This window comes from Heteronotia binoei, chromosome 5, assembly GCF_032191835.1.
Source record: "Heteronotia binoei isolate CCM8104 ecotype False Entrance Well chromosome 5, APGP_CSIRO_Hbin_v1, whole genome shotgun sequence".
Taxonomy (NCBI): Eukaryota; Metazoa; Chordata; class Lepidosauria; order Squamata; family Gekkonidae; genus Heteronotia; species Heteronotia binoei.
The window spans coordinates 11,070,386-11,141,508 of record NC_083227.1 but is presented as its reverse complement, the minus strand read 5'-3'; the positions used below and the strand labels follow the sequence as shown (position 1 = coordinate 11,141,508).

The window sequence follows — 71,123 nt, the reverse complement described above, 5'->3', positions numbered from 1 at the left end:
GAAGTAATGACGTATACAGATTCGAATGGTTACTTTATAGGATAGCTTCAAAGGATAACAATCAGATGCGATTTGAGTCACGAGTTCAAAGGCTACTACATACTATCTCTTTTATTGTTAAGGAATGCAAGCTAATAAAAACATCTCCCTTTCTCACACTTCCTCTGAGAGCAGATAAGACCTGGCTGTGTGAATCTGGGGGAGAGGCACGTTACACCATTACAAGCAAGGCTAACCTAAACATCCTTGGGCCAGATGGATTTATTATGCACCCTTCGGGTGGAAAGGAGGGGGGAGCAGGCTAAGGTGGTGTTCTGCTCTATGTCTTGTGGACTATCATGGCATACAGAAATATGCATGCTTGACACTACTGCATAAATTGGAGTGCTCTGGGGTCATCCTTCCTGAGCTAAGACAAAAATGTGTGAGCTGGAGACTAAAAATTTGTGAGCTAACTCAGCTTAGAGGGATCACTGGAGGTGAGGTGTCCTTAAATAGTAGATATTCTGGGGATAGGTGGAGGGGTGGTTAAGATTAGCCATGCTGGACAAGGTCAAAGGACTGTCAGTCTTTTCCTATAGCGGTAACATAAATGTGGACTTTATCAGCCCTCTCAGGTGCTAACAGCATCTCTTTCTTTATTCCAACAGCGGATGATTGGTGGAATGAGGAGGGTGAGGAACTTCATCAGCAAATGCCAGATAGAGTTAAAAATGAAGACCTGGAAGAAAACATCACGAATCGAGGCAGGTCTATGGAGAAAATAGGCAGCAGTATGAGTGAGAAGAGAGGTGGAAGACAGTGGAATGGAAATTTTCCAAAGCACGAGATAATGAAGGCAAGTAAATCCATTCAGCGTAGAAAGAACTTCAGAAAGAGATCACTGCTCCAGGTGCACGAAAGAATACACCAAAGTGAGAAACCTTTGGAATGCTCAGAGTGTGGAAAGAGATTCAGTCGGAGAGACACTCTTCAGAGGCACCAAAGAATTCACACAGGGGAGAAACCTTTTCAATGCTCAGTGTGTGGAAAGAGATTCAGTGAGAGAGGAAATCTTCAGACGCACCAAAGAACCCACACAGGGGAGAGACCTTTTCAGTGCTCAGGGTGTGGAAAGAGATTCATTGACAGGAGTAGTTTTAAACAGCATCAAATAACTCACACAGGGAAGAAACCTTTTGAATGCTCAGTGTGCAGAAAGAGATTCGGTTTTCGTCAAAATCTTCAGTCACACCAAAGAACCCACACAAGTGAGAAACAGTTTGAATGCTCAGAGTGTGGAAAGAGATTCAGTCAGAGTAGCCATCTTCAGGTGCACCAGAGAACCCACACAGGGGAGAAACCTTTTGAATGCTCAGTGTGTGGCAAGGAATTCAGTGAGCGTGGCAGTCTTCAGAGGCACCAAAGAACTCATACAAGGGAGAAACCCTTTGAATGTTCACTGTGTGGAAAGAGATTTAGTGACAGGGGGAATCTTCAAGCTCATCAAAGAATCCACACAGGGGAGAAACCTTTTGAATGCTCAGTGTGCGGAAAGAGATTTAGTCGGAGTGGCAATCTTCAAAGGCATCAAAGAACTCACACAGGGGAGAAGCCTTTTGAATGCTCAGAGTGTGGAAAGAGATTTGGTTGTAGCGGCTATCTTCAAGAGCATCTGAAAACCCACACAGGGGAGAAACCTTTTGCATGCTCAGAGTGTGAAAAGAGATTCCGTCGGAGTGGAGAGCTTCGATATCATCAGAGAACCCATACAGGGGAGAAACCTTTTGAATGCTCAGAGTGTGGAAAGAGATTCAGTCGGAGTGGAGAGCTTCGATATCATCAGAGAACCCACACAGGGGAGAAACCTTTTGAATGCTCAGTGTGCAGAAAGAGATTTAGTCAGAGTGGCAATCTTCAAAAGCATCAAAGAACCCACACAGGGGAGAAACCTTTTGCATGCTCAGAGTGTGAAAAGAGATTTGGTTGTAGTGGTCATCTTCAAGAGCATCTGAAAACCCACACAGGGGAAAAACCTTTTGCATGCTCAGAGTGTGGAAAGAGATTCATTCGGAGAGGAGAGCTTCGATATCATCAGAGAACCCACACAGGGGAGAAACCTTTTGAATGTTCAGAGATTGGACAGGGATTCATTGTAAATAGAAGTCTTGAACTGCATCTAAGAACCCACACAGGGAGAAACTGTTTGAATGATCAGACTGTAGAAAGAGATTCAGTACAAGGAGGAATCTTCAAGTGCATCAAAGAACCCAAACAGGGGAGAAACCTTTTGAACGCTCGGAGTATGGACATCGTGTGGAGTGTGGAAAGAGATTCAGTCGGAGTTGCCATCTCCAACAGCACCTAAAAACCCACACAAGGGAGAAACCTTTTCAATGCTTAGAATGTGGAAAGAAATTCAGTCAGTGTGGCCATCTTCAGCAGCATCTGAAAACCCCCACGGGGAGAAACTTTTTGAATGCTCAGAGTGTGGAAAGATATTCAGTCAGCGTGGTGCTCTTCAACGGCACCAGAGGATCCACACATAGAAAAACCTTTTGAATACTCAGAGTATAGAAAAAGACTCAGTTTGAGTGGTAGTCTTTGTCCAGAGGGGCTCTTGCCATGATGTATTTTGTAACCTTTTCACTCTGAACCTTTACCTTGCTCCAGGCTTTTGCTATGCATGCTATCTTTTCTGTACTGTAACCATCACGTATCCACTATCGCCCTGTGCCAGACACTTCAAGGTCGAGGAGTCTGGTTCACAGAGAATTGCTTGCACCTGCGTTTGAAGGAACTGCTAGGGTTGAACACTGCAGGGAAGGGAATGCTTTTTGGCGCTTAATGCTTGAATGAGGCCCCAGAGTCAAAGAACACACAGAGGTTAACGTCAGACGTTTATTCCAAGCATCATTAAGGCAGTACAAGAGGTTGCTGAAACTCGGGTTCCAGCCAGTGGGCTCCACCTATATACCCTCGGTGGGCCGTTACTATTTCAAGCAAAGCGTGGCAAATAAAAGCAGGTACATTCAGCGGGCTCTCTATTCCCCCTAGCAGCCCCGTGGCACAGAGTGGTAAAGCAGCAGTACCGCAGTACTGTGATCTGAACTCTCTGCTCACGACCTGAGTTCAGTCCCCGGTGGAATCTGGGTTTTCAGGTAGCCGGCTCGAGGTTGGCTCAGCCTTCCATCCTTCCGAGGTCGGTAAAATGAGTACCCGGCTTGCTGGGGGGAAAGTGTAGATGACTGGGGAAGGCAATGGCAAACCACCCCGTAAAAAGTCTGCCGTGAAAACGTTGTGAAAGCAACGTCACCCCAGAGTTGGAAATGACTGGGGCTTGCACAGGGGACCTTTCCTTTTTTCCTATTCCCCCTTCCCCCTCCTTCAGTCCAGGTGTCTATCTACGAGCTTCTCCGTCTCCTCCAGCATTACCTTGGTTACCATGTTAATAGGTCTCTAAGATAATCATTTGGGGATGCGTTCTCAAAACAAATCGAAAACAAGCACAAGCAGCAATTATACAGTTCGGATTGGAATGCAGACAGTTTGCCTCATCGGCTACATTAGCTACACCAGTATTTAGGGCTACTGATAATATTGCCTGAGCAGTTTATGTTAAGAGGATACAAAGAGGAGGCAGACTCTTGACATTCTGCCCCTCTTAAGATCCCTTTCCCCCAGGTTTGGTTGGATATTTGTTATGAAAGTCCTTAATCAGTTTCTTACAATTAGTTTCGGAAGCTGGGAACCATTCGGCTTGGCTGATGGGAAAGTGAGTCCACTTAATTAAGTAAAACAGTTCCCCCCGCTTAAATTTTGAATCCAGTATTTCTTGCACTTCATGATGAATTTGGCCACGTATCAGAGTCGGAGCTGGAGGCGACTGCTGCAGGTGCCAAGGCAAATGACCAGGGCTGCGTTTGAGGTAGCTGGAATGGAAACAGGGGTGCACATGTTTTAAGTTCTTAGGCAACTCAACCTCAACAATCACTTTATTTATAATCCTCTTAATGGGGAACGGTCCCAAATACTTAATGCCCAGTTTTTTACAGTTTTGTGTAACCGGTAGGTGTTTTGTAGAGATGTATACAGTATCTCCCACCTTCATGTCCCAAAGCTCCCCATGTTTTTTATCATACTCTTCCTTGTATGCCTCTTGGGCTCGAACCAACTGATTCTGGATCTCCCCCCACCCTTGTGATATTTTTGATCACCAATCTTTAAACTCCATTGGTGCAGAGGTGGGAATGGTTTCCCCTTGTACCCATTCACCACTTGGAAAGGGGACGTCTTGGTGGCACTGTGCACACTGTTATATGCATACTCTGCAAATGGCAATAACTCCACTCAATTGTCTTGCTGAAAGGAGGTGTAAAACCTTAAAAATTATCAAAGATTTCAGGTTTTCACGGCTGGCATCATCATTAGGGTTTGTAGAATCTTTCGGGATCAAGTGGCGTGTTCTACTGGAGAAAGTTTTCCTTCCAGACGTTTCGTTCTCAGCTGCGGAGAACATCCTCAGTGGCGTTGCAGCCGGAGCAGGCGCTCTGACCTTCTTGGCTGCTGTGCGTTGAGTGGGGCCAGGGCTGCTGGAGAGCTGCTATTTCTAGGCTGGAAGGGGTGTGATGAAAGGGCAATTGGTTTGTGGATGTGCCCATTGTTTGGTGGGGCTTCCTGGAAGGGTAGTGATAAGGAAACTGGCTGTTTCTTGGGGAGAGGGGAGGGGTCACCACAACAGACACCCTGTGAGGTGGGTGGGGCTGAGAGAGCTCTCACAGCAGCTGCCCTTTCAAGGACAGAGGCTCAGAGCGGCCTACAATCTTTTCCCTTCCTCCCCCACAACAGACACCCTGTGAGGTGGGTGGGGCTGAGAGGGCTCTCCCAGCAGCTGCCCTTTCAGGGACGGAGGCTCAGAGCGGCCTACAATCTTTTTTCCCTTCCTCCCCCACAACAGACACCCTGTGAGGTGGGTGGGGCTGAGAGGGCTCTCCCAGCAGCTGCCCTTTCAGGGACGGAGGCTCAGAGCGGCCTACAATCTTTTTTCCCTTCCTCCCCCACAACAGACACCCTGTGAGGTGGGTGGGGCTGAGAGGGCTCTCACAGCAGCTGCCCTTTCAAGGACAGAGGCTCAGAGCGGCCTACAATCTCCTTTGGCAAACCACCACGTCAAAAGTCTGCCATGAAAACAACCACCCCAGAGTCGGAAACGACTGGTGCTTGCACAGGGGACTACCTTACCTTCACTTTTTAATGGTCTCCCTTATTCCCTATGGGCAAGGCTAATTTCCATCATTCCCTATGGGTAAGCGTGGTCTCCATTATTCCCTGCATACTCTCTTGGAAATCATGAATAGTCTGTGGGCAGTCGCTGTCCTTAGTTTTACTGTGTGCCTTTTGAGGGTCTATTGCCCGGGTTTGAGCAAGCAAAAAACGGAGGGAGGAGGGTGGGGGGCCAAATCCAGCCTCCTTCCCCAGGGCTCTTGTCCCCTCCCCCTCCAAGAAATGCTGCTTAAAACTCCCAGGTGGTCGCCCTCCAGCCGCAGTTGAGGTCCTGCGATTTAGCTCTGCGTGCCCTGGAACATTTAGTAATCCACAGTCGTCTATTTGAAGAAGAGCATCCTCTAAGAATACCTAACCCACCCCACCCCCCCAAGTGAGTTTTAGGGTCCCTCTTCAACTCGGTTCAGAGCGGTAAAAAGCTGCAGTACTGCCGTCGGAGGCCTCTGCTCACTACCTGAGTTCGATCCCAGCAGAAGCTGGGTTTTCAGGTAGCCGGCTCGAGGTTGACTCAGCCTTCCATCCTTCCGAGGTCGGTCAAATGAGCCCCCAGCTTGCTGGGGGGGGGGGGAATATAGAGGACTGGGGAAGGCATTGGCAAACCACCCCTTAAAAAGTCTGCCGTGAAAAAGTCGTGAAAGCAACATCCCCCCAGAATCGAAAAACGACTGGTGTTTGCACAGGGGGACTACCATGAACATGTGAAACTGCCTTATACTGAATCAGACCCTCGGTCCATCTAGTCAGTATTGTCTACACAGACTGGCGGCGGCTCTCCAGGGTCTCAGCCGAGGTTTTTCACACCTATTTGCCTGGACCCTTTTTAGTTGGAGATGCCCGGGATTGAACCTGGGACCTTCTGCTTAACCAGCAGACGCTCTGCCGCTGAGCCACCGTCCCTCCTTGACCTTTTTTACAACTCGGCGGATGAATTCTGGGGTAGGTCGGACCCAGCTTCAGCCTTCTTTTCCTGAGATGGCCGCGGGATCCTCCTGTAGCGGAGTGACTCCCGAGCAGCCCCATTGACCTGCATAGCGCATCGGTTCCTCCTGGAGAGGACAGGGCACGTTCTGCATGCGTCTGCAGCGCCGAACGGGTTAAACTGACCGAGCCGTCTGCTAGAGAGGCTCAGCGAGGTGTGGGGCGGGGAGGAGGGTTTGCTGCTGAATGGGGAGAGGGGACAGGGAGAGCGATGCTCCCGCAGGGAGAAATCTTGCAGCCGGAACCCAGGAAAGTTTCTTTAGAGGTGAGTCTTTCTTGGGGAGAGGGGAGGGGTCACCTTTAAGATCTAGGGAGGGAGGCTGAGTTTCTTCTGCCCAGTGGGTTTGCATAGGGTTGGAGGGCCAATTCCAGGAGTTTTGGGGTGTGGACGACCCGAAAGGGCCGGTTTGGGGAAGGAAAGGAAAGGTCCCCTGTGCAAGCCCCGGTCGTTTCCGATTCTGGAGTGACGTTGCTTTCACAACGTTTTCACGGCAGACTTTTTACGGGGTGGTTTGCCGTTGCCTCCCCCAGTCGTCTACGCTTTCCCCCCAGCAAGCTGGGGACTCCTTTTACTGACCTCGGAAAGATGGACGGCTGAGTCGACCTGGAGCCAGCTACTTGAACCCAGCTTCCGCTAGGATCGAACTCCGACTGCAGTACTGCAGCTTTAACACTCTGCGCCACGGGGCTCTTTTGTATGCTAGGAAAGGAAAGGTCCCCTGTGCAAGCACCAGTTGTTTCCGATTCTGGAGTGACGTTGCTTTCACAACATTTTCACGGCAGACTTTTTAACGGGGTGGTTTGCCATTGCATTCTCCAGTCATCTACACTTTCTCCCCTCCCCAGCAAGCTGGGGACTCATTTGACCGACCTCGGAAGGATGGAAGGCTGAGTCAACCTCGAACTGGCTATCTGAAAACCCAGCTTCCGCCGGGAATCGAACTCAGGTCGTGTGAGCAGAGCTTAGGAAAAGAGTCACGGGGCTCATTTCGTTTGGGGAAGGGAGGGCCCGAAATGGAAACGCGCCATGGAGTCCCTCCCCCTGCAAAGTACAGCCATTTCCTCCCGGGAACGGATCTGTCATATCTGGAGTTAGGTTGATCCCAGTAAGCAGCCGTGTTGGTCTGAAGCAATAGAAGAAACCAGTAGACAAGTGGACCTTTAAGAATAAAACTTTGTTGGACCTAAAGGTGCACTTGTCTGCTGCTTTGTTCTGGAGTTAGGTTGTCATTCTGGGAGAAATTCAGGCCCCACTTGGAGGTGCCCCCCCCCTTGCTGAGCACCAGTTTTGCAGGGCTATCCAATCAGAATCTGGGGGGCGGGTAATCCAGGTCTTTCAGTGCCAGGAAGGTGAAACGAGCAAACCAGATGTTCTGTCGCTGGTCATTTGAATCCCCAAACAAACAAAAACTGGTCTTTTCCAGTTGGAACAATAAGAAAGGGCTTGTGGGGGGGGGGAGGAAAGTTTCTCCTGGCGGAAGGGATCTTTCTTATCTGGAGTTGCAGAGACTTTTCTGTTGGGATTACAAATGGAAAAATTTCCAAAAGAAGATAGAACTTTAATTTGGTACTTGCTCTCAGCTGCTAGGACATTGTATGCGCAGTTGTGGAAGCAAGAAAAAATACCAGAGAAATGGGATTGGATCGTGAAAGTTTTATCGTGGAGTGAGATGGACAAACTAACAAGAACTCTAAGAGTGGAAGAAATTTAGAGGATATATAGAGAAAGAGTGGAATGTAAAAAGACATTGGACAATTCTTTTTTTTTTTAATTTTTCTTTATTATACACCAAAGTGAAAACCACAAAGACACAAAAGAAAAAAGAAACACATAATAAAAAAGACAAACACATACAATTCTTTAATAATGATTAACACATACAATTCTTTAATAATGATTATGAGAAAAAGGTAGAATATGAATTTTAATGGTTATAGTTAAAGGTACCTTTATAAGTGAATTTCAAGTATATAACTTCGGCGGGAGTCTAGTAACGGAGGGAGGGGGGACTGGAAAATATCATATGGGTTAGGGATAGTAATGATATAAATAGATATTGTTACCATATGTTATCAATAAAATTGTTTAAACACTCTCTTATCTGGAGTTGGGTTGCAATTCTGGGAGAAATTCAGACCCGACCTGGTGTCAACCCACCATTGGGCTCCAGTTTTGCACCTCCATACAATCAGATTTTTTCTCCAGGAGAGCTGATCCCTGATCTCCTTGTGCTGGAGGCGAGCTGTGATTGTGGAGGGGCTTCAGGCCCCACCTGGAGGTTGGCAACCCTGTTTAATGAGCATCAGTCTTTGCACTGCCATATCATCAGAATTTGGGGTTTGTGTGGGAGGGCAATAACCAGTGTCTTTCAGTACAAGGAACGTGAAATGAGCAAAACCGATGTTCTGTTGCTGGTCTTTTTAATCTCCGAACAAACAAACAAAAAGGTGGTCTTTTCCATTCGGAAGAGTAAGAAGGGGTTTGGGGGAGGGGAAGGGAACTCCTGCCTGTATTGGAATCAGCCGCAGTCCCATCGTTTTGACCCTGGTGCCTTCCCACTGTGGGGCCGGGACTGTAGACACGAAGCTAAGCAAAGCTTTGCAAAGTAGACTCGAATGCATTACAATCACCACATGATTTCCGCAGCTCACATGGCAGAGCCAGCTGTAACAGGATGCCAAATTCTCCTTCCTGCACTTGGGGATTTGAGGGGGAGGAAAAGCATAACCACCACCACCACCCAGTAACACAACAGGGAGAAACACAAGGGCACTGTCACAGGAGATGTGAGTTCAGATTCCGCTAAGGCACCAATGGCCCATCCAGTCCAACACTCTGTGTCACATAAGAACATAAGAGAAGCCCTGTTGGATCAGGCCAATGGCCCATCCAGTCCAACACTCTGTGTCACAGAAGAACATAAGAGAAGCCATGTTGGATCAGGCCAATGGCCCATCCAGTCCAACACTCTGTGTCACATAAGAACATAAGAGAAGCCCTGTTGGATCAGGCCAGTGGCCCATCCAGTCCAACATTCTGTGTCACAGAAGAACATAAGAGAAGCCCTGTTGGATCAGGCCAGTGGCCCATCCAGTCCAACATTCTGTGTCACAGAAAAACATAAGAGAAGCCATGTTGGATCAGGCCAATGGCCCATCCAGTCCAACACTCTGAGTCACATAAGAACATAAGAGAAGCCCTGTTGGATCAGGCCAGTGGCCCATCCACTCCAGAACTCTGTGTCACATAAGAACATAAGAGAAGCCATGTTGGATCAGGCCAATGGCCCATCCAGTCCAACACTCTGTGTCACAGAAGAACATAAGAGAAGCCATGTTGGATCAGGCCAGTGGCCCATCCAGTCCAACATTCTGTGTCACAGAAGAACATAAGAGAAGCCATGTTGGATCAGGCCAATGGCCCATCCAGTCCAACACTCTGTGTCACATAAGAACATAAGAGAAGCCCTGTTGGATCAGGCCAGTGGCCCATCCAGTCCAACATTCTGTGTCACATAAGAACATAAGAGAAACCCTGTTGGATCAGGCCAGTGGCCCATCCAGTCCAACATTCTGTGTCACAGAAGAACATAAGAGAAGCCATGTTGGATCAGGCCAATGGCCCATCCAGTCCAACACTCTGAGTCACATAAGAACATAAGAGAAGCCCTGTTGGATCAGGCCAGTGGCCCATCCACTCCAGAACTCTGTGTCACATAAGAACATAAGAGAAGCCATGTTGGATCAGGCGAATGGCCCCTCCAGTCCAACACTCTGTGTCACATAAGAACATAAGAGAAGCCGTGTTGGATCAGGCCAGTGGCCCCTCCAGTCCAACACTCTGTGTCACAGAAGAACATAAGAGAAGCCATGTTGGATCAGGCCAATGGCCCATCCAGTCCAACACTCTGTGTCACATAAGAACATAGGAGAAGCCATGTTGGATCAGGCCAATGGCCCATCCGGTTCAACACTCTGTGTCACATAAGCACATAAGAGAAGCCATGTTGGATCAGGCCAGTGGCCCATCCAGTCCAACACTCTGTATCACATAAGAACATAAGAGAAGCCCTGTTGGATCAGGCCAGTGGCCCATCCAGTCCAACACTCTGTGTCACATAAGAGAAGCCCTGTTGGATCAGGCCAGTGGCCCATCCAGTCCAACACTCTTTGTCACATAAGAACATAAGAGAAGCCATGTTGGATCAGGCCAATGGCCCTTCCAGTCCAACACTCTGAGTCACATAAGAACATAAGAGAAGCCATGTTGGATCAGGCCAATGGCCCATCCAGTCCAACACTCTGTGTCACAGAAGAACATAAGAGAAGCCATGTTGGATCAGGCCAGTGGCCCATCCAGTCCAACATTCTGTGTCACAGAAGAACATAGGAGAAGCCATGTTGGATGAGGCCAATGGCCCATCCAGTCCAACACTCTGTGTCACATAAGAACATAAGAGAAGCCCTGTTGGATCAGGCCAGTGGCCCATCCAGTCCAACATTCTGTGTCACATAAGAACATAAGAGAAGCCCTGTTGGATCAGGCCAGTGGCCCATCCAGTCCAACATTCTGTGTCACAGAAGAACATAAGAGAAGCCATGTTGGATCAGGCCAATGGCCCATCCAGTCCAACACTCTGAGTCACATAAGAACATAAGAGAAGCCCTGTTGGATCAGGCCAGTGGCCCATCCACTCCAGAACTCTGTGTCACATAAGAACATAAGAGAAGCCATGTTGGATCAGGCCAATGGCCCCTCCAGTCCAACACTCTGTGTCACATAAGAACATAAGAGAAGCCGTGTTGGATCAGGCCAGTGGCCCCTCCAGTCCAACACTCTGTGTCACAGAAGAACATAAGAGAAGCCATGTTGGATCAGGCCAATGGCCCATCCAGTCCAACACTCTGTGTCACATAAGAACATAAGAGAAGCCATGTTGGATCAGGCCAATGGCCCATCCGGTTCAACACTCTGTGTCACATAAGCACATAAGAGAAGCCATGTTGGATCAGGCCAGTGGCCCATCCAGTCCAACACTCTGTATCACATAAGAACATAAGAGAAGCCCTGTTGGATCAGGCCAGTGGCCCATCCAGTCCAACACTCTGTGTCACATAAGAGAAGCCCTGTTGGATCAGGCCAGTGGCCCATCCAGTCCAACACTCTTTGTCACATAAGAACATAAGAGAAGCCATGTTGGATCAGGCCAATGGCCCTTCCAGTCCAACACTCTGAGTCACATAAGAACATAAGAGAAGCCATGTTGGATCAGGCCAATGGCCCATCCAGTTCAACACTTTGTGTCACATAAGAACATAAGAGAAGCCCTGTTGGATCAGGCCAATGGCCCATCCAGTCCAACGCTCTGTGTCACATAAGAACATAAGAGAAGCCATGTTAGATCAGGCCGATGGCCCATCCAGTCCAACACTCAGTGTCACATAAGAACATAAGAGAAGCTAAATTATCTAAAAAACTATTGTTGCATATCATTACAGTAGCTAGAATGCTATATGCTAAATATTGGAAAGTCCCTAAAATACCTGATAGGAATGAATTTTTACTCAAGGTTTTAGAAGCCGCCGAACTGGATGCACTAACGATGAGATTAAGGGGGGTAACCTACAGGATTGTAAAAAAACATGGGATCCACTGTATCTATGGATAAATAGTATGGGAATTGACACGAGGAACTTGAAATGGTGTTTTGGATCTACCCTTCCAGCTCAGTTCCACTGAGGAATCGCTCTAACGGTCAGGAAGTTCTTCCTAATGTTGAGCCGGAAACTCTTTTGATTTAATTTCAACCCATTGGTTCTGGTCCTGCCTTCTGGGGTCACAAAAAACACCATCCTCTAGAGGACAGCCCTTCAAGTACTTGAAGAAGGTGATCATATCACCTCTCAGCCGCCTCCTCTCCAGGCTAAACATGCCCAGCTCTTTCAACCTTTCATCATAGGACTTGGTCTCCAGATCCCTCACCATCTTTGTTGCCTTACTCTGGACCCGTTCCAGCTTCTCTATATCCTTCTTAAAACGTGGTGCCCGAAACTGAACACAATACTCCAGGTGAGGTCTTACCAGAGCAGAGTAAAGCGATACCATCACATCACGTGATTTGGACACAACACAAAAGTTCTAACATAGGATTAAGTTTTAAAATACATCAATTTACAACATTTAAACAATAAACCAGTAAAAACAGTAAAACAAAGCCATTTACCAAAGTACCATACTACAGCCTTCTATTCGAAATTTTCAAGTACCGATCAGTTGTAGGCCAACCGGAAGAGGACTGTCTTACAGGCCCTGCGGAACTGCCCAAGCTCCCGCAGGGCCCTCACCTCTTCCGGCAGCTGGTTCCACCAGCAAGGGGCTGTGATTGAAAAGGCCCTGTCTCTGGTCGACTTAAGTCGGGCCTCCTTTGGCCTGGGGATTGCAAGCAGGTTTTGAGAACTCGATCTCAGCACTCTCTGGGGAACATGTGGGGAGAGACGGTCCCTAAGGTAGGCAGGTCCTAGGCCATATAGGGCTTTAAAGGTAATAACCAGCACCTTGTACCGAACTCGGTATATTATTGGCAGCCAGTGCAGTCCCCAGAGCCCCAGCTGGACGTGCTCCCATCTAGGAAGCCCTAATAGCAGCCGGGCAGCGACATTTTGCACTAGCTGCAACTTCCGGGTTTGGCACAGGGGCAGCCCCATGTAGAGGGCATTACAGTAGTCCAACCTCGAGGTGACCATTGCCAGATCGTCATGCTCCAGGAAAGGGGCCAACTGCCTCGCCCGCCTAAGATGAAAGAATGCGGACTAATCCATGGCAGCACATGCCAGTTCAGTATTGAATTAGGCCATATGAGCGCTAATCGCAAGACAGAGATACTGGTAAGAGCCAGACAGAGATACTTAACTTTCCCAAAGAACCATGGAGGCATATCTAGAATACTGTGGTTTGTAATATAGAAAAATGATATTCAACCAGGTCTACAAACTGCAAGGAGCACTTTTGTTCTGGTCCACCAGGGCAATTCCCTTGTGTCTCCTGAACATACCAAGGCTGGTGAGGTTCAGTGGTATCCTTCCAGTATTTTTAATATCCAATGTGACTCTCTGTGACTCTCCTTCCCCTCCAGAGAGAAGCGTCTCTTCATAACCGAGTGACTGAAGGCATCTTTACAAAGTCAGAGGTGGCCCAACAGAAGGGGGGAAAGATGGAAGAGCAGAACCCAGAAGGACCTGGGACTGGCAAGACTGCAAGAAAAGACCCCCTTCCCACCCCAGCTGCGAGTGGCGTTGAATTCTGGGAAACCTCAGTGCCAGATATCTGTTATCAGCTCCCTGCAATCTCAGATGTTCATTGCCGACGCTTCCAGCAATTCCGCTACCATGAGGCCAATGGGCCCCGAGAGGTTTGCAGCCAGCTCCATGGACTTTGCAGCCAGTGGCTGGAGCCGGAGAGGCACACCAAGAAGCAGATCCTGGACCTGGTGATCCTGGAGCAGTTCCTGACTCTCCTGCCCCAGGAAATGCAGTGCTGGGTCAGAGGATGTGGGCCGGAGACCAGTTCCCAGGCGGTGGCCCTGGCCGAAGGTTTCCTCCTGGGTCAGGCAGAGGAGAAGAGGCAGGCAGAACAGGTAAGGGGATTTCCTCTAGATCAGGGGTGGCCAATGGTAGCTCTCCAGATGTTTTTGCCTACAACTCCTATCAGCCCCAGCCATTGGCCATGCTGGCTGGGGCTGATGGAATTTGTAGGCAAAAAAACATCTGGAGAGCTACCGTAGATAGATAGGTCCAATTCAAGCAACAATATTTGACTTTATTCCTGTCAGACATCTGTCCAAGTGTTAATCATCCAAATGGGAGATTTCACAGCCTCCTTCGGCAGCTTCTACTAGAGAACTTATTATCCCTCCAGCTCTGCTGCTGGGAGGGTGCAGAGTCTGGGAGTGGGGCAGGATCCATTCCTGAGTCTCCCTTCCATCCCATCTCTTTCCGCTCTCCCTTGCTGCTCTTTCAGATGTTGGGGTCATCCTTGAAGATGGTCCCTGAGGCAGGAGGAGCTCCTTCTGAGGAAGTCCAGAGAGCGCAAGTTACGGAGCGTGCCCAAGATTCCCCCTCCCGTGGTAAGGACTCTTCATGCTTGGGTGGATTTGGGGCATGCTCTGATTTGGACGGGTGGAGATTTCTGGGCAGGAAAGAAAATGAAATACTTCTTCATACAACACTGTCAAGCATCGATATTTCCCAATAATCAGTCTTACGTTATTGAATCAAAAGTTGCTTTATTGTAGAAACTCCATAGCTTTGCCAAGGACAGAATCCTTGGAAGCAATGACGTACACAGACTTAGTTACTTTATAGGCTAGCTTCAAAGGATAACATACAGATGCAATTTGAGTCACGGGTTCCAAGGTTACTACAAAGTATCTCTTTTATGACTAAGGAATGTAGGTTAATAAAAACATCTCCCTTTCTCACACTTTCTCTGCAAGTAGATAAGACCTGTCTGTGTGAATCTGGGGGAGAGGCACATCACACTGTTACCAGCAAGGCTAACCTAAACATTTTTGGGCCAGATGGATTTATTATTGTCCTTCGGTTGTAAAAGAAGGGGGGAGCAGGAGAACTTGGTATCCTGCTCTTTGTCTGGGGGACTGTAATGTACGCTTGAGTTAATTTGCACCACTTCACCTCTGTCGGAGCGGGAGTAGCAGAGTGAGGGAGATGACTTGCCCGACACAGGGCTTCAGGAAAGAAAATCAGGCAGACACGTGCAACTAGTGCCAAAAGGTGTATTAACATATATACACAACAAGTGCTCTCTTGTGCAGTCTATACAATATCACCTCCACGGACAAAGTGCTTCGCCTAACCACCATCTCACAGGGAGAGACCTGTGTGATGCACACACAGATCATATATAGTCCAAGCAGCCAATCCTGGCCGTGCTGACTCAGCAGATTGCATCACTTGGCTTCTGCCGGCTCAAGCCGGTCTGCTGATCAGGTCACTGTGACCTAGCCTGGCAGCTAGATCACCAGCTGTCATGCTGTAGCTGTCAGACTGGGTTTATGTAGATTCTTGCTCCAACACACCTCCTAATCTATTTAAACCCAGTGCACCAAAACACTTTACACAGTTTACATACATGTCCACCAGCAACATTACAGTTCATATTTACGTAGCTCGGAACCCTTTCCGGAATTCGTTCAGGAACTCATCATGATTGTAAAACACATCATCGTGTTCCTGTTCAGCCAGCTCTTTCAGACGCTTGGCTTCAGCCTCCTTCTCCCTTGCCTCGCACTCTGCCACCCAGGCTTTCCATTTCTTAGCCTTTTCTTTTAATATTTCCTCAAATCCGGGTGGGTCTGGATTGACAGTCAGAGTGACATAGGGACACTTGTACCTAGCGGGACGTTGGCCTTTGGTGGACCTGGCAGACACCCGTGGCCCTGTGCTTGGACCAGCTTTGTCTTCTTCGGGTTGCTCTGTTCCCACCTCCTGGGCTGGTTGCTCTGCCCCTGTAATTGGGTGTTGAACCTCCTGACTCTCACACTTTACCTCCAGTTCCTGCATTTGAGGCTCTGCCTCCTGACTCTGCTCGTCAGGCTCTGTGCCAGCATTCGGCTCACCTTCTCCAGCCCCACTGGGTGCCACCTCCTGGGCTGGAGTTCTGGGCTGCGCTCCAACATCGTTATCGCTACTTGGCAGCAGGACAAATTGTTTCTGCAAGGAGTGCAACCTTGGCCAGCTGCTTTCTTCATTGAACTGGGCACTCTTATTAAGTGTTATCTTGCTTTTGCTATTGCAGAAACGATAACACCTGGCCCTTGGCTTGTAGCCCAGAAAAATTAGGCTCTCTGCCCGGACATCCCCCTCCCCGCTACTCGTGGAGTGGATGCCAACCCGAGCCCGTGACCCAAAGACTTTTAAAGAACTCAAATCTGGGGTCTTGTTCAACAGTAACCTGTAAGGCACATTTTTCACAGTATTACACCAAACCCTATTTTGCAAAAAAACAGCTGCATGTATGGTTTCTGCCCAATAGGTCATTGGCAGTTGTGCATCCTCTAACATGCAATACATCACATTCTGCAATACAGCCCCATGCCCATTTTCTCGGGGCGTTGCCGGGTTCGTCAGACGGTGGGCAATGTCCTTGTTCTCCAGCCAACGTTTCATCTGGTTAGATAAGAATTCCCCCCCTCTGTCGGTTTGTACAGCCAGGAGATTAACCCCTAATTGTCTCTCCACTGCTTTGACCCACTTGGTGAATGTCTTATACACCTCAGACTTATGCACCATGGTGAAAACCCACGCGTACCTCGTGTGGTCGTCGGTGGCCACCAAGCAGTATCTCCTCCCCGACAGACTCTTTGGCAACGGGCCAATAACGTCTAAATGGACTAGTTCCAGGGCTCGTGTGCTTTCCCTTGAGCTTTCTTTAGCAACAGCACACGCCTTGCTTTTGGTCTTCTTGCAGACCTGGCAATCCAAGTAACATTTGCAAGGATTTACTTTCAAACTAGGCACAAGCTCCAGGGTTTTCTTTAACGCCCTAAATCCGCAGTGCCCAAGTCTCCTATGGAGCAAATGTATACAATTATTGTGCACAGGCTCATTCGACACCTGAGCCACCTGGGCACAATCACTCTGGACCACATACAGTTTACCTTCCCTCTTTCCTGTCACAAGCAACTTTCCCCCACCTCCCAGGATTTTGCAGCAGGTTTTCTCAAATCTCACCTGGTATCCCTGGTCAAACAGTGTGCTAACACTCAACAGGTTAGACTGCAGTGAGGGTACATACAACACATTTTGCAACATACATTTCAGTGCAGGAAATTCCACATTGCCTGAGCAAACAGAATTGGCAGTGGTCCCGTCAGCCAATCTCACATACTTATGCTCAGGACTGTCAATGTTTTTCAACAACTCCTTCTCGCAGCAGAGATGGCTCGTTGCCCCGGAGTCTAAAATCCAAGCAGACCCTGTGCTCTCTACTGCAGACGTGACCAGCCGGGTTGCTTCCTCACACGGGCTGGCGGTCCTCCGCTCTCGCCGCACACGCCCCCGCCTCTTCACCCTCTCAGGGCAAGCTCGGAGCAGGTGCTGCGACGACCCGCATCCATAGCAGCGACGGACTGCAAACGCAGTCGGCTCCACTTCCTCCACCTTCGGACGCCTGCCAGCAGCAAAAGCTGGCTCATTCTTGGCTGTCTTCCCGGACACACCGATAACAGCACGCTGCCCGGCCGACACCCCCGGACAGCTCACGGCCGCAATTCTCTCTTGGAAGTCAAGCAGGTGGGCACAGACGTATTCCATGGTCAGGGTCGCTACGTCCACCGTCTCCAGAGAAGTTATCAGGGGAGTGTACTCAGGTGGCAACGACGACAGCAAAATGTACACTCTGTCGTCTGGAGCTACAGTCTTGCCTCTTGCCTCCAGCTCAACGAAACAGTCCGTTAGCCGTTTGATGTGATCTTTCACACACCCTCCAGCCGGCATAACGGTGCGGAACATCCTCCTTGTCAAGGCCATGAGGGAACCAGCAGTGGTGCTAACATGCACCGCACTCAACGCGTCCCAGGCAGCCTTGGGAGTGTCCTTCCCTCGCACATAAACCAGCTGGTCATCTCCTATAGATAGCACTATGTTGGCCAGTGCCTTATCCGATAACACAGTCTCGGCAGGAGATAAGTCAGCAGGGGGGTTACTCACGAACAGCCATTGCCCTTCACGCTTGAGGTAGTGTTGCATTCTCAGGCTCCACACCGCGTAGTTGGCTGAGGTGAGCTTCTCAACGGCTACTCCAAGCTGTTGCTGAGCCATCGTGCCGACTCCTCCTCACAGCTGGCTGCCGACGTCCCTCTGGCTCTCAAACAGAGAACGGTGGTGCTTCTGTGTCCTTCACCGGCGTTCCTCGCCTCCGGCTCTTTCCAAACTCACAGTCAGCTCAACTCTCAACTCTCTCCTCCGCGCAGCGGAACCGCCCTGGGCCCATAACCCTGTCGGAGCGGGAGTAGCAGAGTGAGGGAGATGACTTGCCCGACACAGGGCTTCAGGAAAGAAAATCAGGCAGACACGTGCAACTAGTGCCAAAAGGTGTATTAACATATATACACAACAAGTGCTCTCTTGTGCAGTCTATACAATATCACCTCCACGGACAAAGTGCTTCGCCTAACCACCATCTCACAGGGAGAGACCTGTGTGATGCACACACAGATCATATATAGTCCAAGCAGCCAATCCTGGCCGTGCTGACTCAGCAGATTGCATCACTTGGCTTCTGCCGGCTCAAGCCGGTCTGCTGATCAGGTCACTGTGACCTAGCCTGGCAGCTAGATCACCAGCTGTCATGCTGTAGCTGTCAGACTGGGTTTATGTAGATTCTTGCTCCAACTAACTGTGATGCCTCTATAAAGAGATTGGAGAAATGGATGGAGGGCAGTTTCTCCAATTGATTTAGGTATTGCTTTCTCACCTTCCATCCACATGAGGACTCAAGGTGGCTCAAAAGAAAAGAAGAAGAAGAAGATATTGGATTTATATCCCACCCTCCACTCCGAAGAGTGTTAGAGCAGCTCACAATCTCCTTTCCCTTCCTCCCCCACAACAGACACCCTGTGAGGTGGGTAGGGCTGAGAGGGCTCTCACAGCAGCTACCCTTTCAAGGACAGAGTCTCAGAGCAACCTACAATCTCCTTTCCCTTCCTCCCCCACAACAGACACCCTGTGAGGTGGGTGGGGCTGAGAGGGCTCTCACAGTAGCTGCCCTTTCAAGGACAGAGGCTCAGAGCGACCTACAATCTCCTTTACCTTCCTCCCCCACAACAGACACCCTGTGAGATGGTTGGGGCTGGAGAGGGTTCTCACAGCAGCTGCCCTTTCAAGGACAGAGGCTCAGAGCGGCCTACAATCTCCTTTAACTTATCCCCCCCACAACAGACACCCTGTGAGGTGGGTGGGGCTGAGAGGGCTCTCACAGCAGCTGCCCTTTCAAGGACAGAGGCTCAGAGCAGCCTACAATCTCCTTTCCCTTCCTCCCCCACAACAGACACCCTGTGAGGTGGGTGGGGCTGAGAGGGCTCTCACAGCAGCTGCCCTTTCAAGGACAGAGGCTCAGAGCAGCCTACAATCTCCTTTCCCTTCCTCCCCCACATCAGACACCCTGTGAGATGTGAGGGGCTGAGAGAGCTCTGACAGAAGCTGCCCTTTCAAGGACGACTCTTGCGAGAGCTATAGCTAACCCAAGGCCATTCCAGCAGGTGCAAGCGGACGAGTGGGGGAATCAAACCTGGTTCTTCCAGATAAGAGTCCGCACACTTCGCCACTACACCAAATTGGTGACCAACCTCAGCAGAGCTATTCAGCCTGGTGAATAAAGGCAGTCTTTCCGGGGCAGCAGAACTCCGAAAGCCAGTTCCCAGGGGAAAAATTGACTTCTATTCCTGTGCTGAAAGGATATCTGGTGGGCTGCAATGGGAAATTGGCTTTGCACCCCCCAAGACCTTGGTGGGGGGAGCGGGGGTTGAGAAGGTCTCAGGACAGATGTGGTGTCGTCCTGATGTTACATCTGGCTGATAACCTGGTTGTGATATTAGCATTCCATGAGATACTCTGAAAACACATTCCTAGATCTCTTGAGTGTCCAGATGGGGTCAGGTCACGTCTGGGCAGAACGTGACATCATTCCCATCCTTCTCTTTCCCTCCCTCCAGGCCAAATAGAGAAGTCTGAAATATGTTGGCAGCATTTCTAATTCCTGAGGCTCTTCGGTACCGGGTGCTTCTCTTCTCGTCTGCCTCTCCCAGAATTTAGTAAAAAGTGTTGAAAACTTTGTCGAGTTCACACTAGCCCAAGTTTCACAACCCTAGGAATGGGGTGCGTGAAGCAGGGAAGAAACAAACGGACACCCTTCCTTCCTCCTTTGTCCCAGTAACAGGCAGTGAACAGTTGCTGTTGAGCCGTCATCTTTCCGGAGGTGTGGAAACAGCTGCAGTCCAGGTAGGAGAGATGAGCAGGGGAGGACAACCTGGGTCCCTCCTCCTTTCTCAGGGCGGCTTTTGCTCCTGCAGTTTCCACAAGGTGTCCAGGCAAGAGATCCTTTGAACCCCGTTTATTTTACCCATCCCAAGTCTTACATCCTGTATCTGCCCAGTGTTCATTATCGGCCTGGCGTGATCTCTGAAGAGGAGGGAATCTTCTTTTTCTTTCAGGTTACTTTCAGGTTTCTTTCAGGTTACTTTTTCCTTTGAGGAGGTGTCCGTCTGTTTCACGGAGGCAGAGTGGGCCCTGCTGGATCCAGACCAAAGAGCTCTCCACAGGGAAGTCATGATGGAGAACTATGGACATGTGGCCTTTCTGGGTAAGGATCTTTCCTAGGTGTCAATGGCTGCCATTGTAAGGAGGCATGGATCCAAATATTGAATAGCAAAACGCCATTTTGAGGCCTGTCCTACTTGGGGAGGGGCTCTGTGGAAGAGCATGTTAGGCATGCAGAAGGTCTCAGGTTCAGTCCCCGGCATCTCTAGTTCAAAGGACTGGGTAGGAGAAGAAGAAGAATGTATTGGATTTATATCCTGCCCTCCACTCTGAAGAGTCTCAAGAGCGGCTCACAATCTCCGGGTTTGATTCCCCACTCCTCCACTTGCACCTGCTAGCATGGCGTTGGGTCAGCCATAGCTCTGGCAGAGGTTGTCCTGGAAAGGGCAGCTGCTGTGAGAGCCCTCTCAGCCCCACCCACCTCACAGGGTGTCTGTTGTGGGGGAGGAAGGGAAAGAAGATTGTAGGCCGCTCTGAGCCTCTGTCCTTGAAAGGGTAGCTGCTGTGAGAGCCCTCTCAGCCCCACCCACTTCACAGGGTGTCTGTTGTGGGGGAGGAAGGGAAGGGAGATCGTAGGCCGCTCTGAGCCTCTATCCTTGAAAGGGCAGCTGCTGTGAGAGCCCTCTCCAGCCCCACCCACCTCACAGGGTGTCTGTTGTGAAGGAGGAAGGTAAAGGAGATTGTAGGCCGCTCTGAGCCTCTGTCCTTGAAAGGGCAGCTGCTGTGAGAGCCCTCTCCAGCCCCACCCACCTCACAGGGTGTCTTTTGTGAAGGAGGAAGGGAAAGGAGATTGTAGGCCGCTCTGAGCCTCTGTCCTTGAAAGGGCAGCTGCTGTGAGAGCCCTCTCCAGCCCCACCCACCTCACAGGGTGTCTGTTGTGAAGGAGGAAGGGAAAAGAGATTGTAGGCAGCTCTGAGCCTCTGTCCTTGAAAGGGCAGCTGCTGTGAGAGCCCTCTCAGCCTCACCCACCTCACAGGGTGTCTGTTGTGGGGAAGGAAGGGAAAAGAAAATGTAGGCAGCTCTGAGCCTCTGTCCTTGAAAGGGCAGCTGCTGTGAGAGCCCTCTCCAGCCCCACCCACCTCACAGGGTGTCTGTTGTGGGGGAGGAAGGGAAAGGAGATTGTGAGCTGCTCTGAGACTCTTCGGAGTGGTGGGCGGGATATAAATCCAATATCTCCTTCTTCTTAAAAACAGTTGCAGTGGCTTAAGAATTCAACAGCCGCTAGCTGTTTTTCACTCTCTTCCTCCCTCATGTGACTAGAAAATTGGGGGTTCTGAAGCTGGTGTTACGATGCCATGTGGTTGTTCAGATTTCAGGCTTTCAGCCTTGGCATTTTAAACGGTTTCACAGAATTTATATGTATCGGTGTATTTGTCGTGAGCAGTCTTGGGCCCGCTTGCAGGAACGCAGGTATAGAAGCTTAATAAATAAATAAGTAATGCAGATCCATTTAAATATATAAATGTAAAGGTTTGTTAAGGGTTTAAAAACAGAACATCGCTAAACAGCACAGTTTCTGCAGTCCGGCAACAGAAAAATAAGAAAAGCTAACTGTTCCATCTAATGGAACGGAGTCGGAGTCCAAGGGCACCTTTAAGGTCTAACTAGAGTTTCATTCAGGGTGTGACCTTTTGTGTGCTTGCACACCTCGTCAGACAAAATGGAATGAGACTTACCAGTCCGTACCTACAACGCAGAGGGTGAACAGCAAATGAGCACGCAAGCATGCAATGTAATGAAACATTTTAATAGATGCAAACAGGAATCACCTGCAGAGTTTATAACTATGACCGTTTTCGCACACAGCTCGCCTCGCAGTCACAATCCTGTTCCCTCCGCAGCGTCTGGTCGGATTTCCCACCATCTGCGCCGAAGTTACAGGAAGTGCCGCACTTTTGCGTAGCAAATGTAAACCGCTAAAACCTAGTTTACGTTTGCTACGCAAAAGCCGCGGCACTTCCTGTAACTCCGGCGCAGATGGTGGGAAAGCCGACAGACGCTGCGGAGGGAACAGGATTGTGACTGCAAGGTGAGCTGTGTGAGAAAACGGTGTATCTTTCTATGGAGGCCCAGGTCACAGCGGCTCCTTGGTCCGCCTTTTATCACCTGTGGCAGATCAGGCAGCTAGTACCATACTTATCCCCCCAAGACCTGGCCACAGTGACCCATGCAATTTTATTTATTTATTTTTCACATTTATATCCCGCCTTCCCCGCCGAAGCAGGTTGAGGGCGGCTCACATCATCATAGTACCAACAAGAAAACAGTAAAAACAATCACAAGTCCATCGAAATTAAAACAGGTTACAATTTAAAACGATTAGTACAGTTTTAAAACATAAGAACATAAGAAAAGCCATGTTGGATCAGGCCAATGGCCCATCCAGTCCAACACTCTGTGTCACACAGTGGCAAAAAACAACAGTTTGGTGCTAACTTCATGCCATTCTTTGGCGGTGTTGGGCATCTACACATTTTGGTCGAAGGCCATTTGAAATAGTGTTATTTTGCAGGTCTTGCGGAACTGGGCAAGGTCCCGCAAGGCTCTTAACGTCATCTGGGAGTTGGTTCCACCAGTGGGGGGCCGCAATAGAGAAGGCACTTTCTCTAGTAGCCTTCAATTTCGCCTCCCTCGGCCCGGGGATTACTAATAGGTTGTGTGATCCGGATCTAAGTACTCTCTGGGGAATATATGGGGAGAGACGGTTCCTAAGGTAGGCAGGACCTCGGCCATATGGGGCTTTACTTCCAGGCTAGTTTACTGTAACTTGCTGTATGCTGGCTTGCCCTTGAAACTGATCTGGAAACTGCAGCGGGTACAGAACGCGGCAGCTCGCTTACTGACTGCATCACCTGTACAGGTGAGCATACGGCCAGTGCTCCGCAGCCTACACTGGCTGCCTATAGAATACCGGATCCAATTCAAGGTGTTAGTTTTGACTTTTAAAGCCTTACACGGCCTGGGACCAACATACCCTATGGGACCATCTCTTCCCATATATGCGGGGAGGGATGGTGGCTCAGTGGTAGAGCATCTGCTTGGGAAGCAGAAGGTCCCAGGTTCAATCCCTGGCATCTCCAAAAAAGGGTCCAGGCAAATAGGTGTGAAAAACCTCAGCTTGAGACCCTGGAGAGCCGCTGCCAGTCTGAGAAGACAATACTGACTTTGATGGACCCAGGGTCTGATTCAGTATAAGGCAGCTTCGTATGTTCATATGTTGTTCATATGCCCCGGTGGTCGCTTCATTCAGCCTCCCAAAATAGGTTGACTGTCCCTAGCCCAAGAGATGCCCGTCCTGCCTCTACCAGGGCCTTTTCGGTCATGGCCCCAGCCTGGTGGAATCAGCTCCCTATGGAGATCCGGGCCCTACCTGGCTTGTTAGCCTTTCGTAGGGCCTGTAAAACAGAGCTGTTCCGCCAGGTTTTTGGATGAGGCGGCGGGTATCTATCCATTCAGTCGGTCGGTCGGCCGGCATCCCCTACCATACTATCTTACTGCACTGATCTGCTGTACTGTCCTGCTGTACCATCTTAGTATACTGTCTTGCTGGACCATCCTGCTGTACTGTTACTGAATATTGAAATTGGTTTTATTGTGTGATGTTATTGTTTTATTTATGATTTGTATCCCGCCCTTTTCACCAAGGTGGCTCAGGGCGGCTCACAACACACGAAATCCGACATAACAATATTAAGTTTAGGCATTTACACAGTTAAAAACATTTAAAATATAAAAACATTAAAACAAAGCAGAAGTCTAATAGAGCTACACTTAGTTTCCTATGCCGGTTAGTTATAGGCCAGCCGGAAGAGGGTTGTCTTACAGGCCCTGCGGAACTGAGCAAGGTCCCGCAGGGCCCTCACCTCTTCCGGCAGCTGGTTCCACCAGGAAGGGGCCATTACAGAGAAAGCCCTATCCCTGGTAGATTGCAGGCGGGCTTCCTTTGGCCCTTTGTGATTTTATTATTTATGATGTACTCCGCTCTGAGCCCCCATGTGGGAATGTCTGGCATATAAATATAAATATAATAATAATAATAATAATAGTTTAGATAAAATGGTGGGAGGAAGCAAGGCAAATAAATGTGTCAGGTGTGTCAACAGCTACCCATCTGGTCTATCTAATGCATGAAATACCTGGTATTAGATGGTACCTCCTCTTGCAATGTAAGTCTTCCAGCAGCATCCTAAGTTATTCTACATAAAACCATTCACTGCGATGAAGCAAGAAAATACCAAGGCATAGCAGTGTGAAATGAGCATAAAACCAGCATGGCTTCCCTCTGGTCTATACCCATATTATTCTACTTTTTTTCTCTTCTCCCACCGACAAGTCAGACCAGGTTACCCAGTAATATCAACCCCATAGGAAATAAGGTTCTCTATTCGCCTTATACTGGTTGGAATTGAGGGCTTTGATCTTGACCACGGTTCCATCCTTTTAGAAGGATTTTTAGTCTTGAAATTCTTTCCTTTCCCATTTAAGAATGATCTTTGTCTCTCTCTCTCTCTGTCTCTGTCAAGAAGCCAGAAATAGAAGAGAGACTACGGTGGAGACAGACAGCAGCCTTCCATCCAAAGAAAGGCCGGATAGTTCCACAAAGGGAACCCAAGAGCATATTTCCTTGCTGGATAATCCGGCCACGAGTGAGTACGATTCATGGTTTTGTCAAAGGAACAGGGCAGGAATAGCCATGGGGGATTTCTCATTCACTTCTGAACAACATTTGGTTTGGAATCCTCATACAGCCCACTGGATAAGGAAGCGGGGAGGCCTTTTGGAGGCTCAGAAACTCCTTCTGGGCAAGAGCTCAGCTGTGGCTTGAGAGAAGTATGCTATGTTCCCTCTAAGCTGCAGAGCTTCGTGAGCAAAAATTCTACTTTGTGAGCTACTGGCATTAAAGCGGTGAGCCACATAGGTTGACTGACCCTGGCCCAAGAGATGCCTCTACCAGGGCCTTTTCGGCCATGGCCCCAGCCTGGTGGAATCAGCTCCCTATGGAGATCTAAGCTCCCTATGGAGATCCAAGTTTGCTGCATAAACTGATGTGCTCTGGGGTCATCTGAGCTAAGGCAATAATGGGTGAGCTGGAGGCTAAAGATCTGTGAGGTAGCTCACGCCAACTCAGCTTAGAGGGAACACTGGAGGTGAGGTGTCCTTAAATACTAGATACTCTGGGGGAAGGTAGAGGGGTGGTTAAGATCAGCCAAGCTGGACAAGGCCAAAGGGCCATCAGTCCTTTCCTACTGTAGTTATATAGATAGCTTTGGACCTTACCAACCCTCTCAGGTGCTAACAGGATCCCTCTCTTTATTCCAGGAGAGGATGATCAACAGAATGAGGAGGGTGAGGAATTTGATCAGCGAATGCCAGATAGAGGTAAAAATGAAGACTTGAAAGAAAACATCAGGAATCGAGGCAGGCCTAAAGGGGGAAAAGGCAGCCGTAGGAGCAAGAAGAGAGATGGCAGTCAGGGTAATGTAAATTTTCCAAAGCACAGGATAGTGAAGGCAAGTAAATCCACTCAGTGTAGAAAGAACTTCAGAAAGAGATCACAGCATCTAGTCCACGAAAGAATATACCGAGGTGAAAAACCTTTTGAATGCTCAGAGTGTGGAAGGAGATTCAGACGGAAAGGCAATCTTCAGGCGCACCATAGAACACACACAGGTGAGAAACCTTTTCAGTGCTCAGAGTGTGGAAAGAGATTCAATCAGAGACCCAGTCTTCAGTCACACCAAAGAACCCACACAGGGGAGAGACCTTTTGAATGCTCAGTGTGTGGAAAGAGATTCAGTCAGAGTGGCCATCTTCAGACGCACCAAAGAACCCACACAGGGGAGAGACCTTTTCAGTGCTCAGAGTGTGGAAAGAGATTCAATCAGAGGCCCAGTCTTCAGTCACACAAAAGAACCCACACAGGGGAGAAACCCTTTGAATGCTCAGAGTGCGGAAGGGGATTCAGTCAGAGGAGCAGTCTTCAACAGCACCTAAGAACCCACACAGGGGAGAAACCTTTTGAATGCTTAGAATGCGGAAAGAAATTCAGTCAGTGTGGCCATCTTCGACAGCACCTGAAAACCCACATAGGGGAAAAACCTTTCGAATGCTCCAAGTGTGAAAAAAGATTCAGTCAGCGTCGTGTTCTTCAACAGCACCAAAGAACCCACACATAGAAAAACCTTTTGAATGCTTAGAGTGTAGAGAGAAATTCAGTTTGAGTGGTAGTCTTCAAGTGTACTGAAGAACACACATGGGAGAACCCCCTGTGAATGTTTAGTGTGTGGAGAGAGATTCAGGTTCAGTGGCCATCTTCAATATCATTAGAGATCCCAAAGGAGAGTCCAGTAGTACCTAAGAACCCCATGGGAGAAATATTTTGAGTGCTCAGAGTGTGGAAAGAGATTGAGCAGTCTTCGGTGGGATTAGAGGTCCTACACAGAGGAAGAGCCTTTTGAATGCCCAAAGTTGGAGTTACGCTCCACATGGAAATCTTTTACAGCATCTAAGAACCCACAGGAGAAACCATGGAACTGCTTAGATCATGAAAAGAGCCTTTCTCTTGTTCCACAACTAAAAGACAACCTTAGCCTATAGAAAGCACTGAAATGGTATAGAACGCTTGAATCTACACAGGAATCTTACTCTGAGGACGGGTGAGCTCTGGCCATTGAAGGAGATGATCCGGTCACAATCTCCTTTAGCAACAGGATTTATTTGGGTTGAAAGGAAAATTTGTGTCCCCCTCCCTTTTCTTCACAAGGTACTTCAGACCTTCACAAGGTACTTCATAGGCTGATTTCGCATTAGCCTTTGCTCCAGCGCTGTGTTTCCCCCGGGGCAGGTGTTGATTTCCGCATATCTTGACCCGGGGCGGCAGTTTGACCCACCTCCAAAGCGGTGTCGCCCCGCATTTAGGAGATGGGCAAAATGTGAGAAGTTTATTTTTGATGTGGTTTCAGGGCTCGAAATTTATGTGCGGAACTCACGCCAATGCGCTGTCAAACTTCTTGCATCAGTAGGACACACCCACATAACTCCACGCCCATGATTCCGCCCAGTTATTTTGTCATACTTCCTTAATTTTACTCTCTTTGAAAATGATCCAATATTTTCCTGAGATAGAGTAGGGTTTTTTTAAAACAAATCACGTTTCACGTTACAACGCAAAAAAATATAAAACGATGTAACGCAATTTTCTTTTACTGAATACATCCCTTGCTTCTACCCACCCCAATTCTTTATGGTATTCCACGTGATTTTGATTATGTGTCATTGCATTGTGATTACTTTCTTCCCCCCTCCGATAAAAATCACTCCTATTATAAGGGTTTGTAGAATCTTTTGGGCTCAAGTGCCGTGTTCTACTGGAGAAAGTTTTCCTTACAGACGTTTCGTTCTCAGCTGCTGAGAACGAAACGTCTGGAAGGAAAACTTTCTCCAGTAGAACACGGCACTTGAGCCCGAAAGATTCTACAAACCCTAATGATGTTACCAGCCGTGAAAACCTGAAATCTTTGATAACTCCTATTATAATTTTTTTCAAATAAGATTGTTACAACGCAACTAAATAAATAGCGATGTTACACGAACTACTTTAAAGATGCGTGATTGCCACCTTTATCGACCCCCCCCCCCGTATGGCCTCAAACGGGAACGGGAATTTGATTATGTTTATAGGTTTATATTTTTGATAGGTTGGGGAAACTTTCTCCCTTAACGCCTCTGCATAAATCTCCCCCACACACACACACACACCACACCTTCATGCATCTGTTTGTAATTTGTTATAGCTTTTAATGGAAAACTGTGTGCTTAACATTCAGTGTGTGTGGATAAAAATGGTGGATCTCCGACTCAGATTTCCCGGGGCTTAGATAACCTGCCAATGGCAGGGCGAAAGGAAAACATGTGACTTTGCCAGTATTATGCCTCTGGCATTACGTTGCACACAAACAAAGATGATCGTGTTGTAACGCGAACACGCATGCGTGTAAAAAAATAAAAGGGAAACATATGAGGGAGGAGAAAATTGCTACAATTGTGGGGGAAACTGCGGGAGCAGCAGTAATGCGGAATCAGAACACACGGAACAGATTGGGAATTGAATCCGGGAGAAATCCTCTAGTGCAGAATCAGGAAATCACACCCGCATGGAACAACCTCGGAGCGAAAGGGAGGCAAACGCCAAATGCGGAATCAGCCATATTTTATTTTCTGTGCTTTGTGTATTTTCAATGTGTCCTAGGTTAGTGTGGCATGTCTTTTGCCAATTGTGTTTGAAGTTCTAAATAAATCCTCTTGCAGATGTGTGAGATTCTCACCTGGAGAAAATGGCTGCTTTTGAGGGTGGATTCCGTGACTTTATCAACCTAAATCGCTGCAAGGTTAGGCTGTGGGAGATTGGCTGAGAGCAAACAAACTACAGCTAATCCAGGAACAGAGCAAGGTAACGTCGGTTGGGAAGATGGAGATCTTGAATGCCTTTATGCTCCCCACTTCTGATGGAGTTCGGCTGGCTTTTGCTGACTTAATTGGGAGCCTTGGCGGTTCCGTCGGGCCCAAGAGTACTGCTGTAGTAGCAAGTTCACACCTCTGCAAATAATGATTCTTCCCAATTCAGCCTAGCCCGTAAGATAGCTCATGTAATAAATACAGCCTTTTAAATGTTTTTTTTTTAAAAACAGCATTCTAAAGATGTGTAAAGTTGAAATGTTATTGCGCTAACACCTGTGTGTAAGCGTTTATGTGACCTTGAAGGAAGTTAATTCCATGGTATCATTCCTCCCAATGAAGAAGAAGAAGACTGCAGATTTATACCCCACCCTTCTCTCTGAATCAGAGACTCAGAGCGGCCTACAATCTCCTTTCCCTTCCTCCCCCACAACAGACACCCTGTGAGGTGGGTGGGGCTGGAGAGGGCTCCCACAGCAGCTGCCCTTTCAAGGACAGAGGCTCAGAGCAGCCTACAATCTCCTTTCCCTTCCTCCCCACAACAGACACCCTGTGAGGTGGGTGGGGCTGGAGAGGGCTCTCACAGCAGCTGCCCTTTCAAGGACAGAGGCTCAGAGCGGCCTACAATCTCCTTTCCCTTCCTCCCCACAACAGACACCCTGTGAGGTGGATGGGGCTAAGAGGGCTTTCACAGCAGCTGCCCTTTCAAGGACAGAGGCTCAGAGCGACCTCCTTTCCCTTCCTCCCCCACAATAGACCCCCTGTGAGGTGGGTGGGGCTGGAGAGGGCTCTCACAGCAGCTGCCCTTTCAAGGGCCTCTGCCAGAGCTATGGCTGACCCAAGGCCATTCCAGCAGCTGCAAGTGGAGGAGTGGGGAATCAAACCCGGCTCTTAAGAGTCCGCACACTTAACCACACCAAGCTGGCTCACCAATGATTGTATGCTGTCACAGCTGTGTCACTGAAGGCCAGCTGTGATAGATTTGTTCTGTGCTCCTGAGGCTGGGAGGAAGCGTGGGCTGGAGTTTTTAAAAATTGAGCTTCGCCTTCACTTCGGGGAGGCCTTCCTGAAGGAGACCCGTGTGGCCGAACGGTCACAGAATCATAGAATTGGAAGGGCCATCTAGTCCAACCCCCTGCCCAATGCAGGAAACTCACAAACGCCTCCCCCTAAATTCACAGGATCTTCATTGCTGTCAGAGGGCCATCTAGCCTCTGTTTAAAAACCTCCAAGGAGAGCTCACCACCTCCCGAGGAAGTCTGTTCCACTCAGGAACCGCTCTAAAGGTCAAGAAGTTCTTTCTAATGTTGAGCTGTAAACTCTTCTGATTTAATTTCAACCCACTGGTTCTGGTCTTACCTTCCGGGGCCACAGAAAACAATTCTACACCATCCTCTACATAACAGCCCTTCAAGGCCTTGAAGATGGTGATCCTATCACCTCTCATCCGCCTCCTCTTCAGGCTAAACATCCCCAGCTCCTTCAGCCTTTCCTCATAGGACTTGGTCTCCAGACCCCTCACCATCTTCGTCGCCCTCCTCTGGACCCATTCCAGCTTGTCTATATCCTCCTTAAAATGTGGTGCCCGAAACTGAACACAATACTCCAGGTGAGGTCTTACCAGAGCAGAGCAAAGCGATACCATCACATCACGTGATTTGGACACTATACTTCTGTTGATACAGCCCCAAAATTGCATTTGCCTTTTAGCCGCCACATCATACTGTTGACTCATGTTCAGTGTATGATCCACTAAGACCCCTAGATCCTTTTTGCACAGACTACTGCTAAGACAAGTCTCCCCCATCCTAGAACCATGCATTGGATTTTTCCTACCTAAATGCAGAACTTTGAAGTTTGCTCTCTTTGAAGTTTGGAGGTTGAACCTGTTAAGGATTGGTGATTCTATTGCTGTACGTGTAAGCTAGGGGGACTAACACATACAGGCTGGGATGGGGGGTTTTGCCCATTCCAGTAACTTCTGTGTAAATTTTTGGGCTACCTAAGAACGTCACCGCCCTGTCTCAGTTAGGGAGGGGCGTGGGATGTTAACAGCCCCCGACCTTGATACAACTGATCTGGCCACCTAGATTCACGTCACAGTGAGATCCAGTCTAGACTACTGTGATACACTCTCCGTTGGTCTTCCCTTAAACTCAGTTCTGAAACTCCAGTTGGTGTGGAATTTGGTGGCTCAGATATTGTCAGGAGCTGGATCGATAGCCCAGGCGAGTCTAAATAAAAAAATTACCTACCTACCTACCTACCTTCTCAGATCTCAGAAGTTAAGTAAAGTTGGCCCAGGCTAGAATTTGAATGGGAAAACAACAAATAGTAGGATCACTGACACATAGGAAAACCGCCCCTGAATGCCTCTTGCTTTGGCAACCCGACAGAGTTAGAATAAATCAGCTTATGATTTTGTAGCAGGAACTCCTTTGCATATTAGGCCACACACCCGATGTAGACAATCCTCGAAGAGCCCTGGAAGCTCCAGGAGGATTGGCTACATCAGGGTGTGGCCTAATATGCAAAGGAGTTCCTGCTATAAAAAAGGAAAGGAAAGGTCCCCTGTGGAAGCACCAATCGTTTCCAACTCTGGGGTGACGTTGCTTTCACAACGTTTTCACGGCAGACTTTTTACGGGGAGGTTTGCCCTTGCCTTCCCCAGCCTTTTACACTTTCCCTCCAGCAAGCTGGGGACTCATTTTACCGACCTCGGAAGGATGGAAGGTTGAGTCAACCACAAGCCGGCTACCTGAAAACCCAGCTTCTGCCGGGGATCGAACTCGGGTTGTGAGCAGAGCTTAGGACTGCAGTACTTTACCTTTAAAGCCCTATATGACCAAGAACCTGTCTACCTTAGGGACCGTCTCTCCCCATATGTACCCCAGAGGGTGCTGAGATCAGGTTCACAAAATCTACCGATAATCCCCGGGCCGAAGGAGGCCAAACTTTAAATGACAAGAGAAAGGGCCTTCTCAATCATGGCCCCCCACTGGTGGAATCAATTACCAGAGGAGGTGCGGGCCCTGAGGAGTCTTGCTCAGTTCTGCAGGGCCTGCAAGACTACCCTCTTTCAGCTGGCCCTTTCTGGATGTGGATTCTGCTGTACCGTCGTTACGGAAATCTGTAAATGAGTCAGATCGGAATTTTTGAAAATGTAGCACCGCGTACGATCGCAGGAAATTGTTGGTTTTAATTAGATGGTTTTAAGGGAATTTGAAGGAAATTGTACAATGTTGTAGATTGTTGTTTTATTATGTAGTCTTTGTATTTTACATTATGTTGTAAGCCACCCTGAGCCTGCTTTGGCAGAGAGGGCGGGATATAAATTAAATATTATTATTATTATTATTATTATTATTATTATTATTATTATTATTATTATTATTATTATTATTATTATTATTATTATTACTGCAGCTTTAACACTGTGCCCCACGGGGCTTTTTGCTACAAAAAAGCCCTGGTTAAATGACAGGAAGCAGAGTAGGAATTAACAATTTTCCCAATGGAGGGGAGAAAACAGTGTGGTCCCGCAAGAACTGGGCTAGCTCTATTTAATTTATCGGTGACTTCGAACTAAGGGGGAGTCGTGCAGTCGCCACATTTCCAGATGACACCTGTAACGGTCCGTCGCCTTGTGACCGAGATTGGGCGGGCCGTTAGGATGGTGGCTAAAACAATAACACAAAAAACCAGGCCCCAAACAGGGTCCTGGAGTAGAGCTGCCACCAGACTGGATACTTTCACACACTGAGGCCCCAGTCAAACCTCAGGGTTTTTTAACCCTAAACCAGGGAAAGCCAAACCACAGCAGATGTGGCCAGGAGTTCCCCAGGACAAAATACTTTTCTTTATGGTAGTTTAGGCAAACTTCGAGGCGATTAGATAAGCTTTTGGCGTTCAGTTGTTACAACCCTCCAACAAAGCAACAAAAAAATCTCCTTTTTAAAACAAAAAGAGTTTATTTAAAATAAGCATAAGAATTTACATTAGGAGCTGTGAACCAAAAATAAGAACGTTGTAAAATATACTTATCTAAACATACTAAATTGGTTCCAAGGTAATCAAAGCAACAAAGTCCATCAACAGTCCATAAACGAAGAGCCCAGCGTGGAGTGGGTCTCAGAGTTCAGTCAAGTTGTCCCAAAATGAGGGCTCGGAGAATAGAAAAAGGGAATCCTTTATTCCTAGGAAACCCTCGTGAGCCAGTTTGGTGTAGTGCTTAAGTACGTGGACTCTTATCTGGGAGAACCAGGTTTGATTCCCCACTCCTCCACTTGCACCTGCTGGAATGGCCTTGGGTCAGCCATAGCTCTGGCAGAGGTTGTCCTTGAAAGGGCAGCTGCTGTGAGAGCCCTCTCCAGCCCCACCCACCTCACAGGGTGTCTGTTGTGGGGGAGGAAGGTAAAGGAGATTGTGGGCCGCTCTGAGACTTTTCGGAGTGGAGGGCAGGATATAAATCCAATATCTTCATCTACCTCACAGGGTGTCTGTTGTGGGGGAGGAAGGGAAAGGAGATTGTGAGCCGCTCTGAGACTCTTCGGAGTGGAGGGCGGGATATAAATCCAATATCATCATCATCATCATCATCGTGGGTAAGTTCAAATAACCCAATCAAAACCCAAACTCACAGAATAACACTCATGAGACACAGATAAGGGAGGCAGCAACAGGTGACTCCCTTTTGTTTCCTAGGCAACAATCCACAGGTGCACTGAGCTCAAGGCCCACACTAATAGGCCTGACCTTTTCTATGGGCCTTACAGAAGAAAATGTTTAAAAATTTACAAGCAGGCCTCAAGCCTCCCCGAATGAAAACTAAGAGGAACCATTTTAATTTGGTCTGCAGCATTACAACACCAAAGCATTCAGGACGATGAAAAACCAAGGCTGCCTTTGAAGAACTCCAAGGGGACCTCCACAAATTGGATGAGTGGGCAACAATATGGTAAACATAGTTCAACGTTGGTAAGTATAAGGTGATGCACACTGGGACAAAAAAAAAAATCCCAACTTTAATCCCAAGTATAAGTTAATAGGGTCTGAACTGGATCTTGGGGTCATAGTGGATAGCTCCAGGAAAGGGTCAACCCAGTGTGCTGTCGCAGCGAAAAAGGCACACTCTACGTTAGGAGTTCTTAGGAAAGGGGTTGAGAACAAAACCGTTTACCAATATTGTAATGCCCCTGCATAGGACAACGGGGCAGCCTTATTGGGAATACTCTGTACCAGGGGTCCTCAAACTTTGTAAATAGGGGGCCAGTTCACTGTCCCTCAGACTGTTGGAGGGCCGGACTGCCGTTACTGTACAAGGCCGCGGGCCGTCAGTTCTCCGTCTTCTGCATCTCTCTCCCTTCCCCACACCACACACCCCGGCCTGGGAACTCACCTCACCTCGGTATCACCTCACACTCTGTCTCCGCCGCCTCAGGCCAGTGCCGGAAGTGTGCGTTGCTAACGCGAGTTTAGGTCGAATGTCACTTCCGGTCTGATTTTGCCATAACCCAGTGGGCCGCATAAACGTCCTCAGCGGGCCGCAGTTTGAGGACCCCTGCTCTGTACAGTTGTGGTCACCATATCGCCAAAAGAGCACTGCAGAGCTGGTAAAAGTACGGAGGATGCCGGCCGGGGCGTTGAGGGGGTTAGAGCACCTCCTCTAGGAGAAGAGACTAAAGAGTGTGGGACTTTTCAGTTTAGAAAAGAACAGCCAAGGGGTGACACGATAAGAGGTTTGCAAAATTATGCATGGGGTGGAGAGAGAGCTGACAAAAACTTCTCTTCCTCTCAAGAGAGCTTTTCTGTGGATGCAATAAAGTCGCACTGTACTGTTGTTGTTGTTCAGTCGCACAGTCGAGTCTGACTCTTTGCGACCCCATGGACCAAGTCACGCCAGGCCCTCCTGTCTTCCACCATCCTCCGAAGTCTGCTCAAAATCGTGTTTGTTACATCAGTTGCGCTGTCCAGCCATCTCCTTTTTTGGCGTCCCCTTCTTCTTTTGCCTTCTGTCTTTCCCAGCATCAGGGTCTTCTCCAGGGAGGGCTCCCTTCTCAATGGGTGGCCAAAGTATTTGAGCTTCAGCTTCGGCATCTGACCATCCAGGGAACAGTCTGGGCTGATTTCCCTTAGGACTGACTGACTGGATCTTCTTGCAGTCCAAGCGACTCTCAAGAGTCTTCTCCAGCACCACAGCTCAAAAGCATCTATTATTCTACGCTCATCTTTTGCTGTCCCCTTCTTTGGCCTTTTGTCAAAAGCATCTATTATTCTGCGCTCGGTCTTCCTGCGCTCTCTCTCTTCCTGGAGAGCCAGTTTGGTGTAGTGGTTAAGTGTGCGGACTCTTATCTGGGAGAACCGGGTTTGATTCCCCACTCCTCCACTTGCACCTGCTGGAATGGCCTTGGGTTAGCCATAGCTCTGGCAGAGGTTGTCCTTGAAAGGGCAGCTGCTGTGAGAGCCCTCTCAGCCCCACCCACCTCACAGGGTGTCTGTTGTGGGGGGAGAAGATATGGGAGATTGTAAGCCGCTCTGAGTCTCTGATTCAGAGAGAAGGGCGGGATATAAATCTGCAATTCTTCTTCTTCTTATAGTCCAGCTCTCACAGCCATACATTACTACTGGGAATACCGTTGCTTTGACTATATGGACTTTTGTTGGCAGGGTACTGCAGCTTTAACACTCTGCGCCACGGGGAGAGTGCTGCCAAAAGGAATGGATCCAGAGGAAAGCTTTTTTGCACACTTTGGAGGATGGTGGAAGACAGGAGGGCCTGGCATGACTTCGTCTATGGGGTCGCAAAGAGTCGGACTCGACCGTGCGACTGAACAACAACAAAACTGCAGTCCTAAGCTCTGCTCACGACCTGAGTTTGATCCCCGGTAGAAGCTGGGTTTTCAGGTAGCTGGCTCGAGGTTGACTCCGCCTTCCATCCTTCCGAGGTCAGTCAAATGAGTCCCCAGCTTGCTGGGGGTGGGGAGTGTAGATGTCCGGGGTGGGCAGTGGCAAAAATAAAAATATGGAGCCGAGGTCCATTAGTGGCTATTAGCCACAGTATGTATACACACACATACACTTTAGCCACTGTGTGACACAGAGTGTTGGACTGGATGGGCCATTGGCCTGATCCAACATGGCTTCTCTCATGTTCTTGTGTGACACAGAGTGTTGGACTGGATGGGCCACTGGCCTGATCCAATATGGCTTCTCTTATGTGACACAGAGTGTTGGACTGGAGGGGCCATTGGCCTGATCCAACAGGGCTTCTCTTATGTGACACAGAGTGTTGGAGTGGATGGGCCACTGGCCTGATCCAACATGGCTTCTCTTATATTCTTATGTGACACAGAGTGTTGGAGTGGATGGGCCACTGGCCTGATCCAACATGGCTTCTCTTATGTTCTTATGTGACACAGAGTGTTGGACTGGATGGGCCATTGGCCTGATCCAACAGGGCTTCTCTTATGTGACACAGAGTGTTGGACTGGAGGGGCCATTGGCCTGAACCAACATGGCTTCTCTTATGTTCTTTGCTGGGACAACCAAAGGGGAGGGGTCGCAAAGTGTCGGACTCGACTGTATGACTGAACAACAAAATTGTTGGAACTCTCAGTCTAGGGCAGTGATGCTCTGTGTTCTTGGTGCGTGGGGGGGGGGGGGCACAGTGGGAGGGCTTCTGGCCCCACTGGTGGACCTCCTGATGGCACCTGGGTTTTTGGCCACTGTGTGACACAGAGTGTTGCACTGGATGGGCCATTGGCCTGATCCAACACGGCTTCTCTTCCGTTCTTCCCTCTCGGATAATTCCGTTTTGCACGATCCCTGGCAGAAGCCTTCGCGTGCCTGCACAGTCCTTCAGCTTCCCCCAAACTTTCCGGGTCTTAAAGGCGTTGCTGGAAGGACTTTGGGTTCTGCTGCTTCAGTAAAACGCGGCTCCACACCCCTTCCCCCCCCCCCCCCCCAAAAAAACCTCACCACCTTTTGCAGGGCTTGCGAAATGCCAGCAGAGAGAGGGACCCTTCCTGACTTCCCCGGGCCTGGTCCTCGCACCAAGGGGGGGGGGGGAGGCGGAAACGCAGCAAGGAGTCCCCGGATTCCCCCTCCCCCCCCGCCCCTCCTCCCAATGAATGAGCCCCCTCCCCTTTCTACAGAAGTCTGGCCCAATCACGTGTGGAGGAGTGCAGCGAATGGCCCGGCTCTTCCTGCACACGTGTCCCCCCCCCCCGCCTGCAGATGCGTCTCTGGCGGGGCTTCTGGCTTGGACGCGCCTCTGCGCTCTGCTGACCTGCAGGTGAGGAGGGGAGGAGAGGGGGGGATCTTGGCTTCTGCCTTCTTTGCTGCGACAGCCAAGGGGGGGGAGGGATTTGGGTTTGGCCCCCCTTGGCTGGGGCTTGCATTGGGGCATCGTTGGGGTGGCGTTCCTTGCATGGCTTCGGCTGGAGGTCCTCCGGGAGAGGGGCTGGGGAGGGCAGAGGGCGCTGGGGGGTGTGGTATCATTTAATAAATAAATAATGTGTTCAAAAATACGTAAGTGGGGAAAAGGTTCAGTTAAAACTTTATATATGTCATTACAGTCTACATAGATCCAAATAGGCAGCCGCGTTGGTCTGAAGTAGTAGAACAAAATTAATTATTAATTAATTATTAATTTTTATTAATTTATTATTAATTTATATCCCGCCCTTCCCAACAAGTGGCTCAGGGCGGCTCACAGTATAAGATTCCACATAATAACATTTAAACATAGAACAGTTAAAATTAATGCATTTAAAATTATAAAATATTTTAAATTATAAAGCATTTAAAACATTTAAAACATTAGGGACAGCAACCTCTAATATAACTACCCTTGGATTTCTTGTACCAGCTAGTCATAGGCCAGCTGGAAGAGGGTTGTCTTACAGGCCCTGCGGAACTGGGCAAGGTCCCGCAGGGCCCTCACCTCCTCCGGCAACTGGTTCCACCAGGAGGGGGCCGCCACAGAAAAGGCCCGGTCCCTGGTGGATTTTAAGTGGGCTTCTTTTGGCCCGGGGATAACTAGGAGATTTCGAGTTCCCGATCTCAGTACTCTCTGGGGCACATGTGGGGAGAGACGGTACCAACACAATGGCTAGAAAGTAAAAAATGTGTCTCATGTTCATCAGTAAAGGCTCTAAATACAAAGCACGGAGGTCACAATAATGAGAATGTAAAACACATGCTCTAGACATTCTATCTCATCTGCACCTCAAGCACATAATCTATCACAATATGAGACTTGAAACCTCCCATACAGCCCCTCAGAAGGTAACAGGAGTTGATGGCACCTTTAAGACCAACTTAGTTTTGTTCGGAATGATCCAAATAGGCAGCCGTGTTGGTCTGAAGTAGTAGAACAAAATAGGTCGATTGCACCTTTAAGACCAACTTAGTTTTATTCGGAATGATCCAAATAGGCAGCCGCGTTGGTCTGAAATGGTAGAACAAAATAGGAGTCGATGGCACCTTTAAGACCAACTTAGTTTTGTTCGGAATTATCCAAATAGGCAGCCACGTTGGTCTGAAATGGTAGAACAAAATAGGAGTCGATGGCACCTTTAAGACCAACTTAGTTTTGTTCGGAATGATCCAAACAGGCAGCCACGTTGGTCTGAAATGGTAGAACAAAATAGGAGTCGATGGCACCTTTAAGACCAACTTCATTTTATTCAAAAGGTAAGCTTTCGTATGCATGCACCCTTTTTCAGACGAGGAATGAGGTACAGTAAGCAGCGCCACATATAGCTGGTGGGGTTTGGAATGCCAAGTGGTACAAAGTTAAAATCCAATAGCAGAATAGTAAAATTAACAAATTCAGAAAACCTGGGTTGCATGAGCGGGGGAAACCATCAAACTGTAACATGTCAGAATGTGAGACTGCCTGTTAATTATTCTGTTGCTAATAAACCTGGGTCAAAAAGAAGGCAGTTCTTTTCCCAGAAGTTTTTCCTGTCCACCTAATTTACCTTTTAACATGCAACATAGATATATACATCATTCCAGTTTGCCGTTAGGAAAAAACACATTAAAATATAGTGGAAAATGGGTTTAGTATATGTAATGAGCTAAACAGCCAATATCCCTTATTTGAGTCTGTCAGTACAAAAGCGTTATTCTGATATCCTATCCTAAAAGAGAAATACATTGGAATACTGTGAATATATCACCCTACTTGGTGAAAGTGGGTTTAGCATCTGTAATGAGATAAAAAACCAATATCCCTGTTCAGTCCTGGGGAGGTGTTTGTTCCAAGTTTCGTAATAGTTTGTAATTCAGCAGTTTTTCTCTCCATTCTGTTCTTGAAGTTCTGAGAGTAGATACTAAATGTAAATACAGATTGTATTTTCTCCGGGGGAGCTGGTATCTCTGCCAGCTGCAGATCAGCTGTAAAAGCTGGAGATCCCCAGGCCCCACCTGGAAGCTGGCAACCCTAAATACAACATAATTTGAGTTGCGTTACAGTAATAATGCTGGAACATCTATGATATTTTCAAGCTAATAAAAGGTCATTAACATTTTTAATGTATTGCCTAATGGTTAAGGGGGCCCCCTTCAGCAGCTGCAAGCTGACACCCTGGCCAGTCCACCCCTGCTCCCATGCACTGTTCCCTCTAAGCTGCAGAGTCCTGTGAGCAGGGCTCTTCTGATGTCCTTATGAAGGCCTCGGCCTCTCTGCCCTTTTGTTGGCCTTCCAGAGGAACTGGTTGGCCACTGTGTGAGACAGGATGCTGGACTAGAGGGACCCTCACTGGTCTGATCCAGCAGGGCTCTTCTGATGTCCTTATGAAGGCCTCGGCCTCTCTGCCCTTTTGTTGGCCTTCCAGAGGAACTGGTTGGCCACTGTGTGAGACAGGATGCTGGACTAGAGGGACCCTCACTGGTCTGATCCAGCAGGGCTCTTCTGATGTTCTTATGAAGGCCACGGCCTCTATACCCTGTTGCTGGCTGTCCAGAAGAAATGGTTGCCTTCTGTGTGAGACAGGATGCTGGACTAGATGGACCCTCACTGGTCTGATCCAGCAGGGCTCTTCTGATGTCCTTATGAAGGCCTCGGCCTCTCTGCCCTTTTGTTGGCCTTCCAGAGGAACTGGTTGGCCACTGTGTGAGACAGGATGCTGGACTAGATGGACCCTCACTGGTCTGATCCAGCAGGGCTCTTCTGATGTCCTTATGAAGGCCTCGGCCTCTCTGCCCTTTTGTTGGCCTTCCAGAGGAACTGGTTGGCCACTGTGTGAGACAGGATGCTGGACTAGAGGGACCCTCACTGGTCTGATCCAGCAGAGCTCTTCTGATGTCCTTATGAAGGCCTCGGCCTCTCTGCCCTTTTGTTAGCCTTCCAGAGGAACTGGTTGGCCACTGTGTGAGACAGGATGCTGGACTAGAGGGACCCTCACTGGTCTGATCCAGCAGGGCTCTTCTGATGTTCTTATGAAGGCCTTGGCCTCTCTACCCTGTTGTTGGCCCTCCAGAGGAACTGGCTGGCCACTGTGTGAGACAGGATCTTGCTGGACTAGCTGGCCCCTCACTGGTCTGATCCAGCAGGGCTCTTCTGATGTTCTTACGAAGGCCTCGGCCTCTGTGCCCTGTTGTTGGCCCTCCAGAAGAACTGGTTGGCCATTGTGTGAGACAGGATGCTGGACTAGATGGACCCTCACTGGTCTGATCCAGCAGGGCTCTTCTGATGTCCTTATGAAGGCCTCGGCCTCTCTGCCCTTTTGTTGGCCTTCCAGAGGAACTGGTTGGCCACTGTGTGAGGCAGGAGGCTGGACTAGATGGACCCTCACTGGTCTGATCCAGCGGGGCTCTTTTTATGTTTCTGAAAGAGAATGTAAGGATTTGTCCTTAACCTGAGACTTGACCCTAAGTGTTAAGTGAAGCAGAAAATGCACACTGCAATGTGCAGTTTCATGAAACATGGAGCATAAGATAGGAGCTCTACCTGAGGCATACAGAAATTTCTAGAATTTGAAAGAGATTCCTTGTATTTGTGTGGGTTTTCCTGAGGAGACAAGTTGATGTGAAAAAGATTTTTGTTCTGCTTTAAAAAAAATTATTCAACATTTTACATGTTAGAAAAACAAGAAACTCAAAAGAAGATGCAATAAATCAAAAAGCCAGATAAAGAAAAATAATATGATACTGAAAATCTGATGCAATATATATTCAAAATCGTAAGATTACAAAATCTTTGTAATCTTGCTGTTCTTCAAGCACCTATAAGCAGAGGTTTTGCCATTTAAAATATAAGCAAACCTCTATACCAGGGATAAGAAGGCAGAATACCCTTTTTTGCCAGAAATTGTAGCGTGGGATACCAGACACTAACAAAGTTATTATACCTTCTTTCTGAAAAGGGAATTGGCAAGTTCACGGTTATTTTATGACCGTACTTGTGTATATCACAACTGGATATGTAGAGGTAACTCGTTTTTCCAGTTTGCCACATCTGTGATTCTGGCTATAAACGGATATAGAGATTTTTGTTCTCTTGAAGTATAAAATCCACTAAGATATAATAGCAATGCTTTTCATAATAATTACAAGAAGTTAGTGGAAGAAGCGGCCCGTTACACACCAGCGCTGTAGCGGAGTCCATTTGTGTGGGCTCCTGAGGGTGGTCTCGGTTTGCAGGATGTCAGCTTTGGAAGGGAGGTTAACGTGGCACTCTGCTTCTGTCTGTAGGCCTCATTAAGTTATTTGGTACAAGAAGAGTGTAAATTTAATAAATGCACACAGGACGACTACAGATTTATACCCCACCCTTTTTCTCTGAATCAGAGACTCAGAGCGGCTTACAGTCTCCGATATCTTCTCCCCCACACAACAGACACCCTGGGAGATGGGTGGAGCTGAGAGAGCTCTCACAGCAGCTGCCCTTTCAAGGACAACTCCTACGAGAGCTATGGCTGACCCAAGGCCATTCCGGCAGGTGCAAGTGGAGGAGTGGGGAATCAAACCCGGTTCTCCCAGATAAGAGTCTGCTCACTTAACCACTACACCAAAAAAATCAATTTAATGTTGTACCAGAACCTGTCTAAAATTTGGAATGGTACAGTTATCGTCTTGTCACCAAAAAGGGTATCATAGAGCCGAATGGGATCGAATATGAGAGGGGCTGATAGAAGCGGGCGGGAGGGGGGTCAAGGCAACAGATAGCAACAACCTCTACCTAGGAAAAGGGCAGTCTTTCTCCGCAGTGGGGACCAAAGCAGCTGACATCATTTTCCTATCCCCTTTTTGATTCACACAACAATCCTGCAAGGTAGGTTAGCGAGGAGACTTTCCCATTCTTTCTAAAAACATTTTTTTAAAAGACAGCAGCGCAGTTCCCTGGAATACAGTCTTCATTTTCCTGTTCTCCCCAAAATGGCAGCACTTCCACTAAATGAAACTGAGCACGCACACACATGTACATACATACACACTCAGAAAGCAGCCAAATAAACACAGCACACACACGCTTTTGTGATCTCACCGGACCAATGGATTCACTGGAGCTGATCAATGTAACACCATCTGCTTTATTCCAGCCAGCTTCTTCAGACTAACAGGAAAACAGAAGTGGAGCAGCCTAAGGGGTAGAGTTTTCCTGCAAACAAACAGAAGGACTCTGCCGCTTTCCTTCCTTTTACACGCTCCCCAGAAAGACCCATGGGGCTCTGCTTACAAGCCCCACCCATTCAGCTTTCTTCTTGGTCTCCCATCCAAGTTGGCCGTACTTCCACTGAATTAAACTGAATACATACATGCACACACATACACATAAAGCAGCCAAATCAAACACAGTTAGCGCGTGCGCACTCTAGTGATCTCACTGGCTTATTGGAGTTGCTAAATGTAACCATCTGCTGTATTTCAGCCAGCTCCTTCAGACTAAAGTGGAGCAGCCTAACGCGTGGAGCTTTCCTCCAAACAGGCAGAGGGATTCTGCTGCTTCTCTTCCTTTTACACACTCACCAGGAAGACCCAGGGTCCCTCAGCCAATTGAGAGATGGCTTTCTGTGGCAGTTTCCCTCCTCCTGTCTGCCAATCAAGGGAAGACCTCCTTTCTGTCCTCTGGGACTCAGTGCCACTGGAACACAACAGGCCTTGACTGATAGTTTGGCGCAGGGCTTTTTTTGTAGCAGGAACTTCTTTGCATAGTAGGCCCCACAGCCCTGTGGTAGCCAATCCTCCAAGAGCTACAAGGCTCTTCTTACAGAGCCTTCTTACAGAGCTCTTCGAGGATTGGCTACATCAGGGCTGTGTGGCCTAATATACAAAGGAGGTCCTGCTACAAAAGAAGCCCTGGTTTGATGGGACGAAGGTTAATGCAGACGCAACAAATCAGGGTTCTCCATTTTGCCACCAGGAAAGGGCTTGTATTATATAAAGGATAAGAGAAAGTAGCATTAACCTCAGGAAAACAATAAATATGCTAGGATTGTTTACACGTGCTGGAGAACCTCCCTTGCTAATTACTCCTCTTGTCCTTTCTCTATTTACCTTACGAATTAGTCCCGAGGACAGACTGAGCCAATGTAAACGGGGGGCTAAGGCTGTTAATATCCTTAAAGAGCCAGGAAAGGAAAGGTCCCCTGTGCAAGCACCAGTCGTTTCCAACTCTGGGGAGACGTTGCTTTCACAACGTTTTCATGGTAGACTTTTTACGGGGTGGTTTGCCATTGCCTTCCCCAGTCCTCTACACTTTCCCCCTCAGCAAGCTGGGTACTCATTTTACCGACCTCAGAAGGATGGTAGGCTGAGTCAACCTGGAGTCGGCTACCTGAAACCAGCTTCAGCTGGGATCGAACTCAGGTTGTGAGCAGAGCTTAGGACTGCAGTACTGCAGCTTTAACACTCTGTGCCACGGGGCTCTCTTAAAGAGCCAGACAGAGATACTTTACTTTCCCAAATAACCATGGAGGCATAGTCTAAAATAGTGTGGTTTTTCATATAGAAAAATTATATTCAAGCAGCAGCAGCAGCAGCAGGTCTACAAACCACGAGAAGGACTTATGTTCTGGTCCACTAGTGCAATTCCCTTGTGTCTCCTGAACACACCTAGGCATGTGATGTTCAGTGATGCATCTCCATTCTCTTTGATTTTCCATGTGGCTCTCTGTGTCTTTCCTTTTCCCCAGAGAGAAGCCTCTCTTCGTAACCAAGTGACTAAAGGCAAATCTACACAGTCAGAGGTGACCCAAAGGAAGGGGAAAGAGATGGCAGAGCAGAACCCAGAAGGACCTGGAACTAGCAAGACACCAGGGGAAGACCCCCGTCCCACCAAAGCTGGGGATAGTGTTGAATTCTGGGAAAGCCCAGTGCCTGTTATCTTTTATAAGCTCACCGCAATCTCAGGTGTTCATTGCCGACGCTTCCAGCAATTCCGCTTTCATGAGGCTGATGGGCCCCGAGAGGTTTGCAGCCAGCTCCATGGACTTTGCAGCCAGTGGCTGGAGCCGGAGAGGCACACCAAGAGGCAGATCCTGGACCTGGTGATCCTGGAGCAGTTCCTGACTCTCCTGCCCCAGGAAATGCAGTGCTGGGTCAGAGGATGTGGGCCGGAGACCAGTTCCCAGGCGGTGGCCCTGGCCGAAGGTTTCCTCCTGAGTCAGGCAGAGGAGAAGAGGCAGGCAGAACAGGTGAGGGGATTCCCTCCAGATGGGTCCAATTCGAGCAACAATATCTGGCCTTATCCTAAAGGTTCCCTGCCAGACATCTGTCCAAGTGTTAATCATCCCAATGGGAGATTTAATGGCCTCCTTCAGCAGCCTCTTCTACTAGAGAATTCCTTCTCCCTCCAAATAATTCACCAGGTCTGCACTGCTGGGAGGATGCAGAGTCTGGGAGTGTGGCAGGGTCTCTCTTCCATTCCATCTCTCACCCCTCTCCCTTGCTGCTCTTTCAGGTGTTGGGGTCATCCTTGAAGATGGTCCCTGAGACAGGAGGAGCTCCTTCCGAGGAAGTCCAGAGAGCGCAGGTCATGGAGCGTGCCCAAGATTCCCTCTCCTGTGGTAAGGACTCATCGTACCCGGATGGATTTGGGGCATGCTCTGATTTTGATGGGTAGGGATTTCTGGGCAGGAAAGAAGATTAAATACTTCTTCACACAACACAGAGTTAATTTGCAGCACTCAGCCTCCACTGTGATGCCTCTATAAAAAGAGTAGAGAAATCCACTGAGGGCAGTTGCTCCCATTACTTTAGATCAGGGGTGGCCAAACTGTGGCTCAGGAGTCACATGTGGCTCTTTCACACATACTGTGCGGGTCTCGAAGTCCACACCATTCTCATTGGCTGGCTTGGAGAAGGTATTTTTGTTCTTAAATCACTTCTTCAAGCCAAGCCAGCCAGAGGCTTGGAAAATGCGTTTAAAGTTAAAGTTGCTTTCTTCCTACCTCTCCCTCTAATCGCTTTTCCCTCCCTCCCTGTCTTGCAGCTCTCAGACATCTGACATTCATGTTTTGTGGCTCTCAGGCATCCAACATTTATTCTGTGTGACTCTTACATTAAGCAAGTTTGGCCATCCCTGATTTAGGTATTGCCGTCTCACCTTTACAGGTGGTATCATTTCTAATCGCTGAGGCTGCTAGGTACCTGGTGCTTCTCTTCTGCTTCTACGAGAAATTAGAAAAAAGTGTTACAATTTTTGCCGAGTATACATTGGACAGAGTTTTACAACACTGGGAAAGAGGTGTGTGAAGCAGAGAAGAAGGAAACAAACACCCTTCCTTCCTCCTTTGTCCCAGTAACAGGCAGTGAAGAGATGCTGTTGAGCCGTCGTCTTTCCAGAGGTGTTGAAACGGCTGCAGTCCAGGTAGGAGGGATGAGCAGGGGACATCCTGGACCCCTCTTCCTTTCTCAAGGGGGCTTTTGCTCCTGCAGTTTCTACAAGGTGTCTAGGCAAGAGATCCTCTGAACCTTGTTCCCTTTACCCATTGCACTTCCCAGACTACTCCCTTACGGAATACAATCACTGCCAGACATGATCTCTGACAAGAGAATCTGCTTTTTCTTCCAGGGTCCCTTTTCCTTTGAGGAGGTGTCCGTCTCTTTCACGGAGGCAGAGTGGGCCCTGCTGGATCCAGACCAAAGGGCTCTCCACAGGGAAGTCATGCTGGAGAACTATGGACATGTGGCCTTTCTGGGTAAGGATCTTTCCTAGGTGTCAATGGCTGCCATTGTGAGGAGGTGTGAATCCAAATATTGAAAAACAATACACTTTTTTGAGGCCTGTCCTACTTGGGGAGGGCTGCGGCTCACTGGCAGAGCATCTGCTTGGCAGGCAGAAGGTCCCCGGTTCAATCCCCACCATCTACAGTTAAAAGGACCAGGTAGGAGATGAGGCAAAAGAGTTCTGCCTGAAACCCTGGAGAGCCATTGCCAGACTCAGAAGACGAGACTGACTTCAGTGGACCAGTAGAAGGAAGCTTCCTGTGTTGTTCATGTGTGTGTGCTTGCCCAGGGGCAACAGAGGCCAGTGTTGTGGCCATCACCCAAGCCAGAGAAAGTGTCCTAGTCTGAGGCAAAGGTGGGATGAGGAGCCCTCAGGAAGACTCTGGAAGGAGCCAGATCCTCATTTCTCTGTGAACTCACCTTTCCCTCTGGCTGCGATCACAAACATCTGCTCTGCTTGAGATCTGGAAGTGATCCTGTCAAGAACCGAACCGGGGTCACTTCCCTTTGTACCTGAGCGGCACCCAGTTCAGTGGGTTCATGAGGAGCATGAACACAAGTGCTGGTTCACTGTCTCCCCGATGTTGGAGAAAGAGGGAGAGCCCTGAAGGGGGTTGCCTTGCCCCATTTCTCTGTGCTTCAGGGACTGAGGGTGGTGCTGGTTTAGCGGGTTTCCTCTCAGGACCCTGTGGCATTCAGGATCCCTCAGAATCCCTTAGATAAGGGTCCCTTCCCTTCGCCCAACTGGGGGTTCTCTGACTGGGTGGGGGAGATTCAGATTTGGGGAGCCAACTCCCGGCTCTTAATCACGTGCCTTAAACACCAGCGCCGTTGGTCAAGAGTCCAGTTGTGGCCCTGAATGACTCCTTATCAGTGGAGGCTCAAGTCACAAATGTTGACAAGGCTGGTGTTTTCCCAACTATGCCACTGGCCCCCGGGCTCACCCCAGGCTAGCTGCAGGGAGACTCAAATCACAAACACCTACAGGTTGGACCAGGCCTCCTAATAATAATGTTAACCCTATGGGGAACAAGGGTGTTTTTTCCCCTCACAAATCTTGACCATGATTCCATCATTTCAGAGGAATGTTTACTCTTGGATATCTTTCCTACTCCATCTAAGAATGATCTCCTTCCCTCCCTCCATCTCTCTCTCTCTCTCTTTCTGTGTATGTTTGTGTGTGTGTGAAAGAAGCCAGAAATAGAAGAGAGACTTTGGTGGAGACAGACAGCAGCCTTCCATCCAAAGAAAGGCCGGATAGTTCCACAAAGGGAACCCAAGAGCATATTTCCTTGCTGGATAATCTGGCCAAGAGTGAGTACGATTCATGCGTTTGTCAAAGGAAGAGGGAAGAGGGAAGGAATAGCCATGTGGGATTTCTGATTCACTTTTGAACAACATTTGGTTTGGAATCATCCTACAGCCCACTGGATAAGGAAATGGGGAGGCCTTCTGGAGGCCTGAAATCTGGAGACTCAAAAACTCCTTCTGGGCAAGAGCTCAGCTGTGGCTTGAGGGAAGTGAAGTATTCTTAAATACTAGAGGTTCTGGGGGAAGGTAAAGGGTTGGTTAAGATCAGCCTAACTGCATAAGGCCAAAGGGCCGTCAATCTTTTCCTCCTACAGCCACACAGATGTTTTTGGAACCTACCAGCCTTCTCAGGTTCTCACAGCACCTCTCTCTTTATTCCAGCAGAGGATGATCAGCAGAATGAGGAGGTTGAAGAACTTCATCAGCAAATGCCAGATAGAGTTACAAATGAAGACTTGAAAGAAAACGTCAGGAATCGAGGCAGGCCTAAGGGAGAAAAAGGCAGCCATATGAGTGAGAAGAGAGTTGGAAGACAGTGGAATGGAAATTCACCAAAGAACAGAATAATTAAGGCAAGTAAAGCCATTCAGTGTAGAAAGAGCTTCAGAAAGAGATCACAGCTCCTTGTGCATGAAAGAATACACCGAGGCGGAAAACCTTTTGAATGCTCAGAGTGTGGAAGAAGATTCAGTCACAGAGGCAATCTTCAAGCACACCAAAGAACCCACACAGGGGAGAAACCTTTTGAATGCTCAGTCTGTGGAAAGAGATTCACTCAGAGAGGCAGTCTTCAGACGCACCAAAGAACCCACACAGGGGAGAGACCTTTTGAATGCTCAGTGTGCAGAAAGAAATTCAGTACTCATCAAAGTCTTCAGTTGCACCAGAGAACCCACACAAGGGAGAAACCATTTGAATGCTCAGAGTGCGGAAGGAGATTCAGTCAGAAAGGCAATCTTCAGAAGCACCAAAGAACCCACACAGAGGAGCAACCTTTTGCATGCTCAGAATGTGGAAAGAGATTCAGTCAGAGTGTCTACCTTCGACGGCATCAAACAGCTCACACAGGGGAGAAGCCTTTTGAATGCTCAGTGTGTGGAAAGAGATTCAGTCAGAGTCGCTATCTTCGACGGCATCAAATAACTCACACAGGGGAGAAGCCTTTTGAATGCTCAGAGTGTGGAAAGAGATTCAGTTGGAAGGGCCATCTTCAATTGCATCAAAGATCTCACACAGGGGAGAAGCCTTTTAAATGCTTAGTGTGTGGAAAGAGATTCGGTATCAGGAGGTCTCTTCAACTGCATGAAAGAACCCACACAGGGGAGAAACCTTTTGAATGCTCAGAGTGTGGAAAGAGATTCAGTCAGTGGGGCAGTCTTCAGGTGCATCTAAGAACCCACACAAAGGAGAAACCTTTTGCATGCTCAGAGTGTGGAAAGAGATTCAGTCAGTGGAGCAATCTTCAGCTGCACCAAAGAACCCACACGGGGGAGCAACCTTTTGCATGCTCAGAATGTGGAAAGAGATTCAGTCAGAGTAGCCATGTTCGGCGGCACCAAAGAACACACGTGAGGTAAAACCCTATGAATATTTAGTGTGTGGAAAGAGACTCAGGTTCAGTGCCCATATTCAGTATCATCAGAAAACCCACAAGGTAGCTCAACAGGACCTAAGAACCTCCGTGGGAGAAATATTTTGAGTGCTCAGAGTGTGGAAAGGAGTTACATGAGCAGCCTTCAGTGGGGTTAGAGAACCTACAGTCAATCATGCGATTTGCAAAAGAATGAGTCAAGTAGTTACAATTCTACTTGCATTCATGATGCAAGTTCATATGCATTCATGATGCGAGTTCTTGAGAGTGATAACAATATGAAAGAGATACAATACTTTTAAAGAATACTTCAAAGGACATTCAGGGGAGGGGCATGGGGTTGCTAGCCAGCAAATAAACTATCATAAATGTCTACCTTCTCACAGTGTTATCAGTATCTCGTCCTTGCTTCCCCAGATGTCCCATCCTTCCATTGAGGAATGTCTGGGAAGGTGCTAATTCTTGCCTTCACAGCTACGGTTTCGTTTCTCACTACACAATGATAAGCAAAGAAGGGGGAAGGGAAAGAATAATAGAGCTGGACCCTGGATGCCCAACTTGATGTCATACAGACTAGCATGCCCAGGGACCATAAAGACCATAAAACCATACATCACATTCCACCATGCTTGACACCTACACAGAGGAAAAACCTTCTGAATACCCAGAATCTGGAGTTTCAGTCAGCATGAAAATCTTCTACAGCATCTCAAAACCCACACAAGAAGAAACCATGTGACTTCTTAGAGCATTTCTCTTGATTCACAACAAAAAGAGAACCACAGACCATATAAAGCAGGGGTGGCCAACGGTAGCTCTCCAGATGTTTTTTGCCTACAACTCCCATCAGCCCCAGCCATCACCCATGCTGGCTGGGGCTGATGGGAGCTGCAGGCAAAAAAAAACATCTGGAGAGCTACCGTTGGCCACCCCTAATATAAAGCATCGAAATGGCATAAACTCTTGTAGAAAGCTTGAATCTGCACAGAGACCTTACCCTACCCAGGAAGTATGAAGCATTTAGACCGCATTGTTTAAGACAAAATTGGAAGAACAAAATATGGGATTATTTTATTTTAACAAAACTCACTCTTCTCAACAATCTTCTCCTCAAACTTATGAGAAGAAGGTGGTTGTACCTTGGTTCCCTGTCATTAATTACCTGATGGAGGAAACTATTTTGCTGCTAGATCCTGTTTAATCTATTTTTAATGTTGTGCATGATGTAGTTGAATAAAGTGTATGATTTAGTCAGCAGTTCTTATGTCCAAACTTAACCAGTTGGGGTTAGAGGTTGAGGATTTTTTTTTTACTTTTGACGATTCCTATATCTTCAGATGTATTAAATTGAGACTATTGGAGTTGGAGGAAACGAAACAGACCCTTATATTTGCTCCCCAGCTTCCTAAGGTCTTTATGCTTTCTGCGGCAAAATGGCCCATTATCTATCAGACTTAACCATTCCAAGTCATCCCAGGGCATTTTTGTTGGCTAGACTGAATGCATTTCTCTCCAAAGGGCCTGCAGCCCTTTTCCATCCTGACACCTGGAGAGAGACCTTTTCCATCCTGACACCTGTCTCATGGGTAACCTATCGCCACTACCTGACCTTTATACGAATGTCCTTTTGAGAGGGTCAGGACTCCTAGATTCCCTTTCAAATCCTGAGGCCTGGCCTCTGTGTCTCCCACTGCCCACTGCCTGATCACCACACAGACAGTTTATTACCTCACGGGCCCCCGCAGGAATAGACGCTTGCCGACTGCCAGCGTTCCCTCTTCACTCCTTTTTAAAATAGCGCATCTGACATGCTATTTTATCCCTGTATGAGCCCCGTAGGTCCTTACGATCAGCGACCCAACAACTTTTGGTAATACCCGGCCCCAGAGACGAGGGTCAGGGCCTTTTCAGCCCTGGCCCCTACCTGATGGAATGAGCTCCCCCTGGAGATCCGGGCCCTGCAGGATCTGCTCCAATTCCGCAGTGCCTGTAAAACAGAGCTCTTTCGCCAGGCTTTCAGCTGAGGCAGTGGACGTCACTTGTTACCGGCCTCCCTTTCCTCATTCCATCCCAGCGCTGCAAGATCTGCTGGACCTGGACAATTGGCCACGTCTGTGAGGCAGAACCTGCCATTTTTAGTCTCTATTGTCACTCTGTAGTTTTAGATTTTATATATTTTAAATTGGTCTTTTATTGTTTTTTTATTGTTGATTGTTTTTATGATGTAACCTGCGCTGAACCTGTCCTACAGGAAGGGAGGGCTAAAAATTGAATAAATAAATCAAAATAAATAAATAAATGGAGGTCTATGTGGTACAGAGAAGCACAACCGGCATCAAAAGTTATATTCCGTGGGTAGAATAAAAATCAGATGTCTGAGAGCCACAAAACGTGAACGTCAGATGTTTGAGAATTGTAAGAAAGGGAGAGAGGGAGGGAAACGGATGGAGGGGGAGGTTGAAAGAAAGCAACTTTATATGCATTCTCCAAGCTGCTAGCTGGCTTTGCTTGGAGAAGTGATTTAATGCCTTCTCCAGGCAGTGGTGGAGGCTTCAAGAGCCACATAAAACGTGTGAAAGAGCTGCAGTTTGGCCGCCCGTTATATACTATTTATTAGGGAAAAAAATGTTCACAAGCTTAGCATAGCACCAGATCAACTTAGGGATTCAAGAGGATGAAGATATTGCATTTATATCCCGCCCTCCACTCAAATCTCAGAGTCTCAGAGCGGTTCACAATCTCCTTTACCTTCCTTCCCCACAACAGACACCCTGTGAGGTGGGTGCAGCTGAGAGAGCTCTCACAGCAGCTGCCCTTTCAAGGACAACTCCTACGAGAGCTGTGGCTGACCCAAGGCCATTCCAGCAGGTGCAAATGGAGGCGTGGGGAATCAAACCCGGTTCTGCGTTTCTTAGTGTTGTTAACTGGGCTGAAACAACAAGAAGGGTGTTGAAAAGCAGATTGCTGTCATGAGGTGTAAAGTGCCATAAATGAAGAGTTTGTTGTTAGTTCTGGCTTTAAATTGAGGGCATTAGTTTCTCAAGAGGTTTAAACATCCTTCTAGTTTGATTACTGTGGGGCTGGAACAGGTAGAGCCCCATTTCCCTCCTCTCCCCGCCCCCAGGGAATTGTGAACACGCTCCTCCTTGAAGAGGCGCTCACGGCAATGGTTCTGTATGTTCCAGCAGTTAACCCTGAAAAGGGGTGTTTGCATTCTTCTCTTATGGCAAGGGTTTTCGACCGTTTCTGGCAATAGAACAGCCACACACAAAACAGGCAGCGAGTTGTGCCTATGAGACAACGGAAGGAAATTCTCTCTCCGCCTAAGAAACTGAAACACCAAATTCCTGCGAAGGGCATTAGGTTTTCCAATGACATGAAAACACAGCAAGGAATGCAGGTGCCGAGGCAGTCAAAATCCCGGGATCCCCCCTCCCCCTTTTCCCTCCAGGAGGCTGCAGGCTTCTCTTGCCTCCTCCGCCTAATGAATGAGCCCCCCCCCTTCTACGGAAGTCTCGCCCAATCACGCGTTGAAGAGGGCAGCGAATGGCTTTGCTCGTCCTGTACACGTGTCTCCCCCCCCCCCATGATCTCTGGCGGGGCTTCTTGCTTGGAAGAGCATCACCGCCTGCCCGCCTCCCCCACCGTCGCCTGAGCTCTGCAGACCCGCAAGTAAGGAGGGAGGGGGCTCCAACCGTGGAGGAGGGGCGGGGGGGGGATCTTGGCTTCTGCCTTCTTTGCTGCAAGGCCAAGGGGAGCCCAGCCGGATTGGGGTTTGCCCCCCCCCCCTTGTGCTAGGGCGGGCTGGCGTTGGAACAAAGCAGGAGTCAAGGGATACCTCTAAGACCAGCCAAGTTTCATTCAGAACGTAAGCTTTCGTGTGCTCTCTAAGCACACTTCGTCAGACGAGGGGCTCCGGTATGGTGGGCTGAAATACATGCATTTTGTGGACTGAGAGGGCAAACTGGCTACAATCCCATGGCGAATCAGCATTTGGTCTGGATAGCCATAAAAGGTAATAACGTTTCCTGCCAATTGGTGTTTCTGCAAATCTAGGTAAATCTCAACTGGACACGTCTTTCTTAGTTGTAGTCCGCCTAGTTGGGGGCATCCCTGGCGTTGGAGAAAAGACGATTGAGGTGTGACGTGACAGAGGTTTGCAACAATATGCATGGTAGAGAGAAGGTAGAGAAAAAGTCCTTTTCTCCCTTTCTCACAATCCAAAAACTTGTGGGCACTCAATGAAATTAAGGAACAGAAGGCTTTGAAAGGATCAAAGGAAGTCCTTCTTCACCCAAAGAGTCATTAACATGTAGAATTGGCAGCTACAAGCTTAGACAGTTTCAAGAGGGATTGGATAAACATCTGGAGCAGAGGTCCATCAGTGGCTATTAGCCACAATGTATTGGTGGAACTCTCTGTCTGGGGCAGGTGATGCTCTGTATTCTTGGTGCTTGAGGAGGGGAGGAAGTGAGAGGGCTTACAGTGTCTTGACCACACTAATGGATTTCCTGATGGCACCTGTTTTTTTGGCCACTGTGTGTCACAGAGTGTTGGACTGGATGGGTCATTGGCCTGATCCAGCATGGCTTCTCTTATGTTCTTATGTGACACAGTGCTGGACTGGATGGGCCACTGGCCTGATCCAACATGGCTTCTCTTATGTTCTTCTGTGACACACAGTGTTGGACTGGATTGGCCATTGGCCTGATCCAACGTGGCTTCTATTATGTTCTTATGTGATACAGAGTGTTGGACTGGATGGGCCACTGGCTTGATCCAACATGGCTTCTCTTATATTCTTATGCGACTCAGAGTGTTGGACTGGATGGGCCACTGGCCTGATCCAACATGGCTTCTCTTATGTTCTTCTGTGACACACAGTGTTGGACTGGATTGGCCATTGGCCTGATCCAACGTGGCTTCTATTATGTTCTTATGTGACACAGAGTGTTGGACTGGTTGGCCTGATCCAACATGGCTTCTCTTATGTTCTTATGACATGTCTTTGCTAGTTGTAGTTCACCTAGTTGGGGCTTGCATTGGGGCATCGCTGGGGTTGCGCCCCTGGCAGGGCCTCAGCTGGAGTCCCAGGGAGGGAGAGGGGCTGGAAAAGGAAAAGGGCGGGGGAGGGGAAGTCCATCAGTGGCTATTAGCCACAGCATATATATGTGTGTGTATATGTATGTATATATGTGTATGTGAGTATATACACACACACACACACACATATATATATATACATACACACACTAACAGGTGATTTGCTGTTGCGTGCCTTTGCCCCGTGGCACAGAGTGGTAAAGCTGCAGTACTGCAGTCAGAGCCCTCTGCTCACAACCTGAGTTCGATCCCCGCAGAAGCTGGGTTCAGGTAACTGGCTCCAGGTTGACTCAGCCGTCCATCCTTCTGAGGTCGGTCAAAGCAGTACCCAGCTTGCTGGGGGGAAAGCATAGATGACTGGGGAAGGCAAGGGCAAACCACCCCGTTAAAAAGTCTGCCGTGAAAACGTTGTGAAAGCAACGTCACCCCAGAGTCGGAAACGACTGGTGCTTGCGCAGGGGACTACCTTTACCTTTACCTTTTTGCCTTTGCATAATGACCCAGGATTTTGCCATCCAAATACTAATTAGGGCCAACCCTACTTAACTTCCAACATTCCAGGCGACATAGGTAGAAACCCACAGGCTTCAGGTGGGAATAACGTTGCACAGAGATGAGGGGAAATCACGGCTGTGGGGGGCGTTGCTCACGATGTCCTAATCTCGTTCCAGGATAGAATATCCGAGTGCTGGACTACGAGGAGGATCGTTTGCAGAAGAGTGCTGAGCGTGTGTGCTGGAAGGATCTGAAGGGGTTTATTTTTGGGGGGCCCTGAGATGCAGCTGGGAATAGAAAATCTCTGGAATGTGTTTATGGATAACCCCTCCCCCCACAAACTAGGCTCAGTTGGGATGCAAATGCTGGTTGTTTAGAGTTCGGTGAGAGATTCTTGGGACATAGAAGAACACAGAGGGGCCAAGACTGTGAAAACAGCTTCCATCACACAATTGGCCACAAATGGCAGGAAAAACATATAGCTGTTCTTATTGCGGGCAAACTTTCCGAGAGACTTCGGCCTTGTTGGCGCATGAGAGGACTCACATAGGAGAGCAAATATATAAGTGCTTGCAATGCGGAAGAAGGTATCCTTGTTGTTCTGACCTCTTCAGACACCAGAAGATCCATGCGGGAGAGAAGCCTTATCGATGTGCTTCAGAGGGGGGCAAGTGCGCCAGTCTGAATACCCCACTGCCACCATGGCAAGGAGCCCGTCTGGAAGACAAGGTAAGCAGTTGCCTTAAGTATGGGGAAACCTTCAACAGCATATCAGCGCAAGAAAACACGCGTGTTGGAGGATCAGAACAAAACGTGGCACAAACGGTACTCATTAAAATCCATGCTGAGGTGAAGCCTATGTGAGCTGACCTCTGAACTTGGGCCCCACATTGGTATGGATTCTTTGGTTACACAGATAAGAACATGAGAAGCCATGTTGGATCAGGCCAATGACCCATCCAGTCCAACACTGTGTGTCACACAGTGGCCAATATATGTGTGTGTGTATACACACACACACACACATATATATATATACACATACTGTGGCTAATAGCCACTGATGGACCTTTGCTCCATATTTTTATCCCCTCTTAAAGCTGGCTATGCTTGTAGCCGCCACCACCTCTTGTGGCAGTGAATGAGGGTTATTTTTAGCCACAGTCCCTGAGAGGAGCTTCAGCCAAAGATCCCATTATGTTCCTCTTCCAGAGGGGGGTGGTTACCCCAGCCAAATCCAAAAGGAGACTTGTGCCACCTTCAAGACTGTGACAGATTTATTGTAGCACTAGGAGTAGGGCCTGTTGTGAAGAAAAATACAGTGGGTTCTAGAAGGAGGCTCTGGGCAAGCGCTCGCTATCCTTGCTGTCTTCCCTCCCATCCAAGTGAAGACATTGACTCCCCCCCCCAACCTCAGGGGAGCTGATCTCTGCCATCTAGAGAGCAGTTGTAAAGTTGTGTGATCTTCAGTGGTCCCCAAGAGGAAATGGTGTTGTATCTGTCTGAGGTCCCACCCCTCCTCAAACCCTATCCTCTCCAGACCCAACTCCTGATCTCCTAACCTGGAGTTGGCAACCCTATCTTCTTCCCTTTATTTTCCCCATTGACTTCAAGTTTCCATTGCCTTCCCCTTCCCTGCAGCCTCTATATAGGAAAATGATAGTCTTTCTTCAGTACGTGTGGGGATGGACTAAAGTATTCTACATCATTCTTCTCTCCCCCCTTGTGATCTGAATAACAACCCTGTGAGCCAGGTTAGGGTAGAAGTCTTTGACTTCAGGTTTCCATTGCCTTCCCTATCCCTGCAGCCTCTATATAGGAAAATGATAGCCTTTCTTCAGCACGTGTGGGGATGGACTAAAGTATTTTACATCATTCTTCTCTCCCCCCTTGTGATCTGAACAACAACCCTGTAACCCAGGTTAGGGTGGAAGTCTGTGACTGGTCTTAAATCACCTAGTTAGCTTCCACAGCAAGAACCTGGGTCTGGCAGATCCTGCTGTGAAGCCCTAAGTCCTATGCCCTCCTCAAACTCCACCACAGAATCTCCAGGAATTTTCCACCAACCTGAAAAGGCACCACTAGAGGCGTTTGGGTGAGTGCCCCGCCACCCTTGCTGTCTTCTCACCCACCCAAGTGAAGGCATTCACTCCCCCACCACTTCAAGGGGAGCTGATCTGAGCGCTCTCCAGTCCTCACCTGGAGATTAAGCAACCCCAGAAGAGAATTATGGCACAGATCAACAGAAACAAAACCCATAGGTTACCGTAATATCCAGCCTCACAAGCCAAAGTAGTTCAACAGAATAATAAAAACCATTAAGGAATGCAATTTCTAGAACTGATAACAAAAAGTATTCAAACTTGAAACGGAAGAACGTCTAAGCCACCCAGAAAATCCCACAGTCTTTGTTAGTAATTTGCAAGCAATTGCCTCATTTCCTGAAAGTGGAACAGTCCAGGTGGTGATGAGAAATTGCTTCTATGAAGTCCAACGCTTCTACTGCCATTTCCAATCGGCAGCTGGCACAATAATTAGCGCCACAGGGTCGTACTTGATGTCCCCGTTTCACTGAAGGCTTCTATGAGCTTCATCAATACATTTGACATCACAAGGGAAGGAAGGGGGGAGGAGGCAGCGGGAGGTGGGCACTCTTTCAGCGGCTTGCTCGTCCTTCCTGCCTCTGCTGCCCCCTCTTCAACCCCACACTCCGGCGCTGTTTTACCCGCCAATCAGCTGATTGGTGGGGAGCGGCCTATAAAGAGCCCAGGAGTCAGTGCTCCACCACCCCTTCCTGCGTATTGAAACAGTGAGGAAGGGTGGGAGGTGTAGGCCGGGGAGCGGCAGCCCTCAAGGGAAAGAGGCATTTGCCTGGGCGAGGGGAGGGCCGAATTCACCGCTCCACCCTGCTGGTGCCCTCGGCAAATGCCTCGTTTGTATAGTGGGCGGGCTGGCCTTGGCTGTCAATTAACATTCCTTTCGTGTCAGTTGAAGAGAAGTAACTGGTACTTTTAAGACCAACTTAGTTTTATTCAGAACGTAAGCTTTCGTGTGTTCTGAACAAACTTCATCAGACAAGGAATCCGGTACAAAAGACTGGATAAAAATATGGAGCAGACGTCCATCAGTCACTATTAGCCACACACACACACATATATTGGCCACTGTGTGACACAGAGTGTTGGACTGGATGGGCCACTGGCCTGATCCAACATGGCTTCTCTTATGTTCTTCTGGGACACAGAGCGTTCGACTGGATGGGCCACTGGCCTGATCCTACATGGCTTCTCTTATGTTCTTCTGGGACACAGAGTGTTGGACTGGATGGGCCATTGGCTGATCCAACATGGCTTCTCTTATGTTCTTCTGGGACACAGAGTGTTGGACTGGATGGGCCATTGGCCTGATCCAACATGGCTTCTCTTATGTTCTACTCCTTCAGACCAACCTGTCTGCCCACTTGGATCAATGTAAATGATAGTGTTTGTCTCATGAACATGTTTTTGCTCACAGTTTATTATTTGCTTTACTGTTTGTTTCGTGGCAGCATTGTTTGTGTGTGTGTGTGGGGAGGGGGAACTATCCCCGACTTCCTACAACGGGCCCTGAGGAGAGGCAGTAGTGACCAGTAAGCCCCAGGAGATCCTGTCAGCAGAGAACTGTCTCCTTCAGAGGTCAATGGCCAACTGGTGAAATTCTTGCCTGATGGGGCTGGCAGTGCACCATTTTATGGTCACACTGGACTGGAAGGATGAAGGAGCTGGGGATGAGAAATTGCTTCTATGATCGCCTCACGTGTTGTCTCTGCCCAGCCACCTCATAATATCAAACTGTTCAGATATAACCTCATTGTGTTTGCTTGGCTTAGGTTCTAATTCTCCCCCTGGATCTTGGGGTTCCTATGCTCAGAGTCTCAAGATGAGTTTCTGTTTTCCACGAATTGTTGAATACGCGCTGTACAGTTTGGGCTATCAAATTTATCAGCATTTGTAGTATTTTCATTCGCTTCTTTTTTCTCAGTTTGCTTGGTGTTCTCTCCCCCTTCCTCTACCGATTCTGAGTGTTTCTTTTAATCCTTCACGTTCTTTATGTTCCTTGATCTCCATCTCCTCCTCCTCCTCTCCTAATGATGCAAACCGGTTGGCTACTGGGAGGTTATAAGCTATCTTGTCCCTCACAGGAAAATAGAATTCCGATATTTGCGTCTGTTTACAGGCTGGTGTATTCAAATCCTCTTCCTCTCCACTCCATGGCCTTTTTAGGGAGCAGGAAAAGCCACTAAGTTTTACAGGTATCAAATTAGTTAAACGAAGTTTTAATGGTATTTAGTCTGTGACGCCTGAAGTAGCCTGACTGACATAGCAGAGTGGGAGTAGGTAGAAACATAGAGTTGGAAGGGACCTCCAGGGTCATCTAGTCCAACCCCCTGCACAAGGCAGGAAACTCACAAACACCTCCCTCCAAATTCACAGGATCTTCATCGCTGTCAGATGGCCATCTAGCCTCTGTTTAAAAACCTCCAAGGAAGGAGAGCCCCCGCCACCTCCCGAGGAAGCCTGTTCCACCGAGGAACTGCTCTAACGGTCAGGAAGTTCTTCCTAACGTTGAGCCGGAAACTCTTTCGATTTAATTTCAATCCACTGGTTCTGGTCCTGCCTTCCGGGGCTACAGAAAACAATTCCACACCATCCTCTATAGGACAGCCCTTCAAGTCCTTGAAGATGGTGATCATATCACCTCTCAGCCGCCTCAGTCTTCCACAATGGCTAATTTTTAAATTTTAAAAAGTGGCCAGGACAAACATATTGTCTGCTAGTGAAAGACACTGCAAGGGGGCTTTTCGAAAAACCAGTCCCATGAAGGGTGAATTTCCATTCACCAAACTGCTGTTAGGCCGTTTCTGTTTCTCAGTGGAACGGCTCAATTCGAGGCCAGACATCTGGTTGGTCTCTGAGGCTTCAAATCTAGCTGGTCTATTTCCACAAAGAGGGGTTACTAGAGCGTCCGCATGACCTCGCCCTCAAATTGTGTACCCTCTGTTCCACACACACACCCACACACACACACAGTTTGTATGCAGTGTTGGTCTCTCCCAATCTCAGCTGCTTGTTCTTCACACAGAGATATTCCAGCTCCATCTCCTCAAGTAAGTGTTTGGACAGAGCTCTTGCTTAATGCGTCAGGCCTGCCAAAGAGATGCATAAAATGGTAAAACAGGTCACCGGTCCCTCTTGTCCTTTCTGGTTTACTTTAAGAATTAGCCCCAGGGCAGACTGAGCTAAGGTAATGAGGGAAAAGGAGATTGTGAGCCGCTCTGAGATGCTTTGGAGTGGTGGGCGGGATATAAATCCAATATCTTCTTCTTCTTAAAAAATGTGACTTTCTGTATCTCTCCTCCCCCCGCCCCCCAGAGAGAAGCCTCTCTTCATAACCAAGTGACTAAAGGCAAATCTACCCAGTCAGAGGTGATCCAAGAGAAGGGGAAACAGATGGAAGAGGAGAACCCAAAAGGACCCAGAACTGGCAAGACCGCAAGAAACAGCCCCCATCCCATTGAAGCTGGGAGTGGTGTTGAATTCTGGGAAAGGGCTGTGCCAGAGGTTCTGGCTAAGAACACCCTGACCTTAGAAGTATGTTGCCAGTGTTTCCGGCAGTTCCGCTACCGTGAGGCCGATGGGCCCCGAGAGGTGTGCAGCCAGCTGCATGGACTTTGCAACCAGTGGCTGAAGCCGGAGAGGTACACCAAGAAGCAGATCCTGGACCTGGTGATCCTGGAGCAGTTCCTGGCCATCCTGCCCCAGGAAATGCGGTGCTGGGTCAGAGGATGCGGGCCGGAGACCAGTTCCGAGGCGGTGGCCCTGGCTGAAGGATTCCTCCTGAGTCAGGCAGAGGAGAAGAGGCAGGCAGAACAGGTGAGGGGATTCCCTCCAGAAGGGTCCAATTCAAGCAACGATATCTGGCCTTATTCCAAATGTTCCCTGCCAGACATCTATCCAAGTGTTGATCATCCAAATGGGAGTTTTAATGGCCTCCTTCAGCAGCTTCTTCTACTAGAGAATTCCCTATCCCTGCAGCTCTGCTGATGGGAGGGTGCAGAGTCTGGGAGTGGGGCAGGATCCATTCCTGGGTCTCCTTTCCATGCCATCTCTGACCCCTCTCCCTGGCTAAATGAAACTGACCACGCACGCACATGTAAAAAAAAGACAGCAGCGCAGTTCCCTAGCATACAGTCTTCATTTCCCCGTACTCCCCAAAATGGCAGCACTTCCACTAAATGAAACTGACCACACACGCACATGTAAAAAAAGACAGCAGCGCAGTTCCCTAGCATACAGTCTTCATTTCCCCATACTCCCCAAAATGGCAGCACTTCCACTAAATGAAACTGACCACACACGCACATGTAAAAAAAAGACAGCAGCGCAGCTCCCTAGCATACAGTCTTCATTTCCCCGTACTCCCCAAAATGGCAGCACTTCCACTAAATGAAACTGAGCACGCACGCACATGTACATACATACGCACTCAGAAAGCAGCCAAAGAAACACAGCACACACACGCTTTTGTGATCTCTCTGGGGCAATTGATTCACTGGAGCTGATCAATGTAACACCATCTGCTTTATTCCAACCAGCTTCTTCAGACTAACAGGAAAACAGAAGCGGAGCACCCTAAGGGGTAGAGTTTTCCTCCAAGCAAACAGAAGGACTCTGCCGCTCTCCTTCCTTTTACACGCTCCCCAGAAAGGCCCAGGGGACTCTGCTCACTCGCCCCACGCATTCAGCTTTCTTCTTGGTCTCCCATCCAAATTGGCCGTACTTCCACTGAATTAAACTGAATACACACATGCACACCCATACACATAGACATAAAGCAGCCAAACTTAACACAGTTAGCGTGCACACTCTAGTGATCTCACTGGCTAATTGGAGTTGCTAAATGTAACCATCTGCTGTATTTCAGCCAGCTTCTTCAGACTAACAGGAAAACAAAAGCGGAGCAGCTTAACGAGTGGAGCTTTCCTCCAGACAGGCAGAGGGATTCTGTTGCTTCTCTTCCTTTTACATGCTCACCAGGAAGAGCCCTCAGCCAATTGAGAGATGGCTTTCTGTGGCAGAGAGAAGCCCCGTGGTGCAGAGTGTTAAAGCTGCAGTACTGCAGTCCTGAGTTCTGCTCACGACCTGAGTTTGATCCCCGGCGGAAGCTGGGTTTTTAGGTAGCTGGCTCGAGGTTGACTCAGCCTTCCATCCTTCCGAGGTCGGTCAAAGGAGTACCCAGCTAGCTGGAGGGAAAGTGAAGATGATTGGGGAAGGCAATGACAAGCCACCCCGTTAAAAGTCTGCTGTGAAAACTTCGTGAAAGCCACGTCACCCCAGAGTCGGAAACGACTGGTGCTTGCACGGGGGACCATTCCTTTCCTTTTTCCTTCTGTGGCAGTTTCCCTCCTCCTCCTGTCTGCCAATCAAGGGAAGACTTTCTTTCTCTCCTCTGGGACGCAGTGCCTCATCCTCAGCCAGTATAACTCGACAGGCCTTGACTGATGGTTTGGTGCAGGGCTTCTTTTTGTGGCAGGAACTTCTTTGCACATTAGGTCACACAGCTCCAGGGCCGGCCTAGGGGCCCCATGAGGCTCCCCCTCTCTCCGAGCCCCCCACTGCCTCCCGGGCTGCACCCGAAGACACTCCTAGTCAGCAGCTCTGCCTTCCCTTGCTTCAAAGGGAGCCGGCTCGCAGCGGCGTCACTAGGGCGGGGCCAAGGGGGCCATTGGCCCTCCCCCAGAGCTGCTGCAGGACTCGGAGAGGAAATTTTGGCGCTGGGCCTCCTGCGGGCTCTCCCCTCCCTTCTATTAAGGAGGCGGCCAGTGGGAAGGCGGCTCGAACGGCCCGGCTCGGTCTCAGCCTGTTCCATTGGCTGCCCGCTTCTCAGAGCGGCGCGTCATGCGGCGCGGGTTGGGGGAGACCCGGGCTGCCGGGCCTGCTTTAGCTTCGCGGGCGCCGCTTCTGGCCCAGTGGCGGCAGCTGCGATTGGCTCAATCGAGGCTAGCCAGCGATGGGGTCTCCCGTTGGGGAGCCTCCTCCTGCTGATCTGTACAGGGACACGTGGGTGCGCTACCTGGGTGAGTCGGTGCCCCCTGGGTGCAGGGCGGGGGGGGTGTGTGACTTGAATCAGTGCAACTCACCCTAGTGACGCCTCTGGGGCGCACTTGGCCCCAGGGTGCAACCCACGCACTTGGCCCCAGGGTGCAACCCACCCTAGTGACGCCACTGCCGGCTCGGATTCACTCTCGGGCTCCCTCCCCTGCAGGAAAGGCAGCCCGAGAGCAGAAAAGGCAGCTCGCCGTCACTTCCCCGCCCCCCCTACGTTGGCTGCTGGCTCAGCTTCACAGTCGGGGGCGGGGCGAGGAAGACTACCGGCGGAGCAGGTAAGCCATCCGCCCCGGGCCTGCACGGCTCTGAGGTAGCCAGTCCCCCAAGAGCTTACAGGGTTCTTCTTACAGGGCCTAGTGTAAGCTTCAGAAGGATTGGCTCCATCAGGAGGGTGTGGCCTAATATGCAAAGGAGGTCCTGCTACCAAGAAAGCCCTGGTTTGACGGGACAAAGGTGAATGCAGACCTAACAAATCAGGGTTCTCCATTTTGCCAGCAGGAAAGGGCTTGTATTATATAAAGTAAGTAAGTAAGTAAAATTTTATTTGTATCCCGCCCTCCCCCGCCGAAGCAGGCTCAGGGCGGCTAACAACATCCATAAGCAAATACAATAGATAAAAACATTAAATTACATTATTTAAAAACCAGTTAATACTTAATTAAAACATTACTAAATCTAATAACATTATTGTGTGACGCTATCCCTGTCAGTTGACATAGTAATAACAGGGTCCCTGAGCCAGATCGTTTTGGCGTTTTCCTTGTTACGGCTATAATTCAGCAATTCATGAACGCCTGCTTGAAGAGGGTGGTCTTGCAGGCCCTGAGGAACTGATCAAGGCTCCGCAGGGCCCGCACCTCCTCTGGGAGCTGATTCCAAAGGTATGGGGCCGCGGTAGAAAAGGCCCGTGCGCGGGTATTCTGAAGTCTAACTTCTTTTGGCCCAGGGATGGTCAGTTTGTTTTTCCCTACCGACCTCAGTGCTCTCGGGCTCGTATGGGGAGAGGTCGGTCATCGGCCATATAGGGCTTTAAAGGTAATGACCAGCACTTTGTACTGGACCCGGTATACAATCGGCAGCCAGTGCAGTCCACGTAGCCCCGGCTGTATATGCTCCCACCTTGGGAGACCTAGCAGCAGCCTGGCCGCCGCATTCTGCACTAGCTGCAATCTCCGGGTCCGGCACAAAGGCAGCCCCATGTAGAGGGTGTTACAGTAGTCCAATCTTGAGGTGACCGTCGCATGGATCACCGTTGCTAGGTCCCAACGCTCTAGGAAAGGGGCCAACTGCCTCGCCCGCCTCAGATGAAAAAATGCTGACTTGGCAGTGGCTGTTATCTGGGCCTCCATTGATAGTGAAGGCTCCAGTAAAACACCCAAGCCTTCAGCGGCGCACCATCAAAGGCCGGGAGAAATATTTCCTTCCCCAGAGCGCCACAACCCACACAGAGAACCTCTGTCTTCGCCGGATTCAACTTCAGCCCACTCAGCCTAAGCCACGTAGCGACAGCCTGTAAAGCCTGGTCCAGATTCCCCGGGACGGAGGCGGGCAGGCCGTCCATTAGCAGATAGAGCTGGGTGTCATCTGCATATTGATGGCAACCCAGCCCAAACCTCTGGGCAAGGGGGCGCATATAGATGTTAAATAACATCGGGGAGAGAACTGCTCCCTGAGGCACCCCACAATCTAGTGTGCACCTCTGGGACCGCTCGTCCCCAATCGCTACCCTTTGTCCCTGACCCATGAGGAAGGAGGAAAGCCATTGTAAGGCCAACCCCCTAACCCCTATGTCGGCGAGGCGGTGGATCAGCAACTGATGGTCGACCGTATCAAATGCAGCCGACAGATCAAGTAACATCAGCACCGCCACACCGCCTCGATCCAGTTGCCGCTGGAGGTCATCTACCAAGGCGACCAGAACCGTCTCCGTCCCATGGCCCGGCCGGAAACCAGACTGGCACGGGTCTAGGACGGAAGCGTCATCTAGAAACCTCTGTAGCTGCAACGCCACTGCCCTCTCAATAATTTTACCTAAAAATGGTAAATTAGACACCGGTCGGTAATTTGCCAATTCGGCCGGGTCTGCTGTACATTTTTTCAGGAGGGGGCGGACGAAGGCCTCTTTCAGAGGTGTTGGAAAACGCCCCTCTAAGAGGGATCTATTTATGATGAAGGATAAGAGAAAGTAGGATTAACCTCAGGAAAACAATAAATCTGCTAGGATTGTTTACACGTGCTGGAGAACCTCCCCTGCTAATTACTCCTCTTGTCCTTTCTCGATTTACCTTAAGAATTAGTCCCGAGGACAGACTGAGCCAATATAAATGGGGGGTTAAGGCTGTTAATATCCTTAAAGAGCCAGGAAAGGAAAGGTCCCCTGTGCAAGCACCAGTCGTTTCCAACTCTGGGGGTGACGTTGCTTTCACAACGTTTTCACGGCAGACTTTTTACGGGGTGGTTTGCCATTGCCCTCCCCAGTCCTCTGTGCTATCCCTGCAGAAAGCTGGGTACTCCTTTGACCGACCTCAGAAGGATGGAAGGCTGAGTCAACCTTGGGCCGGCTACCTGAAACCAGCTTCAGCTGGGATCGAACTCAGGTTGTGAGCAGAGCTTAGGACTGCAGTACTGCAGCTTTAACACTCTGCGCCACGGGGCTCTCTTAAAGAGCCAGACAGAGATACTTTACTTTCCCAAAGAACCATGGAGGCATAATCTAAAATCGTGTGGTTTGTCATACAGAAAAATTATATTCAAGCAGCAGCAGCAGCAGGTCTACAAACCCGAGAAGGACTTATTTTCTGGTCCACTAGTGCAATTCCCTTGTGTCTCCTGAACACACCTAGGCATGTGATGTTCAGTGATGCATCTCCGTTCTCTTTGATTTTCCATGTGACTCTCTGTGTCTTTCCTTTTCCCCAGAGAGAAGCCTGTCTTCGTAACTACGTGAATACAGGCAAATCTGCACATTTAGAGGTGACCCAAAGGAAGGGGAAAGAGATGGAAGAGCAGAACCCAGAAGGACCTGGAACTGGCAAGACACCAGGGGAAGACCCCCGTCCCACCAAAGCTGGGGATAGTGTTGAATTCTGGGAAAGCCCAATGCCTGTTATCTGTTATAAGCACACCGCAATCTCAAGTGTTCATTGCCGACGCTTCCAGCAATTCCACTATCAGGAGGCTAAAGGGCCCCGAGAGGTTTGCATTCAACTCCATGGACTTTGCAAGCAGTGGCTGAAGCCGAAGAAGCACACCAAGAAGCAGATCCTGGACCTGGTGATCCTGGAGCAGTTCCTGACCATCCTGCCCCAGGAAATGCAGTGCTGGGTGAGAGGATGTGGGCCGGAGACCAGTTCCCAGGCGGTGGCCCTGGCTGAAGGTTTCTTCCTGAGCCAGGCAGAGGAGAAGAGGCAGGCAGAACAGGTGAGGGGATTTCCTCCAGAAGGGTCCAATTCTAGCCTTATCCTAAAGGTTCCCTGCCAGAAATCTGTCCAAGTGTTAATCATCCCAATGGGAAATTTAATGGCCTCCTTCAGCAGCCTCTTCTACTAGAGAATTCCTTCTCCCTCCAAATAATTCACCAGGTCTGCACTGCTGGGAGGATGCAGAGTCTGGGAGTGTGGCAGGGTCTCTCTTCCATTCTATCTCTCACCCCTCTCCCTTGCTGCTGTTTCAGATGTTGGGGTCATCCTTGAAGATGCTCCCTGAGACAGGAGGAGCTCCTTCCGAGGAAGTCCAGAGAGCGCAGGTCATGGAGCGTGCCCAAGATTCCCTCTCCTGTGGTAAGGACTCATCGTACCCGGATGGATTTGGGGCATGCTCTGATTTTGAGGGGTAGGGATTTCTGGGCAGCAAAGAAAATTATATACTTCTTCACACAACACAGAGTTCCTTTCCAGCACTCAACGTCCACTAACTGTGATGCCTCTATAAAGAGATTAGAGGGATGGATGGAGGGTAGTCCCTCCCATTATTTTAGATCAGGGGTGGCCAAACTGTGGCTCTTTCACACATATTGTGCGGCTCTCAAACTCCACACCATTCCCATTGGCCAGCTTGGATAAGGCATCTTTGTTTTTAAATCGCTTCTTCAAGCCAAGCCAGCCAGAGGCTTGGAGAACACATTTAAAGTTAAATTTGCTTTCTTCCCACCTCTCCCTCCTCCAATCTGTTTTCCTCCCTCCCTTCCCTTTTTTGCAGCTCTCAGACATCTGACATTCATGTTTTGGCGCTCTCAGACATTGGACATTTATTCAGTGTGACTCTTACATTAAGTAAGTTTGGCCACCCCTGATTTAGATATTGCCGTCTCACCTTAGCAGGTGGCATCATTTCTAATTCTTGAGGCTCAAGAATTACCTGGTATTTCTCTTCTGCCTCTACGAGAATTTAGAAAAAATATGTGAAAACTTTTGTTGAGTGTACTTTGGACAGGCTTTCTCAGCACTGGGAAGGAGGTGTGTGAAGCAGGAAGCAAAGAAACAAACAGCCTTCTTTCCTCTCTTGATTCAGGAACTGCCAGTGAAGAGATGTTGCTGAGCTGTCATCCTTCCAGAGGTGTGGAAACGGCTGCAGTCCAGGTAGGAGAGATGAGCAGGAAACATCCTGGGTCCCTCCTCCTTCCTCAGGGGGGCTTTTGCTCCTGCAGTTTCTACAAGATGTCTGGGCAAAAGATCCTCTGAACCCCGTTCACTTTACCCATCCTAGGCCTTACATCCTGTATCCGCCCAGCCTGCTCCCTCCCAGTGTGCGATCTCTGACCGGCGTGATTTCTGATGAGGGAATCTTCCTTTTCTTTCAGGGTCCCTTTTCCTTTGAGGAGGTGTCCGTCTCTTTCACGGAGGCAGAGTGGGCCCTGCTGGATTCAGGACAAAGAGCTCTGTATAGGGAAGTCATGCTGGAGAACTATGAGAATGTGGCCTTTCTGGGTAAGGATCGTTCCTGGGTGTCAATGGCTGCCATTGTGAGGAGGCACAGATCCAAATATTGAATAACAATATGCCATTTTGAGGCCTGTCCTACTTGGGGAGGGCTGTGGCTCACTGGCAGAGCATCTGCTTGGCAGTCAGAAGGTCCCCGGTTCAATCCCCGCCACCTACAGTTAAAAGGACCAGGTAGGAGATGAGGTGAAAGACTTCTGCCTGAAACCCTGGAGAGCCATTTCCAGACTCAGAAGACAAGACTGACTTCAATTGGACCAAGGGTCTGATTTAGCAGAAGGCAGCTTCCTTTGTTGTTCATGTGTGTGTGTGCTTGCCCAGGGGCAACAGAGGCCAGTGTTGTGGCCATCACCCAAGCTAGAGAAAGTGCCCTGGCCTGAGGCAATGGTGGGATGAGAAGCCCTCAGAAAGACTCTGTAAGGGGCCAGATCCTCATTTCTCTGTGAACTCACCTTTCCCTCTGGATGGGATCATGAGCTTCCCGTGATCTGGAAATAATCCTGTCAAGAACCGAAGCCTGGGTCCCCCTGGGTCACTTCCCTTTGTACCTCAGCAGCACCCAGTTCAGTGGCTTCACAAGGAGCATGAACACAGGTGCTGGTTCACTGTCTCCCCGATGCTGGAGTAAGAGGGAGAGCCCTGAAAGGGGTTGCCTTGCCCCATTTCTCTGTGGTTCAGGGACTGAGGGTGGTGCTGGTTTAGCGGGTCTCCTCTCAGGACCCTGTGGCATTCAGAGTCCCTCAGAGGGCTGTCCTCTTCCCAATGTTATTTAACATCTATATACTTCGCTTTGCCCAGCTGGAGGTTTTCTGGCTGGGTGGGGGAGGTTCAAGTTTGGAGAGCCGACTCCCAACTCTTAATCACGTGCCTTAAACACCGGCACTGTTGGTCAAGAGTCCAGTTGTGGCCCTGAATGACTCCTTATCAGGGGAGGCTCAAGTCACAAATGTTGACAAGGCTGGTGTTTTCCCAACTATGCCACTGGCCCCCTGGCTCACCCCAGCCTAGCTGCAGGGAGACTCAAATCACAAACACCTACAGGTTGGACCAGGCCTCCTAATAAATACGTTAACCCTATGGGGAACAAGGGTGTTTTTTCCCCTCACAAATCTTGACCACGATTCCATCATTCCAGAGGAATGTTTACTCTTGAATATCTTTCTTACTCCATCTAAGAATGATCTCCTTCCCTCCCTCCCTCCCTCCCTCTCTCTCTCTCTCTTTCTCTTTCTGTGTATGTTTGTGCGTGTGTGAAAGAAGCCAGAAATAGAAGAGAGACTTTGGTGGAGACAGACAGCAGCCTTCCATCCAAAGAAAGGCCAGATAGTTCCACAAAGGGAACCCAAGAGCATATTTCCTTGCTGGATAATCTGGCCAAGAGTGAGTACGATTCATGGGTTTGTCAAAGGGAGAGGGAAGGAATAGCCATGCAGGATTTCTGATTCACTTCTGAACAACATCCTACAGCCCACTGGATAAGGAAGTGGGGAGGATTTTGGGGGCCTGAAATCTAGAGGCTCAGAAACTCGTTCTGGGCAAGAGCTCAGCTGTGGCTTTAGGGAGGTGAAGTATCCTTAAATACTAGATGTTCTGGGAGAAGGTGGAGGGTTGGTTAAGATCAGCCCAGCTGGATAAGGCCAAAGGGCCATCAATCCTTTCCTCCTACAGCCACGCAGATATCTTTGGAACCTACCAGCCGTTTCAGGGGCTAACAGGATCTCTCTCTTTATTCCAGCAGAGGATGATCAGCGGAATGAGGAGGTTGAAGAACTTCATCAGCAAATACCAGAAAGAGTTAGAATTGAAGACCTGAAAGAAAACATCAGGAATCTAGGCAGGCTTGAGGGGGAAAAAGGCAGCCATATGAGTGAGAAGAGAGATGGAAGACAATGTAACGGAAATTCTCCGGAGAACAGGATAATGAAGGCAAGTAAAGCCATTCAGTGTAGAAGGAACTTCAGAAAGCGATCACAGCATATTGTGCACGAAAGAATACACCGAGGTGAAAAACCTTTTGAATGCTCAGAGTGCGGAAGGAGATTCAGTCGGAAAGCCAATCTTCAGAGGCACCAAACAACCCACACAGGGGAGAAACCTTTTCAATGCTCAGTGTGTGGAAAGAGATTCACTCGGAGTGGCAGTCTTCAGATGCACCAAAGAACCCACACAGGGGAGAGACCTTTTGAATGCTCAGTGCGCAGAAAGAGATTCAGTTATCATCAAAGTCTGCAGTTGCACCAGAGAACCCACACCAGGGAGAAACCATTTGAATGCTCAGAGTGCGGAAAGAGACTGAGTACGAAAGGCAGTCTTCAGATGCACCAAAGAATCCACACAGGGGAGAGGCCTTTTGAATGCTCAGAGTGTGGAAAGAGATTCACTCTGAGAGGCGGTCTTCAGATGCACCAAAGAACCCACACAGGGGAGAGACCTTTTGAATGCTCAGAGTGCGAAAGGAGATTCAGTCGGAGTGACCTTCTTCAGAAGCACCAATGGAGGCACACAGGGGTGAAATCTTTTGAATGCTCAGTGTGTGGAAAGGGATTCAGTCACAGTAGCAATCTTCAACGGCATCAAAGAACCCATACAGGAGAGAAACCTTTTCAATGCTCAGTGTGTGGAAAGGGATTCAGTCGGAGTAGCAGTCTTCAATGGCATCAAAGACCCCACACAGGGTGTAGTGTATCAAGAAATGTCATGCGACCCGACGGGGGGGGGCAACTGGGCAGTCCCAGGAGCCCCAGCGCCGGGAGCCTGTCCCCGCCTATCTCCAGCTGTGGCGGGAAGTTCAACGGGGCTGGATTGGCCCGACCAACCCAGTAGGCTGTACCCGGGATTGTACATAAGCGGGACCCGGCCCGCGTGTTCGCTCGCTTGCAACGTGCTCCTAATAAACCATGTTGCCCTACTCTCGCCTCCGCTTCGAGTACGTTACACTGGCGACGAAGGTGGGATACTAGCCTCAGCGGCTACGACGGAGATCTGGGCAACAAGCGACTGTCGCCGCCATCATGGCCAACCAAGGCGGAATCACCGGCTACCTCGAGCCCTTCGACCCAACCAATCCAGAGGGATGGGAGTCCTACGCGGAGCGGGTCGAGTTCTACCTCCGGGCCAACAAGATCACTGACGCCGGAGCAAAGAGGGACGTTCTCATGAGCGTCTGCGGGCCTGCCACGTTCGAGATCGCCAAGGGTCTCTCGGCACCCGCCCGTCTGGCAGAGAAATCCTACGACGAGATCATCCGACTCCTCACGGGACACTTCTCACCACAGCCTTCGCGGGTGGCTCGCAGGTTCCTGTTCCACAAACGGGACCAGATCGCGGGCGAGT

At 49.0% G+C, this 71,123-nt stretch overlaps 2 protein-coding genes across 2 annotated transcripts; both read left to right on the top strand.

The window, feature by feature from the left end:
* Positions 1–694: 694 nt before the first annotated feature.
* On the top strand, positions 695–2,086 carry LOC132571690 (gastrula zinc finger protein XlCGF17.1-like; the record flags this gene model as incomplete). The annotated part of the gene is made up of 2 exons (XM_060238483.1): positions 695–842; positions 1,167–2,086. Coding segments are annotated over exons 1-2 (1,068 nt in total), but the record flags the coding sequence as incomplete, so codon positions are not given.
* Positions 2,087–13,035: 10,949 nt separating this feature from the next.
* LOC132571689 (zinc finger protein 157-like) lies at positions 13,036–49,481 on the top strand. Its single transcript, XM_060238482.1, has 11 exons — positions 13,036–13,125; positions 14,258–14,363; positions 25,098–25,220; positions 25,894–26,088; positions 37,182–37,321; positions 44,172–44,672; positions 44,939–45,044; positions 45,780–45,847; positions 46,052–46,178; positions 47,398–47,520; positions 47,899–49,481. The coding sequence occupies exons 1-11, from the start codon at positions 13,036–13,038 to the stop codon at positions 49,092–49,094; spliced, it is 2,775 nt and encodes a 924-aa protein (XP_060094465.1). The 3' UTR covers positions 49,095–49,481.
* Positions 49,482–71,123: the final 21,642 nt, after the last annotated feature.

Excerpts from the sequence above, each read along its gene's own strand:
- LOC132571689 (XM_060238482.1), top strand. The coding sequence starts at position 13,036 with ATGAAAGAATGCGGACTAATCCATGGCAGCACATGCCAGTTCAGTATT. Across the intron at positions 13,126-14,257 it reads ATCGCAAGACAGAGATACTG|ATGTTGGGGTCATCCTTGAA; the intron begins GTAAGAGCCAGA and ends CTGCTCTTTCAG. Across the intron at positions 25,221-25,893 it reads GCTGGATAATCCGGCCACGA|GAGAGGATGATCAACAGAAT; the intron begins GTGAGTACGATT and ends TCTTTATTCCAG.